The 72089-nt window shown below is 39.6% G+C and overlaps 1 protein-coding gene across 1 annotated transcript; it reads left to right on the plus strand.

Annotated features, from left to right (window-relative positions):
• The first annotated feature begins 14841 nt into the window (after positions 1-14841).
• Positions 14842-55139, plus strand: gcgra (glucagon receptor a). The gene is made up of 14 exons (XM_084571195.1): positions 14842-14879; positions 43945-44092; positions 44535-44631; positions 45572-45679; positions 45830-45924; positions 46901-46995; positions 47171-47360; positions 48268-48427; positions 48634-48694; positions 49192-49261; positions 50733-50821; positions 50931-51075; positions 52051-52092; positions 52180-55139. Exons 2-14 carry the CDS (start codon positions 44039-44041, stop codon positions 52543-52545), a joined length of 1572 nt encoding a protein of 523 aa, XP_084427321.1. The 5' UTR covers positions 14842-14879; positions 43945-44038; the 3' UTR covers positions 52546-55139.
• Positions 55140-72089: the final 16950 nt, after the last annotated feature.

Consider the following 72089-nt stretch of genomic DNA (forward strand, 5'->3'; position numbering starts at 1 on the left):
TATGCTGACAAGAACAGCAGGGGCTTACAGCAGGACTTAAAGTAGTCAGAGATCCATCCTGTCCACAGTCTTCTGTTAAATCAACATATCTGCCAAGTACATGAAACATCTTATTTTCTCATATATACTATACTATATTATGGATTATTGGTCCTTAACAGTTATGGATCTAAATAGGTGCTGAGCTTCATTCTTGTCTCCATGTATAGACTAAATTTTTTTCTCATCTGCTTTAGGTTCTGCCATGTGTTAAATACAATTTTCAATCATGCCTTTGCTACATTCCTTTTACGTAGTATGTTTGTATCTGTCTGCCTCTTTCAACTTTTAAAAATGTACTCAATGGTCTTCTGAGATCAGTGTTACCAAGGCAAGTAGGAAAATACAGCAACAGACACATCTTAAAGTAGAAGAATTACATAGTGGAAAATGTTTATGCACAAATAAAACAATTTGATGAAAGACAGAATAGTTATAAGATCTAATGTAGGAAATTTGACATTTTGAGATTCAATCAGGGAAAATTTGTTTATATCAAAAGGCTTTGGAACAAAAAAATAGCATAATCCTGGCTGCTCCAGTGGTTCATATAATTGTAACAGAGTTGACTCACGTCTTACGTAAACACATTATAACATCAAGCTGTTTGGAAACCTTTTCCCCTTTCTCGTATTTCCTGTCTCAGATGTATTAATGTTAGCAAAGGGGCACTGTTGCAGGAGACAGTATCTGTCAGGATGAGGCATTAGTCTGTATATTTTTCTGCAGGCAGTCAAGATGCCAAAACCAAAATTATAATATTTGTTCAGATTCTGTACGGAAACCAAGCACACACTAGACTGCCACACAGAAAACTCCTCAATTCAGATACAAAACACAATGTGGTAATAATATAATTTATAATACTGCAATTAAAAGTTAGAAACATATTCGCAAATGTTGTTCATTAGCTGTGTGGGTTAATAAAGTTTTTAGCATTGCAATGACTTTTTTATACATATACAAACCATGATGATGTCCACTCTCTATATACTGGTAAAATGAGTTTTCACAGAACAAACACGTCAGACATCAGCAGAGATTTGCTTCAGGTAACTTTCCTAAAGAACACCCGCCCACTTACGCACACATATGCATAGATAAACACACACAGGCGAGAGTACAAAGTGTAACAGTGCTCGCTGTACAAACACCAGGCATTAGAAAAAAAACTGATAGTGATTTTTTATTAGAACACCCTTGTTTTAATTGGTTGCTGATATACTCATCTATGGAGATATTTGCTGTTGCCCACTGTGAAAAGAAATCTAAACACATACTCACAGATATATACACGATGCACTTCTTCCCTGTGCTTTTTTAGTGCTCTATTTCTCTTAAAAGATCGAATAGGCTGTAAATAGGCTGTAAATATGCAACAAGGCATTTAGGAGAAATCCGGCCAGAATTAGACACAGGACCAAAACTTCTGTGTAAAAGTGTCCACATGGAAAAACAGCGAAAACCCTGCTGTGAAATAACAGTGCAGAAGTAGAAAATGGAAGTGATAGAAAAAAAAGAAGGGGAGAGAAGAGAGAAGAACAGAGCTTCTTTTAAATGATATCTGTGAACCAGTTGGTGATTGGACAGATGTTAAGTTTTATTTTGTGTTTTATTCAGTTCAGTCAACAGCTTGTTTTTACCCATTGCTTAGACACATGCTTAAACCAAAGTAACATAACTTGAAGTTGTTGTTACTATACCTTAAACAAAGTGTAACCATACCTTAAACAAAAGCGCTGCTTTGCACTTTAGTTGAAATTCTGCAACACATTTGCTCCTGCACACTGCACACTATTTCATACATAAGACACTTAGTTCGCAAATGAAATCTCAGTGTACCATTGGGAAAACACATCTATTCAAAATACAACATTCATTGGTTAATTGAAAGTACTTAGACATACACCTGAAAATACTTACTTAGAAAACTGAACACCAATCAGCCAGCTACAAAAAGACCTCAGTTAGCCATTTTGAGAACTTTGCAAGCATGGAGGCAGGGAGAGCTAGAGGCAGAGGAAGAGGAAGACAGAGAGAGAGGCCATACAAGGACCATTACAGTTTTTCTCAGTTGCTAAAACACTAAACCCTATTGTCTGAACCAAATGCTCAGTTGCCTGAACCCACTGATTGAATCAGTCACTCCTTTGGCAAAACCATAAGCACTTTTCACCTGTTTAGACACAACTTGCCAACACATTTTCATTGTGATGCACCTGTGTTGCATAATGGTGAGCACAGGAGGCAAAAGTCAAACACAATTAAAACACTGGTGTCACCGGTTGAACACAACAACTCAAAATTGATCACACCTGTGGCTAATGATGTGAGGGAACATATATAAGCCAGTTCAGAGAGCACTGGTTTGTGAGGCACTACAATGGATAGAAATCTGAGAGGAGTTCGTGTGAGAGGTGGTCGAGGTGGTCGAGGTGGTCAAGGTGGTCAAGGTGGTGGACATGGTCAGCGAAGATAAAGAACAGTAATATCTGATGAAATCAGAGCTACTTTGATTGGCCGGACAAAGGGTACTGTACAAGTGCTACGTGTAAATGCACAAGATTTCTGTTTATTGTACTTTTTTTTTTTTTTTACCATGTACAAGTGCTAATACACAGGTTTTTTGTTTTGCAACATGCATTTAGCCTACAGTGAACAATAAACATTTAATTCTACAGCTTCATGTCCTGAGCATTGTGTTTTCTATTTTTCTATGTAGTGTTTAGTGACTGCTCAGTAGTGTTTTTAATTTTGATTGACTCGGGGCACGATTTGACAACATAGTTCAGTTTTGAGCACGGATTAAACTGTTTTGAGGTGAAAGTTTGGTTTTGCAAGAAGAGTCTGAGGTTTTGTGAATGTAGCTTGAAAATTGGGTTTAGTGTTCACAGTTAAGAGAAAAGGAGAGCTGCTTTTGAGAAATGTGTCTTAGCAATCGAGAAAAACTGTATTTCAGATGACATGAGAGCAACTTTGGTGGACCATGTCATAAACCATGGCCTGACTGTGAGGGAAGCTGGGCAGAGAGTCCACCCTAATCTAAGCCATTTCACAGTTTCATCCATAATAAGGACATTCCGACTGGAAAACAGGTATGTCTTCAACTCTCTACTCTACTCAAACTGTATCTAGAGTATTTACAGTACGGTACCATATCACGTTACCGTATCACATGTACTGTATTGCAGGGTGGCTAATGCTCCTTTTCGAACAAAAGTGGTAGTTTTGTGGAACATACCGTGATAATGTGTTGAGATGTTTCAGTACTGTGCATGGTAAATACAGTAAAGTACAGTATATTCAGTACTGTAAAAAGTGTATTCATGTGATGCAAGTGGGTATCATTTTGTCATCAGAGTGACATTTTGACAAGGATTGTTGGGTTTTGATAGCAGAGTTTCAATTTGACATAGATGTGAATGGTTTATTTCCCAGTGTTGTGTCTTATTTGCTTGTGTGAAGAGTTTTGACACAATGAGCCAAGTTTTGCAAAACGTGTTCAAGCAACAGGCAAAAACTGTAATAACAGTGGTATGGGTTTTCTAAAGCCATTAATTGCATGTTCTCCATAGGATGAATGGACAGTTGTGTGGGATGAGCCGACACTTTTTAGTGAGATTTCAACATGGATGCACAGTGAGGCTTGCACCAAAAGTAGGAAAAAATGGGCATCCCACCAGCTTTCCACTTATTACAATTATGCTGTTCTAAATGTGCTGTAATCACAATAATCAGGGCCCCTTAGTCTTGGGGCGGCTAACCAACAAACAAACAACCACCAGTTTCATTTAGCAGTAATTTCCTAATTAAGTTAATGATTGACCAAAAAAAAAACTGAATGTGATTAAACAATTTTTAAATGGGATGTAAGACTGGACTAGCTTCTAATTTTGGATTTATTGTGTAAAATTCACCGGTGTTTTGTGATAAATCTTTTTTACAGTTTTTGCCCGTTGCTTGAACACGTTTTGCAAAACTTGGCTCATTGTGTCACAACTCTTCACACGAGCAAATAAGACACAACACTGGGAAATAAACCATTCACATCTATGTTAAATTGAAACTCTGCTATCAAAACCTAACTATCCTTTGTCAAAATGTCACTCTGATGACAAAATGATACCCACTTGCACCATATGAATACACTGTCAGATCAGCAGCAACACACTAGTCTGCTTTATATAAAACACTGCAGTCTTTTGTTTTCACTGCTTTTATTCAGTTCCGCAGACAGAAAGTTTTCACAACCAAAAAGTGAAATACTCAATTCAAAATCATTACAATACAGTAGTGTATTTTACAGTGCAGTAAATTCAGTTAAAGCAAAAATAAAACAAACAATACACTACTGTAAACACAGAAAAACACAATTCTGCACAAGTGGGCTTATGGATCCTGCCATCTGTTGGGGTCTGGCCACAGGATCTCATCAACATCACAAGCAATGTCTTCTCCAGCTAAGCACTGGGGAAAATATCCCCTTGTGTGCCGAATCCATCCCTGGATTGACCTTACCTCAATGTCTCCGCAGGCCTGTTCCATTGCCTGCAGAAGAGGCATACGAGTATGTGGTTGGCGGTCATATACGTGCCATCTCCAAGCGGAAAAAAATTCCTCTATTGGATTTAGAAATGGCGAGTAAGGGGGCAAGTACACAACTTCAAATTGATCATGGTTGGTGAACCAGTCCTGGACCAGAGCAGCCCGATGGAAACTAATATTATCCCAGACAACAACAAACCTGGGCTGCTCTGGTCTATCCTGTACTGCATCATGAAGTGCATTTAGAAATCTGATTATGTGTTGGGCATTATAGGGACCCAGTTTGGCATGATGGTGCAGTAGCCCTCAAAGACTTATGGCGGCACACATTGTGATACTTCCCCCACGCTGCCCCGGGACGTGCACAATTGCCCTTTGGCCAATTATATTACGTCCCCGTCGTCTGTTTTTGCTAGGGTTGAATCCAGCCTCAGGGCGGCACAGTGGCGAGGTGGTTAGCACTGATGCCTCACAGCAAGAAGGTCACCGGTTCGAATCCATGGGCCGGATGGCCTTTCTGTGTGGAGTTTGCATGTTCTCCCTGTGTCTGCGTGGGTTCTCTCCGGGTACTCCGGCTTCCTCCCACCATCCAAAGACATGCTCATTAGGTTAATTGGTGATTCTAAATTGGCCGTAGGTGTGCATGTGAGTGTGAATGGTTGTCTGTCTCTGTGTTGGCCCTGCGATGGACTGGCGACCTGTCCAGGGTGTACCCCTGCCTCTCGCCCGATGACAACTGGGATAGGCTCCAGCAGACCCCCGTGACCCTTAACAGGACTAAACGGGTATAGAAGATGAATGAATGAATGAATGAATGAATCCAGCCTCGTCAATGTAAATGCATTCATGAGGCTGGGCAGTTCCATCCATGTCCAAGATTCTCTGTAACAAAAAATACATATTGTGGATGGCTTTACTCAAAGAACACAACTACACTACTACACATACAGAACCGCGCCACCCCACCACACAGGTACCTGTGTAGCTTTCTGGATGTATCTTTGTGGTACTGATCCAGTGGTACATATTCAGCTGTTACTAGACTGCATTCATTCTGTATTGTAAATGTAAAGGACTTAACACTTACCTGTACATATTCATGTCGAAGTTCTTTGACCCTGACACTGTTCCTCTCAAATGGGACCCTGTACAACTGCTTCATGGTCATGTTGTGCTTTACCAAGATGCGTGTGAAATGGAAATGCTTACTCGATTTATGTTGTTGAATATTTGCCTATCTGCAAGTATTTGTTGCTGTAGCTGGTGGAGACGAATTGCATTGTTTGCCCTGACTAGGTTCACTAAGGCAAGTTCCTGCTGTTGGGTGAACAGGCGTTGGCGTCCACCCCCAGCAGGTCTTCTAGCCATTCTGTTAGAAGTTCTCAAAATGGCTTAACTGAGGTCTTTTTGTAGCTGGCTGATTGGTGTTCAGTTTTCTAAGTAAGTATTTTCAGGTGTGTGTCTAAGTACTTTCAATTAACCAATGAGTGTTGTATTTTGAATAGATGTATTTTCCCAATGGTACCCTGAGATTTCATTTTCAAACTAAGTGTCTAATGTATGAAATAGTGTGTAGTGTGCAGGAGCAAGTGTGTTACAGAATTTCAACTAAAGTGCAAAGCAGCGCTTTTGTTTAAGGTATGGTCACATTTTGTTTAAGGTGTAGTAACAACAACTTCAAGTTATGTTACTTTGGTTTAAGTATGTGTCTACAGTGTTCAAGCAATAGGTAAAAACTGTAATAACTTTATGGGTAAATGACACATAAATTCCTTATTATAATTAAATATATCACGTGTTTGTAAGATATATTAGTATTTTATGTATTTTTTATAAAAAGATCACCTGTCTTTAAGGGTCACTGTCATTTCCACCACACACCACAAAATGTAACATATGATTTTTTGGAAACGTTTGAGAGAGCTCATGTCAGGAGACCAAAGTTAGCTCCATGGAAGGAAGCAAAACATGAAAAAACTCAAGGTAAGATCTTGCCTAACCAAAAGTAGTTTTATTGGTCGTCATTTCTAAACAGCTCATATTTCATTTGAATGTACAAAAAAAAAAATAAGAAAAATAGCATTTTATATTGTGTCTTTTCAGTATATTTTATGCTAACTCTAAAACAGAGATTAGCATGCTAATATAGCTTGGGATTTTAAAACAAATGTTACACACACTGTCAACAGTTATTTCCATCACTTTCTTTATTGTGATAGAAATGACAATGCCAGTGTTATAAATGCACTTAGTTGGGTTATATCTTATATCGGCTTAAATACTGTGTATTAAGTTACTATTCTGTCTCTGTATTCCAATATGTGTAATTAATCGTCACATTTTTGTCGTGTTCAGGGTTCAGTTCATGATGAAATCAGTTATCATTATCCATAATTCCAATTTGTCTTGTCACTTCTCCATTGTAATGAAATTTTCAGTATTACGAAGGGACCAGTAAGTTAATCAGTGGTCCTGTTAAACCACACTCTGCTTTTCTGTGTGGAGAACTCAAGATCAATTGGCACTCGGAATAGAGAGTAAATGTTTTTAGGGTGAATCAATAAAAGAATGGTGAACAACTCTGTTGTACTTGGAAGCAAAGAACACAGTTAATTTAGCTTTTGATTACTGTTGTTTTGCAATGAAGACAAAATAAAATAGCTCTGGTGTGTTTTAGGTGTATCTTTAGCCCTCGTGTTAGGTTGCAGGTCCAATTGACCCATTTTAAAGTAAAAAAATAAATAAATAAATAAAAAATAAAAAAATTAAATAGTTAAAAGTTTTTGTTTTTTTTCTTTTCTGTATGAAAGTCCTTTTGTTTGGCTTAATTAGTGTAATCAACATATAAAACAAAAATGTTTTACATATATGCACCCCCTCCGCCACCTACCCCAATTTGACTGGTAGTCAAAGTGGAAGCTAAAAGTGGTCAGAAGGGCCATACTATTTGTTTCTTTGCAACTGTGAGACATATTTCACCCCAGTCATATACTCTCTGAGCTTTACAGAGTGAGCTGCAAAAGTAAACAGAACACAGCCCTGGAGGCCCTGGAACTCAATTTTAATCATGTCAGTGAAACTGAAGATGTGTCTGAGGATGAAGACCATCTTGAGGTCAATTCTGAGTCTGATAATTCTGATTCTGAACCAAATAAGGAAACTTCTATTCATATCCCTCCAAGCAAGACATTCACGTGAAAAAAAAAAAGGTGAAATACTTATACTCAAATATGTGTCAGGCCAAACTATCTGCAGAGAAGATAATAAAGGCAATGGCAGGGCCTGCAAGGATGGCAGTGATTTGTGTGACAGACATCAAGTCATTTGAATCACCAAATCGTCATGACTTCTGATTTCAGTGGATCAATTTGATGGAAGTAATAATGAGGTATAAACAATTATTTGGATTTTTTGGTTTGTGACACTTTTAGATAATTAAACATGCCCCAGGTCAAATTGACCCAGGAACATCATTGCTGTGAGAACATCATTGCTCCTGAGAAATGAACATAGAAGGAGGATTAAACTGCATTCACTTGGAACTGTCTGACAAATCCTTTTATAATACTCCTGAATAAATCAGCAGAAACAGAAAACTGTTCTATTATTGTTTGTTTAATGATTTGATTTAGTTTCCACTGTAATGAGTCTTGCTTTTTGCACCACTGAATGTGTGAGATTGGACGTTGATGCTAAGCAATAATAAAGAGCAACATGCACATCAGATTAAAACAATATCAGATACATTTCATAGTGTTTGGAACATAAATAGCCTGTCTATAAGGGATAAGGTTTGTTACATATTTGCTTTGAATCTTCTGAAATAGTCTGTCAGGTGTATAGAGAAGACTTAACAGTTTAACCACAAGAACTTAATGAATGAAAAACTAAATTACTTATTAAGATTTCTAAATAAATGGTAACATCTTTGAGCTTATAGCGCCACAAAAACATATTTTAAAGAAAAGAAAAAAAAATCATCTGAAAACTGCCAGAAGAAGAGTTTCCTGCTATGGAGGAGGTCCGACTTCGGTTTGTATCACATCACCTAAACATTTCACAGATGCACAGAAATCTGTAATGTGAGCCAAGCTGGATGAACAAGAGAGTTGGCCTGGCTTCAAGTTCAAGACACAAAGGCGGGAGAAGTGGAAGTAAGACATGTGTCTTTGTTGATCAGTAGTTGTGGGGACAGGAAGATAGCACCATTGGCCAGATGGGTAATTTTACACTCAGGGGAATGGTTCAACTTTGTGACATGAGCTGCTGGGCTCTATTGTACCGCCATGGACCACAGGAATAAACACCTGCTGCTGTTCTCAGAATAATTATAGACACTGTCTGAGCTACTTTTCAGCGAGCACAGAGCTCTCCATCAAGGAAAAAAAAAAGACAACTCATTTGTGTCCAGGTATTAACTTAAAGATGGAAAATCTTAACATTTGCTTTCTGTTTAACTTCAATGTGAGTGGTCAGATTAGAGAGATGGACTGTGTTTCAAAGCCCTCTTTTTGTTATGAGCATTGTGGCCTGCAAAGAGAAAGTGTCTCTGATTTTACATGGCAGATTTTACCTGTGTTACCTGTAATAAATAAAGATTTAATGTAAACAAGAAAAACGAAGTGTGCGAAATCAAGACTGTGGGGGATTTAAGGTTGCCTGATGGTCCGAACAGATGCACTGTGCAGTGATTTCCTTGTATTCAAAACCTCTGCACTAAATCATCCGTTGACACGTGACAGCAATGCAGACAGAAAATTGTCGCATTTTAACAGCAGACTGGAAAACTCATCTATTTCATGAAATCATAAAAAATCTGATGAATAAGCTGAAATACATCAAAGTTGAGCCCAATGAGATGTTTAATGTGTCTTATACACATTACAATGTAGTTGCAAGTAGATGTAAGGTCTTAAATGTTAATTAATCTTAACATTAAGATCAATTAATATAATCCTACATTGCATACATATACTGCATAAAGTGATAAATAAACAGCAAATAAATGGATATATAATGTAGTACCCTGAAATTATATAGCATAAATATTTTCATAAGAGATTGGGTAATTAGTAAAAATATCTATAAATGTTTATGCATTTCTAACATTTGTAACCAGTTTGCAACGTGTCATAAAAACTACATGAATCCTCATATGCATAATGATAATAATAATAATACATTTTATTTATAAGCGCCTTTCAAGACTCACAAGGACACTGTACAATGGATAACGGTACAATGGATAAAGGTTAAGGAATTTTATAATTTACAAAAGGGTTCCATGAAACCAGCATGCTCTCAGTGAAGGTCCAGTCTTTTTACTTTACCCTGCTGAGGGAGAGATTGACATCTGGTGAGAGGTACCGCTCACTCCAGTCTCTGAAAAGGCTTTCCCACTGGGAGAATCACTCTCTGGCCAGCTGGCTGTGAGAGGCAGCAGGTTGACAACACAACTGATAGCCTTTCAACATGACTGTACATCCATCAGCTCCTTTCTGAACACCCTGCCACTGCTACTGATGGAGTTTTGGCTGAAGAACACTCATCATCACACGAAAGCGCAGAAATACTTGAACTGAAACAGATGACTGTATGTTGCCACAAGTTTCCAGGTTTGAGGTGTCCTTTCTCTGTCTTATCATTCCTGCTAAGCCTTGCATGCTCTAACCTGTTCACTACAAACTCTATTTCTAAGTCAGACTGGTCAAAGTCAATTCATTTGGTTCATTTTCTCTCATACAGACAGTGAAACACCTACACAACAAAAGAAAAATTTAAACTGCACAAGTTAAAAATAGAATTTGACCTGAGCTAACATATCATTGGACTGGTTGTCGGCAGCTTAGGCTATGTTTTGTTTCCATTTGTTTATAATCTGTAGGGTTATGTACTATTTTTTTACGAACACTTAAAACATTTTGTTGTGCTATTTGATTTAGTCTAGTGCCTATAACCCTGACTGCTGAGAACTGTACAGTATGTTTACTCTGAAGTTCAAATCAGCTGTCACCAAATGACCTGTTGACATGTGTGGTAAAAGCTGGTAAACTCCTTGACAAAGCCCCAGTTGATGCCGCCTTAGTTAAAATCTACTTGAATGGTAGATAATTTGCTGAACAATGAGTAAATGAAGCTTTAAACATCCCCACATAGGATTGCATTGTGTGTGGCCCACATATACTGCATGTACAGTCATTTGCCTACACATGAAGTGGAATGTAAACCCAGACGTTTTGGGCCAACCATTGTATGTTATGTCCACAAAGACGGCATGGCATCAACATGCTCCAATCAGGTTCAAATCTATAAAGCTGTGAAAGAATTTTTGCACGCTGCAGCGCACTGATCTCATTGTTAGCTATGGAAAATAAGATAATGCCAAATGCCAGTTTGAATGGCCTGACTCAAGGAGCGTGACCAGACTCTAAAAACAAGCTGGTCTCCAAGGGCCAGGCGGCCCATAGGTCAGGCCACAGCTGACCCAAACACACAACACACTGTTACGTACCGCACTCTCTAACCTGTCAGTTCCCTCTGCAGGCTTACCGGCTTGCCTTTTTCATCTCAGTGTTGCAAACACTGTACAGGCAAAGTTTTCTTGGTAGTGATCAATATAGCTGGAACTTTTTTATTCCCCCATGTCTAAACATGAACCTTGCATGAGATCAATACTCAGATTCAGATGTAAACAAATTCCTTGACAAGACTGTAAAAAGTCATTTTTATTGTTAGATGGGAGTGTACAGTGGCATGTTAGCGTAGTTGCTGTAGATATGTAAAACCATGGAGCTGCTATCTATGCTATTCATACAGTGTTTACATTGCTTTTTGCAGAGAGACTAATCTCTCTTTTGATGTTTATTTTGCATACAACTGCGTACAAATGTGTGTCATGCAATGCAAGAAATGTGAAGGAATTTTGAGTGCAGCCTAAAGAGACAACTGAAAGAGAATGGGAGAGAGTTTAAAAGGAAGCCACGGGAAAAATCAAAACAAAACCTTCATGTGTGAGTCAAATTTTAATATTTAATATAGAGCTGTGTACTGTACTGTGTTGGACTTCTCCACTGGCTCCCTCTGTTGCATGGTGTGGGGACTGAAAATAGAAAATACAAAAAGCCTTACAGTATTAACCAGATGACAGAGAATGTATGTGTTTGTATTTGTGTGAATGTGTACACAAGTGAGAGACTTGTGTACACATTCACACAAATACAAACACATACATTCTCTGTCATCTGGTTAATACTGTAAGGCTTTTTGTATTTTCTATTTTCATCCCATTACATTCCTGCATATGTGAATATACCTAATGTGTTTACCACATTTTTGCCTGGGGGTCTGTCTTAAAGAATATGTCATATTATTAAACCAGTGGACTTTTGTGTTTGCGTGTCTGTTTTTTTTTTTGCATCAATTTGATGGACTACATAAAAAGATACAGATGGTGTTACGATCAAACAAGCAAAATGCCTTCATTATTGAGCATTCCATAGAACCTATAAATACACCAGGCTAATTCAGATGCTGTTATATATGCCTCATGGTATGGTGTTTAGGGGTGGGGGTGCATCTGATTTAAAAGCTCTTCAGCATTGAGTCAATAATGCCTGGCTGCTGGACATTATCATACTATTTTGTGTGTCAGTGCAGCCTTAGAAAGCTCGAGGCAGTTTTAACATCAACCGTCAGGTCTTGTTCTCGCATATCTCATTTTTCATATGAAGAGAACAGAAGTCACAGAAGCTCCTGCTCACCATTTCTTATCCCGCTCAAAGCTCTGCATCTGTTGCAGCACAAAACAGATAAAAATGTGCATGTGTAATCCTCTGCTTCTGGCAGTATATAGGTTTTCTTATCAGTACAGTGCATAAAAACCAAATATTAATGAACAAACGAAACAAAAGGTGAAATAGTTTATAGATGAAATTTAAATGTGATATGAAGTAGGACACAATGCATAGTGAATTCCATAAGCATAACACATAGGACATGCTATATATTACAAATGGCAGAATACTGTGCTTTATTATATTTGATGTATAAAACAGACCCTTACTTCAGCTGTATCGAGCTTGCTTACTCGTGCAGAAGGTCTTTGAACTTTATTTATGGGCAAAGTTCATGTTAAGTATGTGTGTCTATTTTGCAAGAAGAAACACAATGTTTTGTTCAGGGATTCACTGCAAAAGCGTACAGGAGTCTATCCTTTTAACTTAAGTGTTAGAGAAATGATTCACAATGGGATTTGCAATCAAAATCAATGTGAGTTAAGGGTCCAGGACATTCCCCAGACTGTTGTTATTCTATGGCACCGGGACTAAGAATTCTGAGAATGCTGACAGTATTCAGTTTAATTCCTTGTGAACACATTAATTTCACCTCACTCTGCAAAACACTCCATTCTGTAAGTGATGGATTATCTGCTTAAAACATTAGAGATGAATCACTAAAGTAATTATTGATTATTTCAGCTTGACTTTTCAGTAGTGATCTCACCATAGTTAACCTTCATTCTTTTGCAGCAAGGAATTATTCCTGCCCCAAATCCCCTCAGCAAAAGCATTTATTCTGCTCAGTATAGCAAATGAAATGGCCTTACCAAGAAGAAAGACATCAGTTTTGCGAAACAACATCTGAGAGCACATCCAGAGGGAGCAGTACAAAGTTCACACAGGCAATAAACTATTTATGAAACTGGAGTGAAGTTGGAAGAGCGACGTAAGAACACATACAAATCAGTCCCAAAATATTATTGTAATACTGAAGAATACCCAACACAACTTACAAATTAAAACAAGACGGCTCCTGGCCTCTAATTTTACTGGCATCATACAGGCCATCTGTATACCACAAATACCGCACATGTGCCAGTTAATGTATATCAACTGTCAAACTGATGTGGATCATCTTGTATTCAAAAGTCTTTCGATAAAAAATTACTTTTCTTGCCAATGAATCATGTTTTTAATGCATAGAGTAATGTTTTGTTCCGCTTTGTACTATGACCTTATTATTCGATTGATGCTACTCTGGGGAGTAGCCTATCCACAGATCTCTGGGCCTCTCCCGCAGACGGCACCTCCCTGGAAATCACCAGATTCTGCTCTTCCACGGTAACATGGGTTGTTCCTGAATTCTGTAAAAAAAAGGGAGGTTGCAATAGGTGGCAGTGTGCTTGCCTCAGGTAAACACCATTTAAGCAAAAGTCTAGCTATTGAACAGTTGAGCCCTTGAAACAAGAGTGTAGTTTACCAATCCTGAGTAAACTGATAAAAGTGTACTTCCAAAAAATTAAAAGTCACCTTAATTGATGCAAAGTAGTTTCTCTGTGAATATGACCTGAGGGAAATAAATGGAGGGGTGACGGAGGGGGGTTGAGGGGATGGGTGAAAGTAATGAGTGGGATTGAAGGGAAGGGATGAGAGGGGTGAAATGTAGATGCACACTTTGGGCACATCTCTGGAAACTTGGCCTACTTGTCCCCCTGGTTCCTGCATTGAAAGATGGAAGATGCAGGAGATGAGGAAAGTGAGGATGAGAACAGACACAAACAGAGAGAGGGGTGAGACACTTTTATTGGAAAGCGTGGGCAATAGAAAAACATGAGGAGTGGTCTTGTTCCTGAACTGGTGTTGTAACAATTAAAATAACTGAATGATGCACATCAAAAACAAAAACTGGCAACACTAATCAAGGTATGTAAATACCAGGGATTTGTACTCTATCCCAGAAGTGAGAAGCACTTTGAGTAACTCTTTTATTTACTTATTTTTTAAGACGCTTGCTGATGGCGCCTCCGCCATAGACATAGCGGGGCTCGAACCAGCGACTTCACACTCTTCAGAGTTAGGCTACTTCATATCCTACATCTCATGAGCGCTCGTCCATTTAACAGAATCCCGGTCCGAAACCTTTCAGTTTGCTCACTGCAGCAGTGTCTGGCAGCCCAGGGAAAGAACAGCACCCAGGGTTTAGACGGCCCCCTCCTCCCGTCCTCATACGTCACACGGGTCCAAGGAGCGCTAGTGAGCCCGTGCAGCTCCCGCGCTCACTCCGCCACGCGTGCCAACTATACCCACACAGCGAAACCCTTACCTCCAGTGTTTTTATTTCTCTTTTGACAGTTTCGCTGTCTGGACAGAGAACGCCTTGACAAAGCTACTGGCTCATTTCTGTTTAAAGTTGGATTACAGCGGAGCCACTTTACCTGAGGGAGAATACGCTGCTCAGATGATGAGCAGCTGTCAAGGGCACATTTGTGAAAGAAGCGGAATCCCGAGCTGTCAAAGGTAATTTCTTTGCTATTTATTTCGTTAAGTTTGATATTTCCACACGTGGTCCAAGCTCTTATGTAGGCTGCAGTGAACCTTAAAGATTTCTACAAAAATATCAGTAAAACTCTTTCCTACAAGCCTCTGACTCAAATCGATCACTACCATGTGGGTTTGCGATCTTTTATTTGGTGCAGGTTGGGACACATACATTTCTTTGTATTACTATTCCAGTAACTGCTGTTAGGGCCACTTATCGCTCCTGTTCAAATGCATGTTATCTAAAAACCATCCTCTATCTGGAATCAGCACTTGGTCTTCTGCCCAGTCCGTCTGACCAACAAGTGTGTTTGTGTTGAGGAAGTGTACAAATAGTATATGTCTATCATGCCAGAGTTGTGACTGGTTATGCTTGCCTGAGAAATGTCAGAACAGCAGGATTAGTTTTTATTTATTTACTGGCTAAATAAAAGTTCTAAATACTAATTTTCTTTAAAAAAAAAAAAAAAAAAAAACTAAAACAGGGAGCTTTACAATGCATTATAATAGGCTGTGGTGCAGGAACAAATTTAGCATTTTTAAAGAGGCTGTCAGAAATATTTAACTTGTAATTTTTCAGTGTACTTAGCTCAGTTAATCCAGACAAACAAATAAATTAGCAAACAAACGCTGTTATTCCACCTCTCATTTGTGCAAATAATTGAATTACTAACAAAGAATTATAAAAGATATTGTAGCAAATATGTTGCCAAAACAAAACAGCGAAACAGTCAGTGATTATAAAATTTATAGATAGCTGTAAATTAATCTGGATCATGTACAAGGCAGAATAAACACACTCAGTTCTCTGTGCACACTGAATACATAAGAATTTGTTAGGAAAGTAAATTGCCCTGGAGTGTTTTGGACCCTAATTAAACCTACTTGAGCGGCATCACGCAAGTGAGACATCAACATGTGGGACCTGGTCCTTTGAGCATCTTGTATTACACTGCACAGAGTGTGTCTAATAAATGTGCCCATTGTTAGTTAAACACCTAACTAGACAAACATATTCATTACTACCACATCTGCTTCAGTGATGCAAGAGATTTGCCCACCTCTTGGTGGAGCATCCGGTCTATGCATACAGGTGCACTCAGAAATGAGTGGTGTCTCACTGTATGTTGTCTTTAGTGGTCATTTGCAAACATTAGCAGGTGGTGCAGGTGCTTCAATGCATACAAAAGAGACGTTAGTATGATTTTGTCATGCATAAAGTATCTTCTGCTCCCTCAGTGCTCCTACTATTAGCAGGGTAAATGTTTCATTTTGTGTTTGCATTTAATTTAATATGTTACATATTTACAGTATATGACCCTCATATGCATGCAGCACAGAGTGCATTTGTAAAAATCTGAAAGCTGTCAGTTCTTTCTGAATTCCATTCCCTGAGTACTGTATGTCAGTGCACAACACTGTGTGAGACTTCATATGTCATCCAGAGGTTTGTCAAGAGGACTTTTTCACAGAGGTGTTGAATAATGATTTTTTGTGTGTGTGTGTGTGTGTGTGGTGTGTGTGTATGTGTGTGTTCGGCAATAGTTCATGTGAGAAACTGTAATTTTGAGGACTGACAAAACCTACATCTGTGTCATGTATTGTGTTCTCTTTAGCTGGGATATATCCTTTTCTTGTGTTGTAAACTAAAGCTGACAATATTAGATTCATGCTTTGTCAGTGGGAGGATTTGTGGTCTCTGTAGTTATCTTGGCAGTCATAGATAACTGATAACAGATGGTTACAGCTGAATCATAGTATATGCATGTGTCAAACTTGACTTAATGACCTCAACAAGTTTATCCATTTTAATTAACTCATTTAGTCTTATAACCTTCAAGACAGTTATTTATAACTAGGCTCTTATATGTTCTTTTATGTTGTTAGCCTTTCCAGTGGCATTTTTAATCTTGTGCAGGGGGAAAACAAAACTTTTTCATCTCACACTTGAAAATACATTTGTTCAGTCTGTGATGGTAAAGTGCAACAGATAATCAGCACACTGCTGTACTGAAGTCAAAAAGAGGTTAACGGAAGAAAGACTTTCCTGATAAAGGAACTGAAAGGACAGTGTTACATATAGAAACCTTTTTGTGGTTTCCTGAGTATGCGCCATCTAAGGAGATGAGAGCATGTGAGAAAGAGACACGGATGAGAAGAGAAACAGTTCAATTTCAATTCAAGTTTACTTACATAGTGTCAATAACAATACAACTGGTCTCAAGAAGCTTTACAAAACCCAGCTTGAAACCCCCAGAGCAAGCACTAAGGCAATGGTGGCAATGAAAAACTCAAGAAAACTTGAGCAGAACCCAGGTCATATGGAGGGAACACATCTGCCGGGTAGAGACAGAAAAAGGGAGAGAAGAGAACAGACATACATCTGTCATAGATACATACATCTGACAAAACCATAGAATCTAATCATGATACAAGTAATACACAATTTTTTTGCTTATTTGCTACTATTGTCCTTTTTTCTCTGGCTACAGTACAGAGAAATAAACTTCAGAGAAAGAAATAAAGAGATAATAAGGAGATCCTGAAGCAAAAGGCAGGTGTGAGTGTTGGTGCTATCCCCATCCAGTGACCACAGATCTGTGGTGGCTCTACAAGCTTCAGTTTAGTCGGAGCCCAACAATGGACCCAGGGGTGCTAAGAATAGCTTCCACTACAAAGAGCTGTCACTCTGGATGGTAACAGCAAAGTGATAAGGGTTGGTGTAGATACTGCCGCTGGGCTCCTCTTAGCCCTATGGGGCCTTCACACACATTGTGTGGGTACAATTATATGGACATGAACAAACACAAAAATGTACAGGTGATCCACCTGTATATATGAATATGAAACTGTCAGAGTGATTTCTATAAAACTAGATGAATAGTTCTTATTTTGCGGACAACAATGTTTTAAATGTTTGTTCTTTATTTAATTTTCTTTAATCAAGAAAATCAATGTACCATCACCCATTTAGTCACTGAGTCATTTACTGACATTTTTGTTTTTGCATTGCGCCCATGTACAGAATGCACAGCATACTGTATGAGCAGATTTATTTCATTTTTATTTTTTTCTATTTGTCATACACGTACATGTGTATTTTATGTATATACACACTGTTTATATGTATTGTTAAAATTAGAACATATCCCTTCCTGTTGGCAGCAGGAAACATTTACTCCTTATTGAATATACTGTACATTGATTTCCGTGTTGCTTCAAGCCACAATTTAATGAGGGATTTTGCTGTCAAACTTTAAGGCACATGCTGAGTTAAACTGATAAGTGAAGTAAAATTAAATCTCCCCAAGCACATCAGTGCGTCCATAGCAGGTACAGTCTCAGTTCCATTAATAAAATCTTTTTGAAACAGGCTCTTTACCTCTGGAGGACAATTTAATTAATTATTTGCTTATATAGAGCAATAAACAGATGCTTTAACAGCAGAGAACTGCTGGTAAATGTGGAGCTGCTATTGCTGTCTATTGTTGCAACCATAGTTTTCTCCATACAGGCCACAGAGGAGATTGTGTTCTTGATCTTTTGGCCACGTGTGCAAAAAATGTCTTGGCTGAAAACTATTCCCTACTCTGCCCATTTGAGTAATTTTCCTAGTGTTACTCTTGAGTCTCAGGGTAGCGTCTGTTGCCTTTTCCTCCATGTTATATCCAGTGTACCAAAATCAGTATTACATATGAGGTGCAACACATTCTATAACTGAGTGTGCTCTGGGTGGCTGCCAACATCTTACCTTCCTGCCCTTCTGAACATACCAAGACAATGGTTTGATGTTGTCAGTTTTGCAATAGGAAAGATTTTTCAGTCTGACATGCATTAACAGTCTCCTCATGGTAGACAGGTTGACGTGTTTCTGGAGCATATATATATATTCTCATTCATTTTAGATATCAGCCACACATCTGAACACTTAAATCATATCCTTCCTGTCTTAACTCAGTTAGTTCTACAAAGTCCCACAAGGAGACTGTCCTCCTCGAAAAAACGACCACATGAGTCGTATGTACAAGCGGCGAATTACGACCTCATGCTACGTTTCAAAGTTAAGCGACCTCTAGCGGTCGAGTAAATATCGCCACTCCGGTCACAGTTGTCGTTTTGCATGCACCCAAATTATGACTCACTGTTACGTTTGAGGGTGACTAGCTGCGCTGTTTTAATTCCCGCTCTAGAGCTGCTAATACGTCACTTACTTAAGTTTTAATATTTTTTCATGCGAGAAAGTAACTGTGTAGATCCCGAATATATGATCAGTTTATTCAAATAACGCCTATTTGGACGTTTGCTCGGATGTTGTCAGAGAAGTGAAGTGCCACCTGTGGAACCAGCCGACCGGGAGTAGCGGGTCATCTCAGAGGCGAGCAGCCGGCCTCCTGAGGTGATCGGCCGGTCAACCTCCGTCGTCATCCCGGGGTAGAAAACGAGCCGATTAGTGTTAAAATACTACCCACATCCTCAAAGTGAATGCTACTAATGCCGTGTTACTCAATGCGTTCGTTAAACCTGGTACATTTTGAACTGTATTATTAAAAGAAGGCTTATGAGGTCGGCAGAAAGCCTATTGACGTAGTTGGACTCATTCGATTCCTGTCTATAGCTGTCTGCCGTGGATTGGCTGCGTTCGGTTTCTGCCGCTCAACCAAGCTACAGCAAAGCTTCATAATATTTTCAAATAAACGACTCAAATGCAGTGTTGTGTGTCATTTCTTAACTTAAAGCAACTATAATCACTGCCATTACAAGTTCGGCTGTAGTAAATATTTCATGTGTTAAGCAGATAAACCAATCCTAACCCTATCTACTCCTCTATAAAGCCGGAGAACCAAACTGCATTGCTTTTTGGCGTAAATCTATATTGGGCAGTTCTAAACACATCTTAAATAAACTATTTTTACTTTTTCTTAACATATATCAACTTAAAGCAATGTCATCGCTAGTTCGGCAATACTAGATATTCGATGTAATCAGTATATCTTTTTTACAACCGAATCATAACATACAACACAACATAACCTGTTGTGTCACAGCTGCTGGAGGAGCTTCCTGGAGCAGGTGCACATCGAGGAGCACCAGCAGCATCAGCTGCAGAGCATTGCTCCTTAACGAGAGCATCTCTGTTTCCACCACTGCTTAGAGCGGCTGAGCTCTGGAGGAGTTGTCCAAACCACCTGTCGGACATGCACAGTTCCTATATTTTGGCCAAATTGGCACCAAAGGGAAAAAGAAGGGGATATGTTCGACTGTATATAATTTTTGGGGAAATTTCAATATCAATATGGCAACAAATCTCCCAGATTTTTCTCAAAGACTCATATTAAGGCTTTTGTTTTTCAAAATGCACAAGCTACAGTGTGATCTGAAAAGGCTTTGGGTGGGCTTGCACAAACGTGCTTTCCTCCTACATAACCATTATTATTGATCACTGGGTCAGCGATCAAGACATTCCTGTGAAACACAATGGGACAGAAACATCTTAAGGCCTTGGCCATGCTTTCATGCTTTGGAGAGTGGACTAGTCAAGAACATTGTTGATTTAAGATAACATTTTTTATGCACTGAGAGAAACAAACAGCATTCCAAAATAATCTACATTGTAAGTAAGTGATTGCACTTATTATATAATTAGTGCATGTTATCAGCCCCACTGCCACTGCTCTCTATTCTAGAGCATTCATTATTCTATTTCTACACCTTGTTACCTGAGTTGAACAGCAAAACCAAGTGTTTAATGTAACATGACAATGTCTTGTTAGCCGCTTAGACACCGTTAATTTATCCATTTAAAGGGTCCCCTCAGTCATCACTGCAACATTGTTCAGCACTGCCAGCATTACCCTCCCTAAGTGATTTGGCAGGAGCTGTCATTGCCATCAGGGGATATTTGACTATGGTGGAAAAGGCACAGTACCAAACTGGCAACCTACAACCTGATTTAAGAGGTGTGTGCCCAGCTGCTCTGCACTTTTAGGCCAGTTGTAATCTGAATCAATTAGCTAGGGCTAAGCCTAGGGCTGTTGAATTTTTCAGACAGCCAAAAATAAAAACAAAAAGTTGTATACATGATTGTAGAAGAAAATGAAATCGGATCTCTCAAATGTGATCTCATTGCGCCCTGGCGGTCTGAAGACCTTTCTTTTATGTGATCAGATTGCCCCAGATTGGATCTTAATGCATGGTCTGAAAATGCCCTTTGTCTTCATGAAAATCCAGCTATTTTGAAATCCATTTATGAAACTGTCAACAACCTTGAATATAAAATGACTGGGAAGATTCAGGAATGAGAGTGGAAAGCCAACTGTCAGATGTAGACCAGTAACATTTCAGTGCTCCCTAACCTCTCACGCTCTGTGGTAAATAACAATCACCCCATTAAATTTAATCTGAGCGCATGTGTTGTAGATGAACTGAGGTGCGTTGTCTGATACTTGGAGGTCATGACTGGCATCATCTCAGATAAATCATATTGGCCTGAGAGAAGTCAGTGGGCTATGATGATGGAAACACGTCACTCGCCCTGTCTTGCTCTAAGATGAATCACCCAATCAGGCTCAGTGTGGCTCATGATTATGCACTAATGACCAACCTACACAATCCAGTGTTGACTGAACGCTGCTCATGTGCATTTGGCCTTTCAGAGGTAACTATTGGACCAGCTGTGAATGAGATTTGAAAGTTTGAAATGTGTAGATGTTCATGTCAGGCACATGGCTCACTCAGTGAGGGGAATAACTTTCCTGTAAATTCCTCTTCAGTACACACACATGTACACAGACACACATTTGGTGCATTTCCATGCAATGTGGAAACTGAACCAAAAAGATTTATTGTAGAAAATCAATACCAGCAGAGGTGCAGCAAATGATTTGAACAGATCAAAGAACACAACAAGGTTTTACTTTTCTTTGAAGTGCTCTGTAAACCCTGGAGGAGGTAAACGTATTGAGCCATTTTGTGTTTGTTCAGATCCACATTGGTGCGGCGCTAAAAATACCCCCTCCTCCCTCATGATGTGTGAGGGTCAAGTGTAGTTCCTTTGCTCCCCAACACAGCCTATTATCACAGTACAGAGCACAAACAACGGTAGCTTTATCTCAGTGACTGCTCAACTGGAAATTGTCACAACCAGGCCTTTTTCCATTTCCATTTACAACATAAATATGCTTTTTTGGTAAAATTATTAAGCTAGTGTGGATATAAAGGAGACTGGCAGCTGTAGGCTGCACCTCTAATCCTATATCAAGTATAGCAGAGATCAGTAATCTTTATTTTAAGGCCTTTTGCTTCACAGGAATAAAAAGGTAAAAAAAAAAACATCTAAAATACTAGATTGTTGCAATACGCATTGTTTCTGGTTAACTGTGATCTTGGGGAGAATTAGTTAAGTCGAATTACACACGAATCGCTAAACAGTGAGCAATGAATCAAAACAATGACAGTGAACAATGACTAAACAACAGAGGGTTTGGGACGTTCCAAGCTGATTTCTTGTCTTCTTAAAAATATAGAAAAAATAATATGATTAGAATGGAATTAAGAGACATTAAAGCCATTTCCTGTGCCTGATGTTTGCATTAAAATTTGCATCGTACTTTTGAACAAGACTACAGAAATCAACTTTCCTATACAACTATTTAAATGAAATGTAGCAAATACAAAGTAGAACTATTGTCATTCTTTAAAATTTTCTTGTCAATGAAGGTGTGAAGCTCAATAACCCACAAAACCAGAATGACTTCATGCACGATGGCAGGCTACTAAAGCATACATTCATTGGAGTGGAGACTATTCCCACTACTAGTAGACTACTAAGTATCTTTTCCAGGACATGCATAAACAAGTCTCTGTGTGTAGTAAGTGTAGAATTCCTTTCTGTGGAGACAGACAAAATGAAATATTGGCTTCTCTTCAGCTGACTATTTAATAAGTATTGTAATATGTATACTATAAACGCTTCAACAATAATAAAAGAAGAAGACATCCATCTCTTATCCAGAAGCACTCCAACATTGTTCAGTTGATGTTGGGTATAAAAGCCATAACAAGCGACTGCAAGAGCAACAAAAAAAGGCATTACAACATCTGGTTCCAATCAATAAGCCCTCTTTTGAGCAGTCTTTGCAAATAAGCTAACATGCCAATGGTATCAGGACTGTTATTGATTTTACCCTCTAACTTGGTATAAAAAACAAAAACAAAACAAAAAAAACGTTACGGGAGCAAGCCAAATAAATAATAATAAAAAAAAAGCCATTCATGCCCATAAGTGCCAGCAGGAGAGAATTATAGTAATATCCTCAGGGTTAATGTTACGCAATAATATATACCATCTATGTTCCTATGGCTCTGCCTTTTGTGTAGTTAGTGCTCCACCATGAGACTAACTACCATGTGGATAAGGGAAAGAGAGTTATAAATGTAAATCAGGAATTAGTCTTGCATGAAGAACAACATTACCCATGAACACCCAGGATCTGTTGATAGCATCAAAAGAGTCACCGTGCATAGACATGCAGTTTGAAGATGCTGAGATTTTTCATCTCGCGCGCCCCCGAGAGGCAGCCCGCGCACCCCCACACTTTGGGAATCCCTGCCTTAGATGATCAGCCGTTCTCTGTCGTAGAAGATGTGGGATTTCGTTGGCCTAATAATTTGTGTTTTGGTTTTCAGTTTTCGGCCTTGAGTGCCTCATTTTCGGTTTTCAGTTTTCGGCCCAAAATCTTCATTTCGGTGCATCCCAGACTAAAATTAGCATTACATAAAACTACCCCGTCAAAGAACATAGTTAAATAAATGAACATTGAAAATCAATGCATTCCAATAGTGAAAACATTTGTAATTTTAGGTATACAGTATTAACTGGCAGTGAATAGTCAGGTGTTATAACCTCCACAAGAGATTGCAGCACCTGGTGCAGCGCTGCTTGATATACGGCTACAACAGGTAAATGGTGTGTAATGAAAGACGAATTTTAACTGATGGGTCTGAACTGAGTCAGAGTAATATCTTCCAGAGGAGCATTTTTTTGTTTCTGCTACTCTTCAGTGAATTAAGCCTTTCTCTTAAGTTTCCAGTGGCAGGGATTGTTAGTGGGAACAACACACCCTCCTGTGTCACTGAAAAGACTGCTGATTTCAGTGTGTTTTTGACCAATGGGACTGGATGTGTGCCTCCACATGCTGTGTACACAGCGGGAGACATTGACCTCTATCCATATGTTACACACTCACACACACAACCTCTGTGGACTGTTACATGAACGCGGGAAACACCCGAATTAGTGTTGGTTTTAGTGACTTAACCAAGCACCTGTAAGCGCCTGTTGACAAAATGTTCTCTTAATTTACCTACAAAAATCACTTTTACGGGACAAAATAATTTATGTGTAATTCACTGATATACACGTGTCACTTCCTGTCACCAGTGTAGAGAAGGGATTTACGTCTCTTCGAAGGGGTCTGGGATGTGTTCCTTTCAAAGAGCAGTTGAAAAGACTGGCTCATTTTGATATTTATTTATTATTAAGATGCCAGCCTGCTGGTAACTCATTTTATGCGGGAAGTAATCACTGGAAGGAATGATAAGGTAAGATTTGGATCAGAATCTTTCAAACTTAGACATCCTCAGACTTGGGTCTCCAGCTTGCTTCTTTTGAATAATTTCAGCCACGCTGTGTGAGTATGTAATAAAAAGTGGGAGCTGTGTGGCACAGCAGAAACAAACTCCTGGTAGGGATTATGCTTATATATTCTAACTCCTTTCCACAAACTGTAATAATCACTACATGGAGAAGGTTTATATGTGTTGTGTGTGTGTGTGTGTGTGTGTGTGTGTGTGTGTGTGTGTGTGTGTGTGTGTGTGTAAATATATGTAAATATATGTATATATGGCATTTATTTTTTTTCATAGCCCACTCACCTGTCTGTACCTCTATAGGTAAGTGACTGGCTGGCTCTTCCTGCATGGTGATTCATACCGTCTGTGCTACACTCTCCTGTCAAACTGTCTTTAAACAGCTGTCATTAACTATGCCCCCCTCTCTCCTTTGAGTTATGTTGTCATAAACTAAACACATCAAATATTCATTGCACACTAACGTGCTGCTGCTATAAGGTACTATTCATGCTCTCCAAAGGCCTGTGTTGAACCACTGAATGTTTTTTCAAAGCCCAACATCGTCATATGACGTGCTGCATCCATCCCATGGTCTGCTCTGTCTCAGACCCTGGATATCAGCACAACAGATGTAAACATGCATGCAAGTGGAAGGCAGACACTATGAATTCCACCCCATCCCCTTGTTATGCCACTCCTCTTGTGCGCCCTCTCCGTCCGTTATGTTAGCATCCCTATAGGGCATATGTGTCAAACTCAAGGCCCGCGGGCCAAATGTGGCCTGCCACGTCAAGAACTTAAAAGGTCTGATTGTCTTAAAATAAATAAGTCAAAAGCGTGCATTGACCATAAACTATATTTCCCACAATTCATGCCGATCATGTTACCCGCAAAGTGACGGCATCCCGCCACTAGATTGCAGTGTATCCACATCAATGCGATTTTCAACAACTGGAATTAAGAAATACGATCCCGAAAAGTCCAGGAAGAGAAAGGTTGATGCAGATGGAAGGCTGCTTCAAGAAAGATGGAAAGGCGAATACATGTTTGTGCTTCAAGGAGAACAACTGGTATGTCTTTTGTGTTATGAGGCAGTGTCGGTTGTCAAAGAGTACAATCTACGTCGGCATTTTGACACCAAACAAGGAGCTAAGTATGCCAAATTTAACAACTGTGACAAAAAGTTTTTGAACAAAGTTAATGTCATAACTAGTGTTGGATGCAGGGGTCGCGTTAACCGAATATTTTCCGTCATTGACCGTTTTTTTTTTTAAAATGGTGACGGAAAAATCTGAAGCAATTCACACCCCAGACTACTTGGTGGCGAGTAAACATATTAATTGGCTCTTGTCCCCATTGATTAGTAGTGTAAGAGTCGGTTAGAGTCTTTTAAGTTTTGTTTCTCTGCCGGCCGAGTGAGTGGCTGCTGACTCGGTTAAGCAGGGATCCACGAGCAGCGGTTATGAGTCGGTTAAGTTTCGTTTCGTGCGTAAGTGAGTGAGTGGCTGAGTGTTTTAGTTTGCTAGTGGTCAAGTCGGGTAGTACCTTTTTCATTCTCTGCCGAGTGAGATGAAATATGTTTGAATGGTGCCGTTTATTGATTATATATCAATCAAACGTGGTAGGACTCAACTGAGCCGGTTAAATAGACTCTAGATTCATGATTCTTGAGTCGTCTTTGTTGGCCATTAAATGCTATTGAGTATGTCATTATAATCATTTAATAAAAAATAAAATAAAGTCACGGGTAAAAATAGACTATGACGGGATTTTTATGACCCTGTCAGTCAAAATGACGGACAACGAAAAAGTCTAGCACAACCTCTGGTCGGATGATATTTTTCTTTATTCTCTTGGATAGTTTGATCATTGACTGATGGAGTAATGTGGGTTTCTTAACCTGACAATTTTAAAGGATTTATGTTATGACAGAGCAACTAGTAAACATATATATTTTTTACATCTATGCAAACGCGTATGTAATATTTGTAATTTGAATAAGTAATACATTCAGAGTTATTTAACATTAAGGAGTAGTTACATTTATTTTGCATTACATTTGGTTACATTTAGTTACATTTATACTGTCTTACCGTTACATGTGGCGCTTTGAGGGCAACCATTGTGCTGATGTGGCCCTCGGTGAAAATGAGTTTGACACCCCTGCTATAGGGTATAACAATTCCCCAGAGAGGCTGTAAATCATATAATATCATCTATAGCAGTGACCCTGTGGTGTCATCTGTGGTTTAGGCTTTTAGTGTACAATCCCTTTTGTCTTTGTCATAGCCAATTTTAGTTTCACAGATGCACTAATGGCTAAATGCAAGCATCTGTGTGTGTGTGTGTGTGTGTGTGTGTGTGTGTGTACATTGTGTGTTCATTTGTTTTACTGTCTAATTAGTCTCTGTTTGCTGATTACATGATCTGCATTATATATCCGCCTAAATGCTGACATAACTGCAGCTGTGACTCAACCTTGTTATGGTATACTGACTTACTGTGTAACACACTGTCTGTGAAGGTTCTCAGTCATCCAGATCATGGTATATCCAAAAAGGTTTAAAAAAGGCAACTGGACTTGTAGAGTTTTTTGAGAACAGTTCTGAGTTCTGTGTATTACACTGTTGCATGTTGCATCCAAGGCTCATCAATTATTTTGTACCGGGTTCCTCCAAAAAACTCACTGAGGTGAGTTTAAACAGATTGTCACTCAGATTTTATGTCTCTTACCTCAAAATACCTGAAAATATAACAGAAAATGTTGAATTTAACCAGAGGTGCAGTAATAAATCTGATTAATGTTTTATTGCTTTGCAGTAGTCACAGATGTTTTTGCTTAATATATGTTTTACTCTTGTTTATTTGATAATTAAAAGCAATCTGGTAAATGTTAAGTTTGCTGGGAAATTCGATTGTGTATATTGTATTTGATGACTTTTTTAAAATGTCTTTGACATGATATCTTGTTTGCCTTGCACTACATTTTCTCATGAATGGCTGAGAATGTTGATGCTGCACAGGGCATGTCAGTCCATGGTGATGAGAGGCAGGATATGTTATTTTACAGTCTATAAACCAATGTGCAGGCATGGGAAATGATAACGCTGTAGGTCTCGTCTACCTAATTAATCGACAAAAAACAAACCAGACCAGCATTTGATGAAATACATGTACACAAAAAATTCACGAATCAGTTTTATGTTTTGCTTTTGTTTTTACTGTATATCAGGCTACACTGATTTGTGTTTGTAGATAATGTCTGTGACCTAAAATATTTATGTGGTTAATTCACTTGTTGCAAGTGGGGTCACTTGTATCTAAGTGAACCCATAGCTGTTCATGGGAAAATATATTATGATTGAGGACTATGGAGGTGTATCTGCAGCTCATAAGAGAACAAAAGCAATCATTCAATTTCAATTTCAATTCAATTTTATTTATATAGTGTCAATAACGAAACAAATTATCTCAAGACGCTTTACAGAACCCGGCCTGAAACCCAGAGACCAAGCACTAAGGCGACAGTAGCAAGGAAAAACTCCCTTTAAACAGGAAGAAACATTGAGCAGAACCCAGCTCATGTGGGGGGACCCATCTGGTTGAGGCGCACGGGTAGAGACAGAAAAACAGAGAGAAGAGAACAGCAGGAGGAACGAGATAAACATACTTACATACATCTGACTAAAGCGTACATGTTGAGTCTAATTGTGATACATGTTCAAGATATAGCTGATGATGTTACATGAGCGATTGAAACTGAATATAAACAAGAGCATAGAAACTGTTATTAACATTATATTAGCTGGTGTAATGATTGAATATAAGGGGAAAGACAGGAGGGGAAGGAAGGGGTGATGGAGAGAGGGACAGTTGATAGCTCAACAGTAGCAGTACACAATGCATGAGTAATAAAAGAGAAGAAATTAGATAAGAAATTAGAGGATAGGTGCTCAGTGAGTATAAGCTTCATGAAAAAGTAAAGTCTTAAGAGTAGAGAGGTGTCTGCCTCCTGAACCCAATCTGGGGGCTGGTTCCACAGGAGAGGAGCCTGATAGCTGAAGGCTCTACCTCCCATTCTATTTTTTGAAACTCTAGGAACCACAAGTAAGCCTGCACTTTGAGCGCACTGGGATATGGTACAATGAGGTCTTTAAAATATGATGGAGCTAGGCCTTTAAGGGCCTTGTGTGTAAGGAAGAATATTTTAATTTGTATTCTGTGAAGAGAAGTTAAAACTGGAGTAATAGGATCTCTCTTGCTAATTCCCGTCACTGCTCTCGCTGCAGAATTTTGGAGACAATCAATCAGATGCAGGCTTTTTAAAGCAGTATTTGGACAGCCAGACAGTAATGAATTACAGTAATCCAGCCTGGAAGAAACAAGTGCATCACTCTGAGTCATATTTCGCAGGTGAAAGAAAGCAGCCCTGGTCATTTGGTTTATGTAAAAATTAAAGGGGCATATCCTAGTCAAATATAATACCAAAGTTGCTGACGGTAGTACTGGAGGCCAAGGTAAGTCCTTCCAAAAACGTTGTTTAGGGACAAATACAATGACTTCTGTTTTGTCTGACTGCAATAGTAGTCTGATAGCAATGGTATTTTATGCAGTGTTTCCTTAGAATATTGCCTAAGGGAAGCATGTATAATGTGAAGAGTATTGGTCCTAGCACAGAACCCTTTGGAACCCCATAACTTTAGTTTTTTGTTGACATGGACGATCTGTACGACAGATAGCATCCATTACCAATGCTGCCTTGCGTGCCTAATTTATGTTTGCATCACAGATTGCCCTTTAAGATTAAAAACACAACGAGGAACCTTTTTGTTCTCGTCAACAGGCAGTTAAAGCTAAGACATGGCTAAAAAAAATGAAAAAACTAAACAGAAGACCCCACTGGGCAACTGAAATTATTCTGGGAGCATTACATAAATCGTGAGGCAAAGTTTATATAATGATAGCTTTAAGAGTCTAATGTAAGTGTGTCATTTTGCTGCTAGTGCGCGTTTGTGTGGGTGTGTTATAGTATATTCATGTACTTGAGAGGGGAATAAGAGAGAGTGGCAGCATAATGTGTATACAATTGAGAAGATGGAGCTGAAGATAAATTGCTTTGCTTCCTTGCCAAGTAGTAGTAAGGAATTCAGTTGATTTAGATTAAGGATGCTGCAGCTGCTAAGAGGTGGAAATGGAGTGAGATAACACAGATGAGAAATACGAATGATGAAGAAAAGGAGAAGCAGGAAATGTGGAAGCCAAGTGAAATCAAAACTAAACACCTTGATTTAGTTTCGTTTTCTAACAGTGGGAGTCTCCACATTAGACTTACAATTTTTGCATTATTTCTCATAACTTTGGGACTAATGAATGGTATTCTTCAGGAGTTTAGATTAGATAGATAGATAGATACTTTATTTATCACCACTGAGGCAATATATATATAGTCAAAATCAGACTAAACCTCTCCTGTTTTAGGTCAGTTAGGATTACTAAAATGATTTCTATTTGCTAAATGACACAATAATGTGAGAGAGAATTTCTTAGAGAATTTTTCATTGCTTTCTTCAAAGTCAGAAGTTTACATACACAAAGATTACTATGCCTTTAAACAATGAAGGAAAGCCCTGATGATGATGTCATGGCTTTGGAAGCTTCTGATAGGTTAACAGACAACTTTTGAGTTAATTGGAGGCACACCTGTGGATGTATTTTAAGGCCACACCTCAAACACACTGCTTCCTTGTTTGACATCATGGGAAAATCAAAAGAAATCAGCCAAGATATCAGGAAGAGAATTGTGGAGCTCCACAAGACTGGTTCATCCTTGGGTACAATTTCCAGATGCTTGAAGGTGCCACATTCATCTGTTCAAACAATTATACGCAAGTATAGACACCATGGGAATGTCTAGCCATCATACCGCTCAGGAAGGAGACAGGTTCTGTGTCCCAGAGATGAATGTGTTTTGGTCCGAAACGTGCGAATCAACCCCAAAACAAAAGCTGAAGACCTTGTCAAGCTGGTAAGAGAGTGTCATTATCCACACTGAAACAAGTCCTGTACCGACATGGACTGAAAGGCCACTCAGCGAGGAAGAAGCCATTACTCCAAAAGCTACATAGAAAAGCCAGATTACAGTTTGCAAATGCACACAGGGACGAGGACCTTAATTTTTGGAGACATGTCCTGTGATCTGATGAAACTAAAGTGGAACTGTTTGGCCATAATGACCATCGTTACATTTGGAGGAAAAAGGGGGAAGCTTGTAAGCCTGAGAACACCATCCCAACTGTGAAGTAAGGGAGTGGTAGCATCATGTTGTGGGGCTGTTTTGCCGCAGGAGGAACTGGTGCACTTCATAGAATAGACGGCATCATGAGGAAAGAACATTTTGCGGAAATATTGAAGCAACATCTCAAGACATCAGCCAGGAAGTTAAAGCGTGGGCGCAAATGGGTCTTCCAAATGGACAATGACCCTAAGCATACTGCCAAAGTAGTTACAAAGTGGCTTAAGGACAACAAAATCAGTGTTTTTTAGTGGCCATCACAAAGTCCTGATCTCAATCTCCTAGAAAATTTGTGGGCAGATCTGAAGAGGCGTGTGTGAGCGAGGTGGCCTACAACCCTGACTCAGTTACACAAGTTCTGTCAGGAGGAATGGACCAGAATTCCAGCAGACTATTGCGAGAAGCTTGTGGAAGGATACCCAAAACATTTGACCCAAGTCATACAGCTTAAAGGCAACGCTACCAAATACTAAGGAAATGTATGTAAACTTCTGACTTTGAAGAAAGTAATAAAACATTCTCTAAGAAATTCTCTCTCTCATTATTGTGGCATTTAGCAAATAGAAATAATTTTAGTGATCCTAACTGACCTAAAACAGGAGAGGTTCAGTCTGATTTAACTTCAGACAGTGAGGAAAAAAGGTGTATGCGTCTTTGAACACAGTGTATGTAAACATCTGGTTTCAACTGTATATAGCACCTTTCTAATTATTGGTAAACAGTACAGTTTACATTTACAATGACTCGTTAACCCAAGCACTTGGAATAACTTGGGGATCAGTGTCTTGCTGAAGGACACTTCAGCATGCAGTTCCACTAACCCCCTCTTTTTGCCACCTGGTATAACATTACTGTCAGTTCTGTGGATTCTCAACTTTAGCAGTCACTTAAGGAACCAGCTGCATGCACGCACACAGACTCACACACACAATGCATCAATGTCTTTCTCGGAATCAGTGTAGTAGCCTGAAGGCCTGATAGTAACCAGCTGGGAAACACTTGGTGAGCAAAGTAATAATTCACAGCTGCTTCCTGAAAATTAAAAGACAAGGCATGCTGTTAATTTGTTATTACCAGAAAATACCACAGTGAGACTAAGAAGACTAAGCCAGACTAAGAAGAAGGATAATATATATATATAGAGAGAGAGAGAGAGAAAGAGAGAGAGAGAGAGAGAGAGAGCGAGAGATACACACACACACCCACACACGCACACACACACCCACACACACACACACACACATTTTTTTAGCACAAGTTTTTTTCCTCCATAAGATTGTCTTTTCAAATAAACATCCGTTCAATTCAATTTTATTTATATAGCATCAATAACAATACAAATCGTCTCAAGACACTTTACAAAACCCGGCCTGAAACCCCCAGAGCAAGCCTGAAGGCAACGGTGGCAAGGAAAAACTCCCTTTTAACAGGAAGCAACCTTGAGCAGAACCCAGCTCATATGGAGGGACCCATCTGCCTAAGGCCAGCCGGGTACAGACAGAAGAACACCAGACATGGACATATAGACAAGACTTGTTAAGTTGACTAAATTCAGTATATTAATGAAAACAAAATCAGCGGTAGTTTGAGATACTAATGAAGCGCAGAAGCCTTTGAAGTTATCATCTGCACTGACAGATTTTATGATGCACTTGACCTTCTTTACTTAAATTTCCAGTGTTTTCTATTGCAAGTTGAGCCCAGAGTCCACTAAAGTCATAAATGTCCAGGGTTAGGGTTATTCGCACTCCTCAGATATTCGAAGTCTGCGTTTTTGCTCTGCAGACCCTGAACATGCAGTGTGACCTTTTCCTCAGCAGCTTCTCCTTCATAAATGATAAATGACTAGTTGATATTTTTCTTTTTTGGGCTGAACTGCCTGGCTAAATAAGGTTTAAAAGATTCAGTATATCTATGTATGGGGTCCGATTTGCTGTGCAGCCTTACCGGCGTATATAGCAAACCTCCCGATCCTCAAGTGTTTGATAAATTCCAGACTGATGGCAGAGTGACAGAGTAGCATAGAGAAGCTCAGGGGATTACTGTACATAAACACTGCCTGCCAGCATCCATAAGAATTCAGCGTACAACAGCGACGTGTGGACACGATATAGAGGAGACGGGGCATAAGGATCACCCAGGTTCCTTCATAATTCACAAGTCTATTTGGAGTTGTCTTATAAACATTAAACATCAGAGCATTGAAAAGGAGCGTGTGCAAGTCGCACATGTACAGTATATTGACCATCATGTAACGATGTCGAACACCCCTTGCAAGGTTTAAGGTGTGTGAACAGAGGCATAGTGGAAATAGTTCTTGTTTTGGATACACACTTAAAGAAATTCAAGTAAGTTGCACCTTATGTGTGTACTTCTCTCTTTTTTGTATCTGTCTTCTCTCTGCTGCCTGCACACATACTGCTCATTTGTTTTGATTTAACTTCAGGAGCGTGCGTGTAAAGCATTTTTTATTTTTTTTTAATTAATTATATTTATACACTTTTTGATTTGATTTGTGTTTTGTTTTTGTTTTATTTCCCTTAACAGATCTAGTCCCCATTCGACTTAATTAGGCAAGATTATCATGTGTTATCTTGGTTCAGATAGCAGTGTTTGTTTGTCAAACAGCTGCTCATGTCCCTGAACTAAACTCTTAGTAAAGTTGCACAGTGTCAAAGCCTTGTAAGAAAGCTTCTGACGCACACACAGACGCACACACATAGAAGGATATTTTTGTTTCGGCAATAAACTGACATTTATTGTAATTGGACAAAAGCAGTATTATTGAATCACTCAGATGTAGGATCACAGTAGATAGTGTTTGCAATTTATTAAGCACATCCTTCCACATAAAAGGCTCTTGACACCATGTCCTCACAATTCAGTTTTGGCACAGATGCTTTTAGTAAATGTCACAGTAAGGATTGTTTTCTAGTCGCAGGCGAAAAAAATGTGGTGTTTGGCATGTCACGCTAATTTGCCAGTGTTGACAAGTGAAACTGCTGCATTTGTTTCGCTCCTTGCTCATTTGGTCATGCCTCAATCTCAAACTGATGCAAATCTCAAATGGGGATTTATCACTGTGACCAGTTCTTTTTATTCTCAGGAGAATAGGAGATCTGTATTTTCTATTTATTTATATATTTATTTTTGAATGCTTCAGCTTATATATTTATATTTATATAATTCTGAAATTCAGGCAGGATCATCAGAATACACAGTTTATTATTGTATATTTTATTTTTCTGCGTATGTCTAAATGTATGGGGCAGTTGGAAGTTATATATAAATATTTAAAATTCCTGTTTCTGATTCTTGGCAAAAAATGAAAATGTTTAATTGAATCTGCAGTTTATTAAAGTGTGCGGACCCACATCTACAAAGACTAATATTTCGTCAAATCCTTTTCTCAAATCCAGAGCACAGACCTCTGTGCCAGGAGATCAGTGAATATCAGCAAGTGCATGGGCAAATGTCAAATAAGCCAAGTGCTGTTCATATTTGAATTGCTCACCACGCTGACACCACAGGCAAAATCTACAGGAGGGTCCTCCTGCTCTTTGCTTAAACTGGCCTTTAATTATACATTTTTGTTTATTTTTTCTCAAAAAATGGTATGCAATCTCAAGGAACTAATCTTTGTTCATTTTATGCTAAGAAGCTATGTAATAGAAATCTGAACAATTTTGTAATGAAGAGTTTCACCACAATATGGGTCTTCTCAAGAGGGAAATGATGTAATTGTGTGAAAGGTGAACAATTACTTCATGTGACAAAAAACATCAAGCGATATAAGCAGTCGAGGGCAGATGGTGTCAAACTCAGAGGATCCTATTTCCTTCTTATTCTCGATCTAGATATCAAACATTTTACTTTGTGTTTGACACTATTCAAGTCATTAAACCGCACTTAGTGGCAAGCATGAGTTTGACTGACTGTACAATAAAACTCATGAAGGAGAGTGTAGCTTGAGCACAGTCATTGTTATTTATTAGGTATTTTTAATTTTATTTCCGTTATTGATCCCTCATGGGAGAAATTCTTTCTCTGCATTTAACCCACCCACTGGTTGACACAGCAATGTGTACACTCGGAGCAGTGTGTTAAGTCTTCCATCAGTGTGAGCCATTGTTATTGTTATTACATTTTTGTTGGTGTTTTTTTCCCAACTCTTTTTATTTAGATTTTACAGAAAGAAAAATTCTCACATAGTGGTACAGCACAGCGTGAAGTTGGTGTTGATAATTTAATAAACTTAGAAGTTACCAGTAAGTTGGTCAATAATTATAAATTATAATAAATAATACATTTAAACAGAAATACATAACAATAACTTATACATTTGATGTGTATCTCTTACATTATTTTTCTATTTAAAAGACTTTTCAGTTCTGTAGTGGACAAATAATACAACAGACACACTTAGTTAAGCATTTTCACTCATCCTTTGCTCTTATGATTGCACCATGTAAATGTGTTTATGACTAGACAATTGCTTGAGCCACAAATACAGCAGAAACAATGTAGGATGTTGAACATGGTGAGTGATAATCAAAGGCTCCCCGTAGGGTTGTTGTTGCAGGCATGGTGCGTAGGTCCTCATAAAAGCCTGTATGAAACAGTTGTGCCAAACACTCCCCCCCCCACACACACACCCACACACACACACATAGATCACAGAAAAGCCTCATACGCTCACACAATACAGGTACATCTCAAATGTTATACAATCGTTTGTCATTGTTTCCCGCCCACACTCATCAGATGTGACCTCTAAATAGGAAATGCTCATCAAAACACACAAATAAGTACACAAAAGAGGCTTGGAGCATCCAGCTTCTGGGTCACTGTAGCTATCCCTAGAGATGGGCTGCACTCTGAACTACTCTCTCATACTGTAACAGGGTCAGTAACAAACATTTCGAACAGTCCAAAGGTTAGTCACATCACAGAGCTGCTGGAACCTGAATGGTTTTTCAGTTGTTTTTGTGGCTCAACTCAGTCTTCATGTGCTATAGTTCCGGTCGTGTTATTATGAAAGACCCAACGTAATCAATTTTTTTTTTTACTGTTTGTACTGTTAATACTATATCATCATTAATACACTGCACATTCAGTGAGCTACAAAGTCCAGTTGACTTTTCTAACCCTAAAGTGTATGCCTGTAAGAGCAGAGTAAGCTGAGGTAGCATATTTTGTGAGACCGAAATAAGGATCCATTTTATGTAAATGATCATATCCCAGAGGCATGGAAACAGTAAAATATAGAGTCTGTGCAAGAGATGGAGGATGAGTGAAGCTGTGACACATTTTCCAAACACCATTCAGCAGAGGAATACCAGCAGTCAGCAGACGAGCACTGCATGTCATATCCTCTAACAAATTCAACAGGCCCAATACCAAGCTGACAGACTGACCAAATTAGGCTAGGGCGATGCTGAGGATCACTTTTTGTTATTATTTTGAGTGAAGAAAGTGAATTTAAAAAATGCCTAATAGTGGATATTCCTTATGAATCATTTCTAAACTCTCTGTCTCAAGCTAAGTTTGACTGGATTCTGTTCTCTATACAGTGACTTGTATGTAACAGTGGGCTTAATACCATTTTTACACAATCAGTTAAAGCAAAACATAAGAGACATTACAAGATATTCTTGGTTTATTTTGTTATGGGTTGGTATCATTCTCGCAGCACAGCTACAGTGCAGTTGTGGACTACAAAACATTTTTCAGGAATCTATAATATTAATACAATACTTGGGGTTTTGGCAGGCGATTCCCAGAATCAAAAAGCCACATCTCTTTAAAGTATTCACATAGAGACACAGCTATTTGTCACTCACACATACAGAATTTTTTTGCGGAAAGAAAATTGAAATACTAAGTCCAGACTGAGAGACAGGCTACAGCAGAACCGAACTGTAATTAGAGTGACGATGGAACCAAAACATTTCCCTGATGCAACCACTGGCTTGTGTTTACAATAGCAGCTTGAAGTTTCTTGCTCATTGGGATTGGCAAAGCATAAGGAGAAGCGACCATGATCTTAGAATGAAGTAGAAATAGAAAACAATCTAGAAGATACAGATGATGTCTCTCCAAGAAACCCTGTGGCATCAACACACCAAGTCAGAGAAAAATGTGCAATTGTAATCTTTAAGATCTCTTCTAAACATATAACTGATGTGTATAAATAGGAATAAGAAAAGGAAAATTATTCCAACTTTATGGGCAACAGTGTATATACAGCTAGCTGAAACAGCAAAAAGTAATATGTTCTATTAGAGGATTGAGGAAACATGTTAATTACCACATTACTGCACATATCAGTCACACAAATATTCGGTCACTGCCGAATATTTGTCACTAATTTGATACAGAAGAAGTCCTCTGTGTCTGAAGATGTCACATTGTTTAAGATTTATTCAAACCCACAAACTTTTCCTAACCTCAACACTTAGAGTTGTGACATTCGCTAATGAACTGGCTCTTTAAAATGAACAATAGGAAACAAGTTGCATTTGTGAGTTTTTTTATACATACACTGCCTGGCCAAAAAAAAAAAAGTCACCACCAAAAAAAAAAGGTCACACACTCTTATATTTCATTGGACCACCTTTAGCTTTGATTACAGCATGCATTCGCTGTCGCAAGATTTATTTCCATCCAGTGTTGCATTCATTTTTCACCAACATCTTGTATTGATGATGGGAGAGTCCGACCACTGCGCAAAGCCTTCTCCAGCACATCTCAAAGATTCTCAAGTTCTGGACTCTGTGGTGGCCAATCCATGTGTGAAAATGATGTCTCATGCTCCCTGAACCACTCTTTCACAATTTGAGCCCGGTGAATCCTGGCATTGTCATCTTGGAATATGCCCGTGCCATCAAGGATAAAAAAAAATCCATTGTTGGAATAACCTGGTCATTCAGTATATTCAGGTAGTCAGCTGACCTCATTCTTTGGGTATCACTTCATCAGCCTCTCTTCTTACCTTGATGTGATGGTTCCCCACTATCCTTCCAGTTTTTAATAATGCGCTGGACAGTTCTTAACCCAATTTTAGTAGTTTCTACAATCTCCTTAGATGTTTTCTCTGCTTGATGCATGCCAATGATTTGACCCTTCTCAAACAGATTAACATTTTTTCCACGACCACAGGATGTGTCTTAACATGGTTGTTGAGAAGCTACTCATTACATCAGTTGGGGTTAAATAACTTGTTGCCAGCTGAAAGATAATCGTCCATGCAGTAATTATCCAATAGGAGGCTCGTACCTATTTGCTTAGTTAAATCCAGGTGGCGACTTTTTTTTTTGGCCAGGCAGTGTATATTGCTGCACACAGAAGCTGCTGCTTTGCATTGAGATGGTGTTGGTGACGGAGATGGTATAGTCGTAAAGATATCAGTGGACCTGGGTTTGATCCAAGTCTTACTCTACCACAGTGCTTATTTTACACCCAGGCTGGCATGTCAGAAATAAATAAATATTGAAATGAGGTAGTCTTTTGAAACCCCGTCTCTAAATGTAACCTCAGATGCATGAGAACACTGGTTCTGAGCTGAGCACGTACATGTAGTATGCAAGCCATGCAGTCACCTGCACTGCAGTGTATAAATATGTGCCTCTGAGGTAATGCAACCAGAAATTACAAATGGGAAAAATGTGTTGTTATAAAAAAATGCAGTTATTTTTTTAACATTTTCATTTCATTCATTTCTGGGGGATGGTTGTTTCCTAGAGAACTCTCTGTTTGAAGTGAGCTTTTTTCTTTTTGTTGGATTTTGGTGTGGTGCTCTAGAATTACTGGCAATTGCTGACACATCTTCCAGTTAAGTAAGACATCAACAGGAAACTGTATGAGAAGACAATTTCCAGTTGAGTCAGAGATCTGAACTGTAACTGTGCATTGCTTGTTAATTTTGAAAGTTAGTTTTGAAGAAATATCGCACTCAAAAATTCTTGAGTGTAAAATTTAGCTGTCTCTGCTGGCTTGCTTCATGTGCAACTATAGGGCTCCTCTCTGGTATGTTTGAGAAAGATTCCTGGAGAATGTTAGAAATAACTTTGAAGAAGGAGTAGATAGGGATTGAACAACTTTTGATTTTTTAAAGTCGACTAATATGTGATGAAAGTCAAATTGATGTTGACTAGTTGATGACGTCACAAATAAAAACACAGTAGAAAGTAATGCTTTGCAACAATAAAATTGATATTCTTGACCTGAATACATATTATAGCGTTTCACACAAAAGAAGCTATGGAGGCTTAAAGCATCATGGCAAGTCGACTAGTTGACTTGTCTGTGCAAACCCTAGAAGTAGACAGGTAGGTGGAACTCTGGAGGAAGATGAAACGAAAGAAACAACCACTGAACGCACTGAATGAGTCTCCAGTCTATTATGGTGTGTTATATAAAAAGTTCATTGCAGATCATAAAAAGAGAGAAAAATGTCACATAGATGAATGTGAGGACAGATTAGTGCATTAACATACAGCAGATCAAATTAGTCAGTCAGAGTGTTATGCTTAGATTTAATCTTCAGTGCTGCAAACAAGTAGCAGATTGGGCAGCACAGTAACGCGTCGTCTCCTCTGAACTCTGTGTCACCTTATTATCAGATAGTGGGGCTCTCATCCAGCGCTCTCATGCTCAGTGTAACATTTGCAGCCCGGAGGTATATGCAAGGCATGGTTTGCCTTGGCTAATTTGTCAGAGCAGGAAGAAGGAAGAACACATAGCTTCGCAAAGGTTGCGCTGCACTTTTGCTTTTATAATCATCAGTTTGACTGATGCCTCTGTGACATAATTCACGATTCACATTTTTACAAGCACAGAGGCATCATAAATTAATGGCAAACAAAGTTGTTGAAAATGGATGGATTGCATGAGGGTCTAGCCTTTGCTCTCACTCTCACATCAGCATTTGTAAAACCGATTGATAAACTCCTGCCCGGGGGCATTTTCTAAGCCAGACAGTTCTGTTTTCAAAGAGGTTTGTTTTCAGCCCTTGCTGCTCCACTCTGACCTGTATTCATGCGCACATGCTCTCCTTTTGTAATTTTGTTAGTGTAATCAAATGAAAGGTAAGTATGCTCCAACAAACAACAGTAATTGTTAGTGGCCATTGTGTTAAGCCATCCAACATGCACTTGAACATAAAGTGGTTTTGCTATTGTTTTGGACATTCAGGGAATTTGCGTCATTCAATTGGATTCATCATTGTATTTTTACACAAAAATAGATAAATATGCAAGAATTTGTCAAACATCTTTCTATTCCGTCTGTGTTAGTGAGCAACAACATTTCAGTGTTTGTGTCTTTAGCCAAGCATCATAAAATAAGTCCAACACAAAGCATCAACACCTTCATGTTTATCTAAAAATGCTTACACCATATTCACATATTGAACACGTCACCAGACGGCGGTGAAAAATTTTGGCTTTATAACTTGTTTTGGGGATGAAAAAACAAAACACCCAATGGTCCCTCCGGCTCTGCCTGTACGGCTGTCACCCACCTCTTAAATCAGATGTGTAACAATAGTGATAATAGTTCCAGTGATTTGCTGGAACAAAGAGCTAGTGGGTCTAAACGACACATGCTCCAGAGGACCGTGACTGGTCTCAAACCACAACGGACAGCGAGCTAAGTGGGAGCCCAGAGGTGTAGTTCTGGCAGGCTATCATAACAGCAAAATATACAAGCCTAATTAGCCCCACACCTCGAAGCCCATTAGTTCCACTCCAGCTCCCACCAAATGGCTGATGTGATATCTACCGTCCTGGATAAAAGGGCAAGCAGACATATCGTACGTGACATATGCACAAACAAAGCAGGAGAGATTTATAGACTTCAGTCTTTAGATGTGCCGTGCTCTTTGTTTTGGGGAAGTTCTTGTTTTGAATGCAGATAGAATACAAATCAAAGGGAAAAATGCCACATTACCACATATGTGTAGCAGGACTATTAAATATTGTGAAGGAAAGGAAGGAAAATGTTTTGTGTAAAGGTTTTCTGAAGGACTTTTACTCACAATTTAGATATTTAATATATAAAAAGCGTTAATGTCAAAATTTTTAGATAATTATATTGGTCCCAGCCACATGATTGGTGAAATATATGTCATCTTTAAATTCACCTGACAACAAAACAACTCTGTAATGGCTGGTGTACGTGGAGATGGAAAATGGGAAATGGGTCAGGGGTTGCGAAACCTATTTTTTTCCTCTGTTTAGCATGTTAGCACACCCTCTCTCTCTTTTTCTCTCCCTTTCGTCATGCCGCCTGAAGGTCCCAACCAACTGGTTAATCATTGTTCCTACACAGTGCTTAGTTGCAGAAAGTGGCACAGGCTGACCCTTACTTGCAGTATGTTTTTGAGGCAAAAGACAGATGGAGAGAGAGAGCGAAAGACAGACAGACAGGGAGGGAGACGAGGGAAACCCCTGGAAAACCGTCACACATGGCGTAACATTTATGCCGCAAGGAATTGCATGTTCTCACCCACATGCAGACCAGCCTTTCTACCGTACTGTGATGCATGCTAAAACGTCATCACAAAACGATGCCTGATCTCTTTTGCTGGTAAGAACTAATCTGAGATACACACAGTACAGATGTTTGATATCCATACTCTTAATTTCCAGTCTAATGTAACTGACAGCCCTGTGATAGACTAGCATCATGTCCAGGGTGTACCCCGCCTCTCGCCGATGACAACTGGGCTCCAGCCCCCCCCCACGGCCCTTTACAGGACAACTGGTCACAGACGATGAATGAATGAATGAATGTAACTGACATAGTATGGCTGTTGTAGTCAGCATACAGTATATTAAACATTTAAACAACCTGCAGTGGGTCCTGGAACCAGTTATGCTCTGGGCTTCTATGTTGCTGTCAAATTCACACATAGTGTTTAACAGTGGTGGAAACAGGATTATGGCTACAACATGTCTGATTGTGTTAAGGCTACACAGAGCGGTGAACTCAGCTGGACCAATCCCGACCCAGTGCTGGACTAGACAAATGTAGCTCTGATCCCTCAGGCGCCTGCAGCAATCAGTCAGTCTGTTCTACAGCTAATGCTAACCACATCCTGTGGTTATTATACTGAGCAGACTATTTAGAAACTATGTCTCTTTGGTTTAGATAGCATCAAGTCTGACTTCCAGGAGAGCTTTGTAATATGGGGTGGACCTTTAGATTGTGACTGCTCATTGATGCTGTTATTCACTCCAGTTTTTAGAAGCCTCTTGACATGTCCAGTCAATTTCAGACTAAAAACATTATTTGATTTAAATTGAAGTTTTCTCAACATGCATTAGTTGCTTCCCATATTTCATGACACTGTTCTCTTATCCCTTGAACAAATATCTAGCCCCAGTCATACCCACGAGAACATATTCCTGACTGAACTGAACCTTAAATATGTTCTCAGCCTAGCTATCGTGCTTTACTATCATACCCATGGATGATTGTACAACCCTGCCATTAATAAAACAACAACTCCAAAAGTGCCTTTATATTTTCGCATGATGCTGATAAAGTCCTTCATGAGTGCATGACTGGGACTATGCAGTATTGAGAATCCTTGATAAGTTCTTCCAGCCTCCAGCTGGAACTGCAGGTAGCATGTGTAGTACAGTTTGGGAAGTTCTGTATGTCCAGGTCCACTGTGAGGCTCTTTGCTGCCTCAATTACTGTAGTTTCTCTTCCTAGCCTAATCTGACCCCATCTTGGTCAAATCTCCTTAATTGTTCCTTTTTGGCTACTGTTTCTTTAATTCCATAATTGTGCTACTAGGGTGGTGACGTCCTACTCGCCTGTACTACATCTGAATAGCATCTGACAGCTTACATTCAATTAACACAACAAAGCTTCATGCCCTACATGGTAGATTCATCTGTTGCCTGACGTGTACCTCCCCAGAAATATAACTACACTTCACGCCCTTGTTCACGTCACCCAGTGCTTGTACAACAAGCAGAGAAAATTCATCCTCCTCCTGTTGTCCATTAGACACACCATCAACTCTGACATATCAACACTCTTTTATGCATTGCGGCAAGTTCCATAAAAGTAACTGTTTTTCAACATTTTCTTACTCCATCTACAAAATTATCTCCTTCCAGTTGTCTTTGTTTGAAGTACATGAATAAGCTCAATGAGGAAGTAGAAATCGCTTTTCTGCCTCCATTTTAGATGGAAGTAAAATTCAAGCTTTTGTAGCTATTCCCTTTTTTTGTGTCTGACTGCATTATAATTACAATTTACTGATGCCCCCGACAAGGACTGGATTTGAACCCAGATGAGCAGAGCAGCTATGTCTAATAGCAGGTCAGAGATTAGTGTGTGACTCAGACCAGCTAGCCTTTGAGCTAAATCATTGTGTAACTGATTTCTCTTGATCCATTGTTTGTGTTTGAGTTCGCATTATTGCCCCCTGCCCCCAGTAGATAAAATAAATTCCTAACACATCGATATGAAGTTATCCTCCTACCCACCATGAGACTAGAACAGAATGGAATTTGAAACGTTTTAGCCAAAAATGTTTCTACTGTCAAGGTGTTTTTTGCAGAAACGTTTCAGATTTCGTTCCGTTCTCTGGCTTCAACCAAACCTGTTTGAAGTTTTCAGCAGTCTGTACACAGGTGAGTGGGCTCTGGCACACACTGTCACACACACCAAACACTGACTGGACCTAACATGAAGGTGGAAAAGCACCAACTGTGAGTCACTGTGTCAGGGCATACTGATTGGATGAACAGCATTTCCTGGAGGTGTCTTGCCCTGTGCTTGATGTTTCAGAATGTCTTGAGTGGGTAGCCTATCTTACTGCATCATTCAAGTTTAAACCTTGCATCTCTCTGTATTGCTGGCCTGTTTAGGATAGACATATTACTCTTTATTTTTTTACACTTATGTAAACTCTATGTACTTATGTATGCTTGCTTTTAAAATTTGCGCACACACATACATTTTTAAAAGTGCAATGTAATAGATACAAACAGCCTTTTTCCTGTTCCTTTTCCTTCTCTTGAACCAAGCTCAATCAAATTAATAAGTTGTGTTGTTGCAAAGAACCTTGATGGGTTGTTTTTTCTTTGTCTCATCCAGGCTGTGTGGCCAGTGTAGATAAGCCCTCTTATGAGGTGAAAACCCTTCCGCATCCTGCAGTATCCCCTCCCAGCATCAACAGCAGGAACAAGGGATGTCACGGCTGTTCCTCTATTTGGCAGTACTCATTGTCTCCTGCAGCATCCAGGTGGGTTCAAACAGCACACACACACACAAGCATGCAATTACGTGCACACAATATAACTCTTTCCAAAGCTTAAGAGTCTTCAACCAAGTTGTCTGTGAACTTTCATTCACTGTAAGGGGGTCATATCTTTAGCACTGCTGCTTTCTGAAACAAGCCAGTGAGTTGTGGCGTGAAAGCATTGCTGTGCAGTAGCACGAGCCCTCCCATACACACATTTGAGTGGGGTGCATCTTGATGGATAATATCTCCAGCGTGAGGGTGGGTTGTTTACAGCTACTATATACGTATATGAAGTGAAGTAAAACAAATGTTTGCCATGTGGTTTGTGTGAGGTTCACATTCCTAACGTTTTCCCGTCCACCTGTTGGTAAAGATCTTCTGGACATATACTAGCTGCTTGTATTTGTTGAATTGTCCTGTGTCTGCTTCACCTTCTTCTTAGGTGTCTCCTGCTGCTTTCCTGGATAAGCTGAAGGAGAGTTGGAAATTGTATATGGAAGAGTGTGAACACAACATCAGCCGAGTTCCCCTAAGCACAGGTGAGTGTAACATACTGGACAGTTTTTTGAACCATGAATAAATGATTTTGATGGAACAGATTTTTCGACACTATAGAGCAACAGAAAAATGCTATACCACAGACTGTATATAAATATGGACAATATCCTTGCATTGGCCAAATTGACGTTATTTTCCCGGGGAAAAGGGCGTATCATCTGCCGAGTTTGGAGCCAGTACGGCCTGAGAGTGGAGCCACGCAGAGCCGCGTTCTTGAGCAAGGCTAACTTTTTATCTACTATCATCTTTTCAGATTGGCATATATCTAACCAAGCAGAGCAGCAAGTAGCAGCGGCAGCAGTTTCCTCTCCCTCAGATCATCATAACAACTTTAACTGCAGCCGCTTCCAGTGTTACATTTGCTGTGCCACATTCACTTTCTGCTCATACAAGAAGAGTGGCTCCTGCTCACTCCCTTTAGCAGTGTGTTTAACTACATGGTGCCCTTCAGTTGCATTATAGTCTGTTGGCATGTTCTGTGCTTGTGGGATAATGCAGGCGATCACTGTTGCCTCAACTTTCGAAAAAAGCGGCTAACCACTTTGTGCACAAACCACTCTGGTATCCTACTCTGCAGCACTCACATACACTTCCAGTCATACCATTAATATAAGAGAAAATTAGCAGGTGCACATGGGATAAATCACATTATACCCGTGTCTATACACGAACAGCCAGAGCTGTCTGATGAGAAACACAAGGAAAGAGGTGGAATAAGTGGACGGTCATCCATAGGGGACTCTTTAGTCAAGATGAAAGACCATGGTGATGACTAGTTCTGTAATGACTAACAGAAGCCACCACATCAAAGAGATTTCACTTTATTACGTGATTTATCCCAAGAAAGACACTGTGATTGCACAGAATGACCTCACTCAGATTTCATGTTTTTTTTTTTGTTTTTTCTTTTGGTAAACCTAGGCCTTGTGTGCAACAGGACTTTTGACAATTATGCCTGTTGGCCTGATGGACTCCCCAACACCACTGTCAGTGTGTCGTGCCCATGGTATTTGCCATGGTATCATAAAGGTAAGATACAGATCAGTTTGTAGATACACTGTAGATACATTGTATTGCAGTCATGCTGATGCAGGGTCATTTCAAAATCAATAGTAGAGTAGAGTAACTTCCAGAAGATTCCAGTTAATCACAGAGGTGGTTGTGTGTGTCTGTGTGTAGTTCAGCATGGCATGGTGTATCAGGAATGCGATACAAGTGGCCAGTGGGTGCCTATGAAGAATACCAGTGAGTGTGATTCTCATGATCCAAATCTGGTAAGTAATGCGTTTTTACATGATTCTTTCTGGAGCATAAGAGGAAGAGCACACAAACAATGTCAGTGTCAGTTTATTTAAGTGCTGTACAGAGTAGTCAAAGCATCTAACAATATATGAAACATACAGTCAACACAAAAACAAAGACAATGAAAAGGGAGAGGTAACAAAAAAGTCCTAGATTAAAACACAATAAAAAGATGCCTGCCCAACATGCAGAGGTAAATTGTTTCAGAGTTTGGGCTCCAGCTGAGAAAGAACAATCTCCCCATTCAGGGTTCTAGGGACCAACAGAAGACAGTGGTCAGCAGGCCGGAGTGACCTTAATGGGACGTGCAGTTGTAGGAAATCACAGAGATACGTAGGAGCCAGACCTTTCAGTGATTTATCAGCAAACACTAAATCAATCCTAAAATGTACTGGGAGCCGTCGAAGGGAGGCCATGACTGAAGCGATGTTCTCGTTTGTGCGTTCTTGTTAAAAGACGTGCTGCAGTGTCCTGCACCAACTGCAAGCGTATGTAACAGAGAGGCTTGTTTAACACCAGTCTACAGGACATTACAGTAGTCAAGACTAGATGAATGACCCTTTCACAATCTTTAAAAGACATAAAAGACTTGACTTGGGATAAAAGTTGGGAAAAAAATGACTAATTGATCTGTTTCTCCAATTTAAAATCATTGTCCATAACCAAACCCAGGTTTTGTAAATGACGTTTCACATACAGGGGGAGGGAACTCAGGTCCATATGAGGAGCCTCACAGGCACCACTGGGTCCTTTCATTGAAATTTAAAAAAATTTAAGGCCATCCAGCCTTTTCTGTTCTTGAGACAGTCCAGAAACAGACACAAAGAGATCATATATTAAGACTATTACTGTTATTGTTCAAAGCAAAATTTAAACTGGACCACTGTGATGTATCATTAACCCGCTGGAAAAAGAAAAACTAATGTTCATATGTGTTTTAATCTGCAGCCATTCTATGGTCATATTCGGATCATGTACACAGTTGGCTATTCCTTATCCCTGGTGGCTTTGGTATTGGCTCTTGGCATTCTCATATGCTTCAGGTAATGATTCATTTCATTTTTAGTTGTAAACATATTAAGAATTGGAGCAATTTATTAGGGAACAAATTCAGCATATTCATAGAAATATTTATTTCTGTTGATCTGGTGAAGGATGGATTAAGGTGAAAAAAATCACAGATTAAACTTCAGACCATTGTTACTTCTCGTTCATCAGGAAACTTCACTGCATGAGGAACAACATCCACATGAATCTGTTTGCCTCCTTCATCCTACGAGCACTGTCTATCCTTATCAAAGATGCTCTGTTGGAGGCCAACCACACATCGCAGGACCTAAGCAGAGACCAGGAGCAAGGATTCTCTCGAGCATCTATGCCTCCAGTGGAGATGCTGGCTAACAATGAGGTCAGTATTGATCTGATGCTGAACAACACAGAACAGAATTGGATAGTAACTACTAAAGAAATGCATTACGGATTCCTAGATTGCCATGGTAGTCTAGCTTTCCACTGAGAGGAAATAAATGTTTCTTAAATAAAGAAATGACCCACAAGGTCACTTAGCCACATGCAGAAAACAACAATCCAGTTTCTGCTTAAGGAATTGAATTATGCCTAGCCACTAAATGGAAACTCAGATAAAAGTATTTTCCTCCATCCATTTCTTCTGCATTATAGGAAATTGTTAAAAGATGGTCATGCTGTAATTTAATGATCATCTGTTAGTTCAAATTCTTTGAGAACCACAGTGAAGCACAATCCTGCAAATATGTATCATGTTTTGTAACAGAAAATGTGGGTATTGGGTTAGAAGTGGGGTACACAGGTTAGCAGTACATAATGAGGACATCACAGAGAGGCAGATAACCTAGAATGCATGCCTTTGGACTTTGTGAGAAAAAACCCATTCAGGCACAGGGCGCAGATTCAGTCACTGTGCAGAACAAGTGCTGCCATAGATAGGATTTGTCTAAGAATAATACAAGTGACTGATTAAAAAATTTAAATAACTATATGCATGGAAAAGAGTCACAATAATCTGAAAGTGTAACAGCCACAAAGATAATTGTCAGGCGACCAGATACACTGATGTGCGGGGTTGAGTTATGTGTCACAGCTGGCTGTGGCTGGGGTCTTAGTTGATGCTGTTGTACAATCTGATCGCTATAGGCACGAAGCCTGAATCCCAGCGGTAGAGGAAGCTCCCATCTGCTGCAGCTCTGATCTCAACATTCACATCAGCTAAATAATGGTACACATGGCATGGCTTCATTGGCAAACGTTTGTAAAATAAACAAATGGCTGTCTTACAGACAACGGTTAGCTGTCGTGTCGCTGTGGTGATGATGCAGTACAGTATTATGGCCAACAGCTACTGGTTGCTGGTAGAAGGCATCTACCTCCACAATCTTCTGGTCATCACTGTGTTTACAGAGAGGAACTACTTCAAAATCTACCTGTGCATTGGTTGGGGTGAGCTGGCCTGTTATGTATGTATGTGTGTGTGTGCGTGTGTATGTGTCCATGGGTAAAGGAATAAGTCAGGGGATGCAATATAATGATGTGCCACATTATATTTTTTGCATGAAGTGAAATTAATTCAGAGCAGGTACAGGCTGCTAGACTGGTGTGCAAAAGTGTCTGTTTTGCATTTAGTCAACTCTCATTTTTTTCTACAGGTACCCCATTAATATTCCTTGTTCCATGGGTGATGACTAAATACCTATATGAAAATCAAGAGTAAGTTGCCACAGAGCTCTCTGTTAATAGTCAGTAGCTCATGGTTAATTTAATGTGATTACTTCACGAGGAATTGACTGCATTCAAGCTTAGACATGCTTCATCTGCAGGATGTTAAACATGGTCAGGAAATGTTCTTCATCTTACTTGTTAACATTTAGCTCCACATTTTTGGCAGTGTTTTAGGTATATGTAGTTCTCAGCAGTAAATGGGGCAAAGGGGAATTTTAAGGCCACACTTTGCAAATGCTGGGACATCTCATTGTTATGTAAACCTTTGAAAGGCCACAGTGGTGTTGTACATCGACCCAATCACCAGCGAGCGAAGGAAAAACTTGCTTTTACTCAGGAGTTGCAAAACATACTCAGGAGTTGCAAAACAGTGGGACGAAATGCATTACAGAGTGAACCTTGTCCATGAGCATGTGGGATGTTTCATGTAAAGCAAATATATCTATCTCCAGCTGATATATACTTCAATGCTTTTCTTTTTTCAGGTGCTGGGGACAAAATATAAACATGAACTACTGGTGGATAATCCGCTCCCCAATTCTGCTAGCTGTTGTGGTAATTTCCTTTTCCTCCCTCTCATTATGTTTCTCGGTCTCCTGCTATTTCTCACTGATAAGCCCCTCCTTTCACATTTTTGCACTGGCAATTCAGCATTGAAAAGGTTTACTCCCCAAAAAATCCCATATGCACTGGCATTTCTTACATTTCAGCTTTAATTCAGCCTTTTTTCCTCAATCACACACTGTGCAATATTAAAGACACTTCATTTATTCATGAAGCTTGAAAGGCTGGCTGTGCCTCAGACATAAAATCTTACGAGCATGCTAACAGTCAAACAGTTTTGTGACCATCTCCAGACTTTAGCTACCCTTCATCCATCCTGTGACCGGGCCTTTTATTTGAGGTGTGCTCTGCTAAGGTCAGTTCTGAGCATTTATATAGGTCCTACTTGTCATGGCTCTTACGTAAGGCCAGACATTCTGGCATTTTCCATGCATTAATCGTCCTGCTAAGTGGCCTGTATCCCGCAGGAATTCCTGTGTTTAAGTTGTTGTTGTAGGAATGGGAGGGCAGTTTCCCTCTATATCCCGATCCTACCAGTTTTAAGCTGCACGTCTGTGTAGGGCGTACGTGTTCATGTTCCCTGCATTAACATGTGATTTGCTATTTAAATAATTACTGCAACATCATTCAAGTCTATGCAAATATAAAATAATACATCCATTAACAGATACTGGAGTGCATATGCAAACATGCATATATAATATATGGGGTCATTAAATCCACGGTGAGCTTTTGTAATTTTGAGGACAATGAGTTGGGGAAAGCCTCTATGCTCTACAGTTGTACTGCTTATACCGTATATATTTCTATTTAAGCCTAATAATATATTATTTATCATGGCCAAGGCTAGCAACCCTTTATTTATTTATGCAGGTTGTGTTTACATTGAAAAAAATGGGTTATACAGTTATACAAATGTACGTTTTATATACAACGGGTGGATGTTCAGTTGAAATGTTTGTTTTTTACTTCTATGATCTTATAGTTTTTGATCATTACAGTAAATGTGTTGAACAAAACATGCTTTCACTTCAAAAATCTGCATCTCACTAATTGTCATTGTGTAATCACAATAATCTAAGAAAACCTAATTATATGGGCATATTTGGTCCTTTCACGCTTTCTTCTTCCAAGCACCTGCAAATTATCCATAACAGCTTAGTTGTAAATGTGAAAGGTCACACCAAAAGGGATTTTCATCAGGAGAAAACTTGAAAAGCCTGCTGCTGTGAAAGGGTCACCTCATAACGATGTGCTTCTGTGTGTAATGTTAAAGGCTCAAAACATCACAAAACACAAAACAAATCACACATCACCCTGGGGTGCCAGCTGAGGTTTGATGATGGCATCATGTACATAAGAGCAAAACATTTAGCATGACTTGAAATCACAATAAATATTAATGTGTGTTTAATCAAGACTATTACACTTAAAATGACACTTAGGTTTCTGTTTTCCACAGATCAATTTCCTTATCTTTATCCATATCATCAAAATTCTCGTGTCAAAACTTCGAGCGCACCAGATGAGATACACAGACTATAAGTTCAGGTGAGTTCAGATGTTGAAGTGCTTTTTTTTTATTTCTATTGTATTTTTGACTTTGTTTGCTTAGTCTCTGTTTTCTGTCTTTTTGTCTCTTTGCCTCTCTCCTTTTCAGGTTGGCAAAGTCAACTCTAACCCTGATCCCGCTGCTGGGTATCCATCAGGTGGTCTTTATCTTTGTCACAGACGAATCCACCAAGGCCACCATCAGTTTGCGTCTCACCAAGCTATTCATGGACCTCTTCTTCTCTTCCTTCCAGGTGGGACCATGAAATCAGACTGTCAGTTTTCAGCCAAATCATCTCTTTATTTTTTTGTCACAAACAAAGACTGTGCCATTTCTAAAACGACCTTCCATAATAAATCAGTTAAGAATAAATCAGTTAAGGAACAATGTGCTTGCTGATAGCTCCTAGGATATTGAATTATTGTTCTGTAGTTCCTATTTTAGTAAGTTCCTGAAGACAAGCAGGTTTTACTGTTGAGACATTGACAGCCCTTTCCATGTCATAATTTCCCTCTGTTGTTCCTAAATGAGACAAAAAAAGTTAAAAAAAAAAAAAAAAAAAGGTCATGATGTGTTTCAAAGCAGGGATGTGAGAACTTATAGGAGGATATGCCTAAACAGACCGTAACTGGAAGTTTAAAGTTTGGTTTTTGTTTCCGAAGAATTAACTTGACTAGATTAAATATCAGAAACACGACAGCTGCTCTGAATTACAATTGTCACATAACCAAATATCATGGTGCATTCATGCTGCATAGTTCTTTCATCCTGTCTGTCATTCTCTGCAACTCTGAGCTTCCCTTCTGAGACTGTTTCTGTATTTACATATGTGTCAGAAAGGATTACATTAACATAATACAATGTCTGGGCAGCTAAGTGACTGTGTCACACTGTGTCACACTATGACGGTGACCTTTAAGCTTTATGAGCACAGATGACAGATGAGCAACAGCTTGAGAAAGAGAAAATGCAAAGACAATCCCAGAGTTAACAAAGATAATAAGGGCTAGACTTTAATCGTAAGACAAATGTTACTCAGTGGTATAATTCAGTAGTTTGGTTTTAAAGCAGCAGACTTGTCCACAGCACTGCCCACAGTAAAGTAGTGTGCATACTCTGATGTACACTGCAAAACATTTAGTCATATTTTTATAGCTTCAAACATTGCATTGTCAAAAACATATGTATGAATATTTTAAGACTGACTCAGTATTGGTCACATCCACAGGGTCTCCTGGTGGCCATCTTGTATTGCTTTGTCAACAAAGAAGTAAGTCTCCACATTTGCACAGCATGGGTATTTTTTCCCGTTGTTGTCACATAAATAATATACTTCTGTCTCCGTCCTGTACCTTAGGTGCAGTCTGAGATTCTGAAGAAGTGGAAGCGCTGGAAGCTTGGAAGGAACATTGAGGAGGAGTACCGCCACACCTACAGCAATACCCCCAACACAAAGACAAGCAGCCTGTTGAACCACGTCTCTCGACTGCCTCACCTTCCGGACATTGCAAAAACCTCTGCCCCAGTTGGTAGCCCTGAAGAGAGGCATATGCTGGTTACTGGCTGCCATAATGGTATGGTTCACAGTCAGGAGGCTGCCAAGTGCGTCTACCCGCTGAACGAGGGAACCATCGGCAACTGCAGCGGGGTGGAAGATACCAGAATTACAGACAAGGTTCAGTGCTATGAAGTGCAGAGAGAGAACATGGAGAGCCACCTGTGAGAGGCTTTGGGAATTTGGACTTGATGAGGAAAGTTGGATGTCTTTGAGCCCGCATCTGGCGCTGACAGACTGCCCTAGTTGGCTTTGAAGACAGGGGCTGATTGAGTCACTTGTCAGAGCGGTCCTCAGAGATCACTGAGGGACAGCGGCACTCAGTCTTCTCCACAACCTTAGAAAGGAGAACAATATGGCAGATATCAAAACAGAGATATGGTATGAGTCTTTTAAATGGATTTCTCTAGATGTGTGTCAGGCAGTAAAAGAAGCTGTGTCATGTTGAAAAGTTCCGCAGCATCTCCAGGCAGATAAGCCATGTAAAATAACAAGTAAAAACAAACAAACAGAAAACCTCATCAACAACAGAAAGAAACCAGAACAACAAAAGACACAGGGCCTATAATGAGCCTCTGCTTTTATTTGTGGCATCCATCAAATGTGCATTTTGTGGTGCTGGAGGTTAAATTCAAACTGAACATTGAACTGTGTACAGAAAAATGACCAAACAAATGACAAAAACAAGGATGGCAGTGAATTATTTTTTATATGCCTTTTCTCTGATACGTGTTAAAGGTTTTCTCGTCTGTACTGATTTAGATGAAAATGTACAGAAAAAGAGGAATCATTTTGATGACGGTACCTCACACAGTAAGGAGACCCCATGGGAAAATTGGCAGCTGCTTCCTCCTCACCCTTTCTGGCTTACATATAGACACCTAAAAACGACAAGATATGGTATGTGATGTATTATAAATGAGCTAAATGATCATCACTTGACTTACGTGTTTTAAATAAGATTACTTATATATAGGTCAATCCTTCAATAATGCTACAGTGACTGAAATGTGTCCATTGTTTTTTCCAGGGTACAAAGAGAAACTCTGGGCCACTTTATGTGTTTTCTTTTCCCCTTGCCATTAAGTTGTTGTCTGACTCATGTGCCTCAGAATCCCGGAACATCTACAGAGTATCTCACTCAGCCCCTAAGGTGAAAGCTGATAAGGAAAACTGAGCACTCAAATCGTGGATAAAAATACACAACATATAGATGTGGCTCGTAAAGCCACACATTCATAAAGTATGAATTCACCAACATCACTCAAAATGGCATGTCTCCTCTGGAACAAGGGCGTTTTTGCAATGTTACATATGAGCTGTCATGCGTGAAGGTTGCACAGCTTCATGGGGCTTAAGTTAGAAGTTGTGTGAATCATTTGCCGAGGACGTGTGCCATACAGTGCCATCACATCAGTATTCCCACTATGCAAAAAAGAAGAAAAAGAAAAGCCTGCACTAATGACTGACTGCACATAGACAGTGTTTAACATGCAGCCTGACCCTGTGTCTGCAGGAGTTGTGGACAGTTTGAACAAAAATTTGCATCATGAAAGTAGAACAAAAGCCCTCTAGTAAGCATTCTAATAGGAAACAAAGCTACATAGGCAGTGGTATACTTGCTTCTGAATACATTGCATTTATTTTCAAAGAAGTGCTGAGCACCAATTGATCTTTCAGTTGCTCAAATAACTTGACTTTGTATGACTTTTGCACAATGTTAATTTATAATTGGTAAATACTGTTTAAATATATATATATATATATATGTGTGTGTGTGTTTATAGATATAGTGATTTTATTTGATTGCAGTCAATCTATTTCATTTCTGTCTTTATGTTTGTGTGTGTGTGAGTGTGCGCACGTGTATTTTCAGGGTGTGTGTGTAGTTTCGGTGTTCCAGATGTATGGACCTGTTGCAGTACGATGAATTATTGGCTGCAGCCAGTAGAGCAAGGATGTGATTTAAACCAGTGTAACTGACTTCACATACAGCTCAGAGGTCAGAGGTCATTATGAGTCAGTCCCTCCCCAGCATATACAGTATAGCACCACAGGACTTTTCCACACATCATGCTTATATAAGGCACAAAGAAGACACAACTCTGTGTTTTATTATGGAAGCTACTCTCAGTGTGATTCCTCACTGTCATTTTGTAGTAGTAGTGTACAGTAGAGCACAGTTTACTTAGTCTCCACATTTCCACTTCATCCAGTTGTCGTTGAAGACTTGTTCAAAGAAAATAACAGGCCGAGGCTATTTTTCATCAACATCTGGAAAGGCTTGTAGAGCAGGTAAATAACCAGGGTTTGGAGTGAGACAGGCACACTGGTCCTGCTGTAGCTAAGAAGTGACTTTGCAGTGTTATTTCTTGTCTTGCAGAGCAGGAGAAATGTTTGGATACTCACACAGTAATGAAAGAATGTTGTACACATGGGGTAAAAGCAGAAGTACATTGTTCATTTTATTTCTAACTAATAAGTTGACTGTGACTATAACCATGTATGTATTTGAAGCCAGCAGCTTGGGCCTTCCTGGATCAAAGTGGATCTGTCTGAATGTATTCTCTGAAAGGCCCTAATCAGTATGTTAATTTTTTATTTTCTCTTAAGGGTGGTTATGTACAGTATATTTGATGTGATGAACCAGTCAGTAAAAACTGTGTTCAGTTGTATATAGCTCATCATATATTGTGTCCGCTGTGCAAAAGGTGAAAGAATAAATGACGTGTGAAAGATAATTTCAACATGCAGTGGCTTTTGTATTGGTTTGTGAGATCAAAATAAAAAGGAGAAGGCACGTGCACAACTTTCTTCGCTTGCAGGTGAGGTCAATTGTTGTGGCCAACTTGGCTGGCATGCTGGCTGTTCTGGCTGATAGTTGTAGCTGCTTTGAGTGACAGACGGCAGCTGTCAGAGGTGACAAGCTGCTAGCTGTGGTCTCTCTGCTAGTCCTCACCTGAACTAATGACAAGCCCCCAGCCATTTGAGGTCCGTTTTGGATCATTTTGAAATATCTGACTACTATTGCTGCACTTAGTAACAGAACATTGAAGAAATGTGTTCTTCACTTTTTCCGGTAAGTGAATTTTGAGTATTATACATGTTAGGTGTCTTTATCCAGTATACCTAGCCTGGTACCTGAAGTGACTAACTAATTAGCCACTTAATGAATTAGCTGTGGGTTAGCACAACTACAGTTGATTTAATTAGGCTAATGGGAGGTTGCCGTGGTTATCAAACCACCATGCACTGAAGTCAAAACTTGATATAGTAGTGTTAGAATTTAGGGTGGTGATATTTTTAAATAAAGCACGTCTGTGTGAGGCTGGAAAATACGTTAATGACTTATAATGCCAGACTTGGTTCAGTTTGATAAAAAGTTAGAGCTATGATCAGTTATATTAAAATATTAATGTCACATTACAGCATGGATCCAGACATATTAGTCTAGATGTTGAAACAAGGTTATTTGCTGAGCTGGAGTGATTATTGAAGCTAGCTGGTAGTGGCAAGTTGGTTGGGTGTGTAAAAAATTCGGCCTGCCCCAGCCCCGCCAATATTTGGATTATCCGAGAGAGGCGGAGTCTCTCACAACCAATATGGTGGCCGCCATGCCTGACTTTCAATCCCGCTCTGCAGAATCCAATGGGAGACGTCACAGAGGGTTTGTCCCTCTTTTATATACAGTTTATGGTTCTATCACAGGGTCAGGTGCTTTTTACTTATTGTAGATTTTTACTTAATGTGGCTAATGCATGGGATAAGTCAACTTACACTGACTTGTTAAAACTCCTCAACCTCAGCTGACCAACATATCTTCTTTTCAATGCTTGAAGTAGGTTTGAATAACTTCACCATAAGCACCATACATCATAATTTAGGAAGGTTGATTCAGCAGTCAGGAGCAGGGAGATTCATTACGCAACCATTTCCGTCACCTTTCACGTGTACAGCCAAGGACAACACAACGGAGGCATTGCAGGAGAGACTGAAAATGTGCTGTTATTCCTCAAAGCTAAAGTTGGAGTGTTGCTGTTGGAAATCGGATAACTTGTCATGAGAACTACTTTTTTAACATAACCTGGCGTGTATGATGATACTGTTCACATCATGTGACAAGTCAGAGACTATAAGATAAAAAAATTGTGTACCTTTTTTTTGTACCACTTAATCTCTCAACAGACACAGTTGTACAGTACCTCTGACTGTGTGAGTACCTCACTCATCTGTCAGTTTTTACAGCTTACCAAGACCACTGTGTTGTACTTTTTTAATCTGCAATAGTGTTCATGGCTGCTTCTACCAGTTTGTGATAAATGTAAAACAGAAACCACTATTTTCTGATCTGACAAATGGTCTTGTATTTATATAGAACCTTTCTACCTGTCACATTTGATGGTTCTGTTTTTTGCATAAGGAAACTTCAGCATGTTGTCCATGTACTGGGAATCAAGGGACTAACCCTTCAGTTCATGGACATCCTGATCTATCTACCGAGCCACATCCACTCACAACCTTGACAACCCCCCCCCCCCCCCAAAAAAAAAACAAAAAACAAAAAACAAAACAACAACCTATAAATTTAATTTTCATGTTGTGCTTGTTTACTTATTTGAAATGTATGGCATGCGTTTGTTTGCCTCAACAGCAAACAGTTTATGAACAAGTATGATGTTGCTAGCGTGCTTGCCTTTTTATAATAAATGACCACAAGGGCTTATTTAAGCAATTTAATATCCACTGGGTAAAAGAAAATGGGAAGTGATGCATACAGCATCTTTTGCCCTACAAAATGCACAAGGGCACGAGGAGTAAATATATTTTGGGGAAAGGATGTACTGTTTGTGTTTTCACCCTGAGGCTAGGGAACTGGGATGGTGTCCTGATGTGGACAAACAGATTACGTGTGATCAAGCCATAAAACTAGTGAGTTATTTTCCTCCCTCAGCTCTCTGACAGGCATTTGTGGTTATCATGCTATCATCACTTCCCAGGATCCTCGCTGTGGCACAGCTGGAGAGGCCCAGGCCCAGCGCATGGATGATGTGGATTTGTGAATGAATATTTAATATCCATGTATCTCACCAAGTCACTATGTGACTTAAAATTGCAGTGTACCCTGCAGTAAAAGCAGGGTATGCAAATACCATGTGAGTAATCTGTGACATGTGCTCTCAAGGCCATAAGAAATTATTACATCTGAAGGGACTAAAAATACTTCAGCTTTCATCAGATCACATTAAGCTATATCTCTTAATAAGTCATTTAAATTATATACTTCATGAAGTGAGTGTGTCATATTATTTCAAATAACCAAATTCACTAAAAACGCTGAACTGCAACAAGCTTTTCAAAACAAGCCTCAGTTCTACGGGTAAGGATGGGACTGCCCAGGGCAGAAACATGGTCAAACTCACATGGTTAATATTGAAATAAAGACTGTTCTGACAAAATGAATACTGCTACTAGCACTGCCTTGTCCTATAACTCTGTCTGTCTGACTTATCTTTATCATTCTTTCTCTCTATATTTCACTAGTTAGAGTGTGTCTTTGGAAACAGTTACAGAGGACACGCTTTTATTAAACACGCTTGAGGCTGAGCTAAACACGGCTCACTTCATTTAGCTATTGATCACAGTGAATTCTGCAGTGTCATCAATTATTAGCATCTTTTATTGGCAAATAAACCCTCTTACTAGGCAGCTCCCATTTATCATGCCGCTCCACCCACACTGACTGAGTAAGCATGGGCACTGCCAGTCTCACAACAGTTCTTTTAAACTAAATAAGTAATTATATGAAAGCAAAGACTTTCTTAACAAATTCACCAAGGTTGGCAGTGTGCATACCACGAGACAAATGCACACGTTACTCTGTCTTAATACATTACATTATAGTTGCTATGCCTCAAAATGCAAAATAAAGGGTGGAATTACTTTCCATGGTGTGTCTGTGGCTTGTTATAGTTGGCTAAATGAGAGCACCAGGCTAATGTTAGTGAGTACAGTATGTGCAAAAATAACCTGTAAATAAGTCTTAAAATGCTTCAGTTGTTCATATGCCTGTGAAGTAAGACTTAATGTGATACTTTCAGGTTTCCTACACAAGACTGGCTCCCAGAACTGTGGCTTCTTTTATTTTTCATCTGTTTGTAATCTTATATCTGTTCATTGGCAAACGTGACAGAATTGATTTCAACTTAAGGCTCCAGTTGGTTATCAGCCAGTTGCCTCTGTTGGTTGGTAATTGCTGATCTTGTTTTCTGTATAGGCATTATTTATAGAATTTTAAGCCATTCACAAGCCCAATTTCAAAGTTGCACTTAATTTTAGAATTTAAACCTTTAGATGTATTGCAAATCACCAAGCAAATATTTTCCCACACACAACAGCAACGCAGAACTGCAAATATATGTCACATATGTTTTGTCTCAGCCTATGGGAAGTTGCTACATTACTGATACAAAAGAGTAGCTGGACCATGCAAAAACATTTTCGCCATGTTTCAAGTATGGCATGCTGTTCAGGTAAATAAGCATCTCTGCACAGCACCTACTCTGTTTCACAGGAGATAGGAGAGAGGAAAGAGACAGGATTCAATTGTTTGGTTAATGCATGAGCGTCATCAGGTTGTTAGTGCTCATTAGCTGTATTTGAGAGGTTGTGTTATCGTCTCCCTCAAGCAGAGCAAAGTCCCAGAGGTACACACACTGTGGGTCGAAGCAACCCAATTTACCAGAGCTACTATATCTCCATGTAACATGAAGAAGGCTTACACACACACGGCCTCATCTGAGAGATCCCCCTCCCCATGGCCTAATAGTCTGTCAACACCCTTACACAGTCTGGTCACAAGCATGCCAAATTAAATCAACTAAATGTGCAATCAGATTATAGCCATCAAACACAGAATAAGCTGAATAAATCCAATATCTCAGGCACTGTGGTGGTTTATAGCGGAAGCACTGATGCAGAGTGACTGACATGGCTGTGGATTCACTGGCCTGAATGGGAGTCTGATAACCAAACGCTTCTCTCAGATTAAAAGAAGAGCTTTCAGTGCATGTTATCATTCTGTGCTCAGCAGACAAAATGGGCACAGAAAAAAAAAAACTCGTCGAAGATATAGCTTGGCAATTCAGCACAAAGACAGGAAACCTGTAGAAACAGCAAGCCTGAATATGTCTAATAGGCACAGAATCCAACATATATGTGTGTGTGTGTGTGTATATATATATATATATATATATAACCTAGTCTGGTCTCACACAGAAAATACCCAACTCAAAGGTCCACCAGCATGATTGCGTGATAACATGTGTGATTCTGCGAGGTCCCCTGGGATCTCTGCCATTCATAGTTTGAAATGTTAATTGCAACTGATGGTCAGGCAGGCACTAACAAAAGCTATGCTCATCCAGACCCCATGACAGCAGATTTTCAGGATACTCAGTGCAACTGCTTTTTACACTGCTTGTGTCACAAACATTTCAGGACTTTTACCTGCACGACAGATTGTCATACTCCACCCAGTTGTTTTTCGCCACCACCTCCAAAAAGTATGTGAGTCAGTCCACCATTACAGTATGTAGCTAAGGGGCACACTGACATCACCATCGGGCAAAGGTCTCAAAACTGTGGCAAAGAAAACCACTTCAGCAGGATTTGTTTCTCCACCCCTTCCTTGGAAACATTAAGTTCCTCCAGCTTGCTGGAATTGACAACCATCGATTGAGTGAACCCTCTTTCCTAGCCATGCAATGGCGCAGCGGTGGAGTTGGACGAGTGTCTCTGCTGCAACTTCTGAGTCTTTCCCCTGTGGAAGCTCACAATCAATGTAAAGGATTTACAAGACTGTGGCATCTTCAAAACTGGTGTGATGGACCTGATTGCCTCCACTGTTTGCTATTGCACTTACTGTACATCATTCACCTTTCAAATATCCTGTTGCGGAGCCATACTTATGGTCCTGGGAATGTTCTTTGACTTGGGACTATTGTTGGTGTGGACCTATCATGGCAACAGAGCAGGCCTTTTCTATTTTATTCTAAGGGTAGTCTCACTACCCAACCCCCTCAATAAGGTTGCGGTACACCCCAAGCAGTTCTCCAAGATGCTTCCAAATGATAATATTAATATGGTCATCTATAGTGGTTCCAAAAACAACCACCCATTCTCACACTAAATGGGGTCAAGAGCACCCTCAAGTGCACCCACCATTAATTTAACTGTTTTTCATATGACTACGGATGGTCAGCTAGTCCCACTCTAACATAGAGTCTGTACAATACCAACCTAAAAATACCTGTTCAACCCACTTTTCTTCTTTCCTGGTTGTGAATTAGTTGGGAATTAGTTGATGACTTTAAGTATTCTGTTTCTCTTCATAGAAAAATCAAAGCAAATTTAAGTATATCACAGAACATTCACTTGCTTACAACCTATTGCTCAGATTTGTTTAGTATAAGAGCCAGAAAGTAAATGGGAAGAGAGACAGGAGATGCAATTTAATATGGGACAACTGCAGAGTTGGCAATTGCTCATGAACAGGCAAAACTACACACAATGTTGATGCATATGCAGTCTGCTTTACTTCAAAAATGATCTGCCATCAGACAACTCAGCAGAACAAGACAGTGAATGACTACAGGAGTTGTTTAACTGAAACTTGAAGCATGCGGCTGATAGTTGGGTTGGATCAAGGTCAGATCTGTTTCCCACAAACAAACCACTCCAGAGTTTGTTTAGAAAGTAGCATGTGTTTGTTAAGCGCCTAGCGGTTTCCCACTGTTTTCAGTCTTTATGCTACATTAACCAGCTATCAACTCCCAACTACCCTGCCAGAAAAGGAATATGCATAGTTGTATAATTTCATAAAATCTTTGATGCGAAGCTGTAATTGATAGGCCTCACGATAGTACTGATGTTAAAACAATCCATCTTAATTTAAGATGTTATGCCAGTTTAATTGTGAGAGATGTTTTGTTCATACAGTCCGTTTGCTTTTCATTTCCAGGAGATTAGAATAAAAATACACAGCCAGATTCTCTCAATAATATGCCAAAATAACGATGTAACAACTATAGTGCAAGCATCAAAAAGTGCTGCCACTGATAGAAAGGCAATTTTACACATGCTATAAATGGTCCCTTCAATTGCTACCCTCTTGCTTTAACTTAAAGACATTAAAAGACCTCCACTTAAAGAGTCCATGTACTATTTGTCCAATTTGTTAACCCACAACTGATAAAGCCCTAAAAAAACATAATAAGCTTGTGACCAGCACACACAAAGATGTGCATCTTTTTTCACTAACTGAGTCACTCTGACATAGATAAATTAAGATTATTAAAAGACAGTGAAAATAATAAGGAGATACTGACACAACAGATGTTATTGTGGATAAGGATGAAGTTTGGTAACGTGATGTGGTAGGCTATTTATACACTGTAGATGGCATCTGTAGCATGCCTTACAACAACATGAACACTTGTGTTTTGATGAGGGGAAATCAATTCTGACAACATTTAACAAACATCCCAAACATTCATTGTGACCTGTGAAAAGACAATGTAGAAGATGTGTGGAGCCAGACAGGAAAATCCTGAATTTCCCAAGAACTGAGAACAAGATTCAGGTGAAAAGTGTGCCACCAATAAATGCAACACTGACTGTGATACTCCCTGGCTCCACGTGCTGCTGCATCTCTGCCCCAAATGAACTTTGTTCTTGTTTCTTTGTCAGTAAATTTGGTTTCATCAGAGTCAAAGCAGAAACCCTTGCAGCACGGTAAGGAGGAATCCAGTATTTGTCCATCCTGAGTCTGAAGTGAAATCAGGAAGTCTCTTTCCATCAGGATTCAATCATTTAAGATATAAGTTAAAGGATTTGCTTCAGGCTATGTTTTTAGCATTGCGCAACATAAAATCGTGGACCTCTATACTGTGGATGATTGTGGCCTCATTTCAAATTTAATAATTAAGGATGAAAGTTCTGTTATTTTAATATAACATGAGATTATCATACCTGGATAATTGGTAACAAACCTGTCTCAGCCTGTCTCTTGAGCCTGTCTCAACACAGCACGAATCAGATAAAATTTAAATTCAATTATTTTGTTTTATTCAATGTAGAAAAAGAAAGCATGCAGGCATTGTTTGTGGTTCATTTGGGCAAAACACTCCACGAAAAACTGGTAAAGAAAAAACAAATATGGCCTGCGCTTTCATCACATTTCAATAAAAGAGATTACTGAGCTGTTAGTACTACGTGCTTTAGTTTGAATTACAAAACCTTGCTTTAAGGAAATTTGTAATTATGGTTTGTGGCAAACCTCCCAAAGAATTTGGGCAGCCAAACTAAGGCTGTTGTTTTTCATTATTTCACCAGGGACTAACATTGACCATAATCGCCTGGGCAACTGAACAGAGTTTCCTAGAGAAACTTATTCTGCCTAGTCTGGCATTGCGTCAGTGGAGCAACTGTATCTCAAATACTGCTTCATTTCCCTTCAAGCTCTTCATGTAAGCTATTCTGACTTGTACAGTTCTCACACTCCATCTGGTTACATCTGTCCTGACCTAGATGTCAACACAATGACACTCAGTAAAGAGTTTGAAAGTGTTCCCAATTTGACGTAACTCTCTAGCACCCTCGCATTTGCTTTATTTTTTCAGACTACAAGTCTCTGGGTGATTAATGTCCTGCAAAAATAATCTACCCACAATATCTCCATCTGAGATCCAGTATGATAGGTGACAAATAGGCTGCTGATTTCATTCTTTCCATTTAGGATAGTGAATCATGGCCTGAGTATATGCTGTATATCTGAATATAAGGGAGCTTTCACACCTGGGTTGTTGTTCAGAAACCTAGAGCAGCTGTCGCACTTCGTTTTGGAACAAATTAACCTAGTTGAGCCTGGTTTAAAAGGGTGGTCTCAGACGGCTTGTAATTACTCCATATGACTACCATCATAATGATATAACCAAGCAGTTTACCTATTGCATCTTTGGAAGAGTGCACACCCAAAGGAGGTGTCTGGAAGCAGAAGTACTCCTTCAAATCATACATGCATAAATGCTGTTTTCTACAGGCAATAAATGCCAGTGCCAACACTCACTGTTAATGCTCCACTTTCGATACAGTTATTTCCTGATTTCCTAAAATCCAATTTTTACTGCAGAAGCATGACCAAACATAAATCTGTGTACAAGTGAGGATGTGTTAGAAATATGCCGTGATTACATTTTCTCGATTGTCCTGTGAACACAGACCAAAAGAAAGGTTAAATTCAATATTGTAACATATTTTACCAATTACCCTCTGAATCTCAATTAAATATAGGTGACAACCAAATGCACAGGATGGTGATGAAGCCACATTTGTCTAAGTGCAGCTGCAGAGAAAATATATTGTACCTTACTGGAAGACAAGTTCCTAGTCCTCAGAGGAGATAGGTTTAATTTTATGCTTAACTGTCACATTTAAATGGGAAAAAAATCACATGAAGTGGAACCATCTACACTAATTCTACTTAAATGCGAGGGAAATAGACTGTCAGAGAAAATGAAAAGGAAGCAGAAAGTTCTTCCAGGTGATAGAGCAGTTAATCTAATAACCATTATGTGTCTTTCACAAGGGACTTAACTACAAACAATTGCAAACTCTTTGGCGACCTAACCATGAAAAGCACAATTGGATGTGGAACTACATATTATAACAAGATAAAACCCCAAAACTGTGCAACAGCATCACAGTTTGACATCTGTGTGACCTTTTTACTGGAACTCTCTGACCAGACTGTGACCTTCTTACTCCACCCTTTGCCTCAAGGACCAAATCTAACTTCCTGCTCAAGGTTTTATGACCACCTTGATGGCCTTACTAAAGAGTTAGCAAGAACATGTCAGTTTTATCTAGCCTTGTTGCACTTAGTGAGACTTGTAGAGCATTGAGCGAGATGCTACATTAGCATCACACTGCTCTGCTTCCTGTTACAGCTGCACCCTGAAGAAACAGGTCCAGTGAACAGAAGCTGCCAGGAGATTAAAGGTGCTTCTCTGGCTCTCTGCACATCCATTTAGTCAGCAGCCCAGTGAGTGAATGTAATACTGAATCCCCTTGGTAGGAGACGTAAACAAACAAATGAGTGATTTGCAACTGTGGGATTGTGTTGGTTTGTTTACTCTCCCACAGAGCAGGTATTTTTGAGTAAAACACAGAAAATTGGCTGCTTTGAATTAATGTCAGCTTGTTAATCTTCACCACATGTTTCAGAGCCCAAGAGTATACTAAATCCCCACAATCAGCAGCTCCACCGGGGCAGAGGTGTGTTGCCTGACTGTGAGGCTGTGATTGAAGTCATATCTTGCATTTAAAACATTTTCATTTGTCTGGTCAAACAGACGGTCCTCCTGAGAGTCAGTCACAGTGATTAAGAAAAAGTATGTGACACATGCTCAAATGTCTTATCCCACAAGGGGAGTCATGGGGTCTATGAAAATGGAAAAACTATTAAACCCCTAAGCCATTCATTACATCTAGTTGAAAACCTATAATTACAAAACAAGCTATAGTTTTACTATTACCACAAAGCCACATTCCCTGACCAGCGACTTCTCTGTCAGTATACTCAGTGGTGGGCATTCTCTATTTGCCTCAAGGCATCTGCAGTCTAAGGAGTAAAGATTAGTCGGCTCACCTTAGACGTGCTGTTTTATCTCAGATTCCACCTGCAGCTGGATATGGGGCACTTCCCTCTCTATCAACCCCCTCTCTGCCCTTCCTGTTTTTATCTCCCAGTATGAGTTCTCATGTGCTGAGGACTGCTCCTCAGCAGTGATGTATGTCATTACTGTGGTAATAACATGCCTGCTATCTGCCCGGTTGGAAATAATAAACAGGGGAGGGTATCTATACAGCTTAGTATTTTCTAAACCACAAAACCTTGAGAAGGATGGCTAGAGTAGAAACCGGTCAGAATGTGTGTGTCTGTGCATGCATGTGTGTGTATCAACTTGTGAAGGCCGTTTTGTCATTGTGCAGGCATTTTGGCTGGTCCTCAACATAGTGTACAGCATATTTCTTTACATCTAATGCATTTGCCTCAGCAACATAGCATAATTCTGTATGTATAGTAATACTAACAGCACTGTGACCCTGCATTAATGCACATTGGCTTTTTAAGCTGAATGCTTACATCTGCATGCAAACAAATTAACATACACTATATTACCAAAAGTATTCGCTCACCCATTCAAATGATCAGAATCAGGTGTTCTAATCACTTGGCCTGGCCCCAGGTGTATAAATTCAAGCACTCAGGCATGCAGACTGTGAAACAAGACATTTGTGAAAGAATGGGCCGCTCTCAGGAGCTCAGTGAATTCCAGCGTGGAACTGTCATAGGATGCCACTTGTGCAACAAATCCAGTCGTGAAATTTCCTCGCTCCTAAATATTCCACAGTCAACTGTCAGCTCTATTATAACAAAATGGAAGCGTTTGGGAAAAACAGCAACTCAGCCACGAAGTGGTAGGCCACGTAAAGTGACGGAGAGGGGTCAGCGGATGCTGAAGCGCATAGTGCAAAGAGGTCGCCGACTTTCTGCACAGTCAATTGCTACAGAGCTACAAACTTCATGTGACCTTCAGATTAGCCCAAGTACAGTACGCAGAGAGCTTCATGGAATGGGTTTCCATGGCCGAGCAGCTGCAGCCAAGCCACACATCACCAAGTGCAATGCAAGGCGTCGGATGCAATGGTGTAAAGCACGCCGCCACTGGCCTCTAGAGCAGTGGAGACGCGTTCTCTGGAGTGATGAATCACGCTTTACCATCTGGCAATCTGATGGACGAGTCTGGGTTTGGAGGTTGCCAGGAGAACGGTACATTTCAGATTGCATTGTGCCAACTGTGAAATTTGGTGGAGGAGGAATTATGGTATGGGGTTGTTTTTCAGGAGCTGGGCTTGGCCCCTTAGTTCCAGTGAAAGGAACATTGAATGCTTCAGGATACCAAAACATTTTGGACAATTCCATGCTCCCAACCTTGTGGGAACAGTTTGGAGCGGGCCCCTTCCTCTTCCAACATGACTGTGCACCAGTGCACAAAGCAAGGTCCATAAAGACGTGGATGACAGAGTCTGGTGTGGATGAACTTGACTGGCCTGCACAGAGTCCTGACCTGAACCCGATAGAACACCTTTGGGATGAATTAGAGCGGAGACTGAGAGCCAGGCCTTCTCGACCAACATCAGTGTGTGACCTCACCAATGCGCTTTTGGAAGAATGGTCAAAAATTCCTATAAACACTCTCCTCAACCTTGTGGACAGTCTTCCCAGAAGAGTTGAAGCTGTAATAGCTGCAAAAGGTGGACCGACATCATATTGAATTCTATGAGTTAGGAATGGGATGGCACTTCAGTTCATAGAATGAGTAAAGGCAGGTGAGCGAATACTTTTGGTAATATAGTGTATATAACAACAATGCTAAAATGTTGATGTATAACTGTGTTTGTTACCAAACCAAAGTATCTGACAAATTTTGACCTGATAAAGGTTAGAGAATCACCAAAGTTATTACAATTCATTCTGACGTGGATGTGACTCTGTGTGCCAAATTCAATGGGAATACATACAATAGTATTTTAATTATAATAACTTATACTATATTGATCCGCAAGGGGAAATTATGTTCCTGCTGTTTGACCCATCCATTCATGTGTACATATGGAGCATATTGCACCTGGGGAGCAATTTGGAGGTTAGGTACTTGTTCAAGGCACTGCAGCGATGGACACAGGGAGATGCAAAACCTGGGACTGATGGTCCCAAGCTGCACCTCCGACCACTACTCCACAGCCTTTGTACTATTCCCAAATAAAAATCAGGGGAGAGTGAACGCGAACTACCAGAAATTATGCAGAGATTCCCACATCTGGGGGTCGGCACAACCTTGAATGCAATGGCTGAGCCTCGCCCAGGGTGATCACGGCATCTCCCCTGTCAGGTAAGTATTTTACTCTCAAATGTTAATGTTATCTTCATGGTGGTACTTGAGATAAAGTCATGGGATCACAATACGATCAGGATTTATGCTTTGGGGATCAAGAGTACAATGACAAACTTTACACCAATCTGGCATAACACATATGACCACCTTGCTAATATTGTGTAGGTCACCCTTGTGCCTCCAAAGCAGTTACCAGAGAATGGAGTGTCATTGCATGGGTGAATAACAGTTAATGAACCAATTGTGGAGTGCAATAAGTGACGAGACAAGAGACGGAGATGTGTCGAGTCAACTTTACTCTCCACTTTCTGTAAACTTCTGAGTACTGTCAGCGAGTCAGGTAAGAACTGCCACACACAACGTAAACACGGAACTCGTACTCGAAAACCCTCACATCCTTAAAGGTACAGTCTCTGGGTGAATGTCTCTCTCATTGTTTATTGTGGGCCACCACACAGGCCCCCCCAGAATTCAGCCATAATAACCGGGCCAGACCGAACAGGTACCCCAAAGAGAACCGGCACCCACCCACTAGTGCAAAACAGAACAGACCAGCCCATAACAGTCCCCAGAAAGTCAACGTATAGGGGGACGGACCAGGCGGCCGTAACGGCTGCGCTTAACAGGAGAGGGGCAAAGGGCAAGGGGCAGGGTTGGGGCAGGGGTCACCAATGTGGAGTGCAATAAGTGACGAGACAAGAGACGGAGATGTGTCGAGTCAACTTTACTCTCCACTTTCTGTAAACTTCTGAGTACTGTCAGCGAGTCAGGTAAGAACTGCCACACACAACGTAAACACAGAACTCGTACTCGAAAACCCTCACATCCTTAAAGGTACAGTCTCTGGGTGAATGTCTCTCTCATTGTTTATTGTGGGCCACCACACAATGAACATTATTTTATGTCTATGAGTAGAATAAGGGATCCCACAGTATGTACACTATAATGTTCCAATGATGCTTAAAGAGAGCTAAAGTCTTGAATTGCCAGGGGAGCTGTTAATGTAAAGTAGATTGATTGAGAACCAATTCCAACCACACTTATAAGTAAGTGAGGAAGTCATCTTGTTGAGTGAAGCTAAAACAGCTTTGCATCTCCAGTGACATATCTCTTACTACACATCTCAAGCAAGACGTCTCTTGTTAATCACCCACACCCATGCCAAAGCAATGTTTGCCTTATCACTCATCTTCATCCCTGTATGTGCCCAAGGTAGAGAAGAAAAATAAGCAGGATCCTGGAGTGAAGCAAATGCAGCGTGCTGACATAAGACTGTATGTAATAAATACAACTGAGCAAGCTGTTGAAGGGATTTAGTGGGTTTTGCCTTGTGAGTAACAGGGACATCAAGTCTCTGCCTGCATGGGACCCTCTTTGATTACAGCATCCATTCTAAATACACAACTATTTATTTACTTGGCGCAGCTGTTACTGTGTTGGTGGATTTCTTCGAGTGCTAGTTGTGTAGGCACCTTGGCAATCAGCAAGCGGATCAGATTACAACTCTGCTGACAGTTTCTCATTTGTTGTTTTACATCGTAACATTAGACCATTATACATAAGTGAATATGGTGTTCACTGAAACATTTAGCACTACAGCAAGCCTCGGTTTTTGGCAAGAACATCAAGAACTGAGAAGCCATTACCTCTCCTTATTTTAACAATATATTACATTTTCATGCTGGACTCAACAATTAACTAAATATGAGAAAAATCCACTCAGATACCGCTTTACTTGTGTAAAGCTTAAATAATAATTATCAGAGTTCAGTATGACCTGTTGAGCAGTATGGTGACTGTATAATTGTATAATGATCCCACAAGCTCATTTATTCTAATGATACAATACAAATATTATAGATCTCTTCCACTACAAGTTGTAAACACGTATTACCTCATATATATTTGATCATAAGTAGTTACACATTGTGGACATGGCATATTTTGTCTTGTGTTGTTACATATTTTGTGAATGCAAGTCCTCTTTTTTCTTGCCAGCAGCTCAAAATAGCTGGCATTTAAGAGGTTGAATGTTGACTAGTTAGTTGCCAGCTTTGTCTGTTTGCAAATTAGTGCTGGGTATAGAACAATGGACTGTTCAGAACACTCTTGAAAAATATTTTGCAGCTGCAAAGATGAATGAGAGCAGGGAGAACCAAAACAGTTAGGAGGCTACTGGCAGAGATAGGGGAAACTGCAGGGATGGCTGAGCCTTAGTGGGTTTGTCACTATCAGCAACCCTTTTACACTACACACAGTTAATTTGATAAAAAATAAATAATCATAACAGGTTTTATTTTGATCTGCATCCTCCTGCAGCATTTTTTGATTTCATACAATGCCTGTCCACACCCCTGGACAACAGGTGTGAACATGTCAAGCTACATTTAATTTATTTTCTTACTTATAGTCATGTTTAATCAGGGCATGTTCAGCTGTTCGGCTAAAAATATAGCAGCTGATCCAACTGCTTGCATAGAGATAGCAGTCCCTCTCTCTTTAGAATTCACTAATTCTGTTTTTCCTCTTCCTCCGTGAAGACCCTATCTGTGCAGCAAGTGATCCAAATAATATGCAAGTCACACATAATCACGTATAAATAACTCTCAGTAGACTGGACAATTGCTTGGTAGAACAGTGGAACGTGATTGAATGTGCACTGAGTGGAGTTTGGATAGACCAAAGATGTCCCTGCTGTGTCAGAGACTTTCATCCCTGAGCTGTCTAAAGGGCCATGGGAACCAGGACCACCGTAATGGAACTGCTGTGATATAATGCAGTCGGACCACTTGATTTCAGACAGAATTAGGTCACTATTTATGCCTTCTTCCACATGGTTATCTCTGGGTAAGCCCTGTTGGGATACACGGCATTAATGTGCTCTGCCAAGGTTAAGTGTTTCCAGTCTTCACTGTTCCATGGTGATGGAGCCTCCCGAGACATTTAGAAACGTTACTGCAATTTGCACACGCACACAACAGCTTTGCACACATAAAAACACACTACCACTTTGAGTCTCAGCTGGTTTGTCTCAGGATAATTAAAGCTATGCATATGAAATTTAGATGTATAAAAAGAAGCTTCACATTTCAGATGTCCTCTTCCATAGAATGCCCTCCAGCACAAGAAAGTAAAATTCAAAGAGAGCACTATGAGAGTTCAGGATAACGTTAGTCGCTATTTTATGCTCTTTGCTGGATTTGGAGAAGTTCACATTGCACCCAAAGCCACAGCTGACATTCTGGGTTTGCAACATTTCATTTAGTTCTCACTCTAGAAACATCCTCCAACTAAAGTCAAAACATATAATATGATATGAGCAAGAAAGCTATAAGCAGAAAAAAAAAAAATAAGAAAGCAAGAACACTGTAAACCATTTTTACCAAACTTGTAATTGTGGTTAAGAGTAAGTGAGATGATAGCGCATGCTTTCCATTGACAGTCATTTCTTACTAATTGTGCCAACTGTGAGAAATGTGAAATGTGTCACTGCTTGTTGTTCCAGATTCACACTGGAATGTATGTTCGGTCAGGGCTGAGAAAACTATATACATCAAATTTGATGTATATAGTTAAATAAATAAATAAATAAAAAGTAAGACTTGGCGGTGCAGCCTAACCCACCTCATCTAAATCATACCTTTACTGGTTTATACAAAGTTTATTTATTTTTAAATCCTGGACCATTGCTGTCATCATAAGCCAGAGAGCTTAGCAGTAAGTTGTGCTGCTGAACACATTAAATAGGAACAGAGAAGTTGAACCTAATTAATGAGGGACATTCAGAGAAGAGAAAATATGGTGTCTCCAAGTTAAATTTGATAGACTGACCCACTTATAGACACAGATGCAACTGTACAAAACTTAAACATTTTAACAATTTTAAGATTTTTTTCTTGATTTTAATTTTTAAAATGTTTTAAATGCATGGAACAATTTAGAAATCATTTGGAAATGTTGTATGTTGTACTGTCTTTCTTTAGCTACTTGATGCCCTTTTAAAGCTAATAAACTGTCCCTTGGGCATAAATAAAGTGATCTGAACTGAATTAAATTAATGTTCAAAATGGCTTTGGGAAAACTTGATATTGATTGTATTCAATGATCCCAATTTTACCATGAAAACAATCTAATATCATTAGAGCTGGGGCTTATCAGTGGGTGTCATTGGCATCCACAGTTGTTAAGGGTTAAACATTACAATTGTCTTTTCCTGAATCATTGTTATTGCATTTTAATACAGCATGAAAGACTAAAGCAGTGGGAAGCCCAATTGTAATAAAACTAAATGACTTAATTCTAAGTGAATGGGTGCTTAGAAACAATAAAGGGTTTACAGGCAACTGTGTGTCTGTGTGTGTGTTGTCGTATGTTTTTAGCAAGGGCGTCAGGGTGATGTGCCAGAGGTTCCCCTGATATTATTATATTATTATTATATATTATTAATATCGACCTGTCCAGGGTGTACCCCCCTCTCGCCCGATGACAGCTGGGATAGGCTCCAGTCCCCCCCGCGACCCCTCACAGGACAAGCGATTACAGAAGATTATTAATATTACCTGAAAATGCATTAACATCATCATCATCATCATCATCATCACTGTTGTCACAGTAAAACAGTAAAGAGGGAGACAGTACTAGCTGCGTTTGAATATCCATTCCCCTATATATGTCCTTTTATTTTTTTCTAAATTT

The sequence above is a fragment of the Chelon labrosus genome, assembly GCF_963514085.1.
Source record: "Chelon labrosus genome assembly, chromosome: 21".
In the NCBI taxonomy this organism is placed as follows: Eukaryota; Metazoa; Chordata; class Actinopteri; order Mugiliformes; family Mugilidae; genus Chelon; species Chelon labrosus.

Bases quoted from the DNA above. Each gene is read 5' to 3' on its own strand.
- gcgra (XM_084571195.1), top strand. From the start codon at position 44,039: ATGTCACGGCTGTTCCTCTATTTGGCAGTACTCATTGTCTCCTGCAGC. The intron at 44,632-45,571 runs GTGAGTGTAACA...TGGTAAACCTAG, and splicing joins CCGAGTTCCCCTAAGCACAG to GCCTTGTGTGCAACAGGACT. The intron at 47,361-48,267 runs GTCAGTATTGAT...GCTGTCTTACAG, and splicing joins AGATGCTGGCTAACAATGAG to ACAACGGTTAGCTGTCGTGT.